The following is a 60,948-nucleotide window of genomic DNA, read 5'->3' as shown; positions in this document are numbered from 1 at the left end:
AGGAAGCGTATTGTACATTGTAGTTTATGTATATATAGTAGCTAGAGCTGCGGAACGGTTATAAAAATTAATCGCGATTAATACTTGGTCTGAGCCAGTTAATCTTCGACTAATCTTAGAATTAATTTAGCAAAAACCTGCATATTTTAAAACAAATAATACAGCTGCGTGTAAATTAATTATATTTGAAACATTTATTGTTAACAGGAGTACATGTTATGCACAATGTATATAAGTTACAATGTAAAATTTTTCATGTGCATGAAAATCGTCGATGAAAGCCTACAATTAAGCCAGCCAAGAGTTGAGGCAACATAGTTTATTTACATTATCCAAATGAAGAGATGCCCTCTTCCTACATACAATATTGCCAGCTTTGGAGAAGAGCCGCTCACAGGGACAGCAGTTGCAGTGGTACATAGGTATTTTCTCACCAACCTATTAAACCTAGGATATGCAGATGATCGGTCTTTCCACCAGACTAGTGGGTCAACATCATCATCAGCTGCAGTACTATACTTGTAGTTTTGTAGTTCTTTATGCGTTGAAGTGCTTGTAACTTCATTTTCACTGTCTTCGCCTTCACTGGAACTGTATTGGTATCGATTTCTTTTTATAAGACGCTCATCAAAGCTAGTTGAAGACTGACTGGTATTTCCTTCCTTAACCTTGTTAAGTATGAAATTCCACATGGTTTGTCGATCTTCCTTTGGTATAAACTTCAATGTCTTAAATCTCGGGTCCAGGGCAGAGGCAGCTTTAACATGCATGTTAGATTCAAGAACATCAAGCCTTTGTCTCAAATCACTAGTGCAGGCTTGCTTGAACTTTGATATATATCCGGGATCGTCGTCATCCACACACAACTTCAAGAGATGATTGAGCTCTGGTAGTGCGATTGATGCGGATACATTCTTCTCACACCAAGTCTCTGAGTAGCGGCTTCCGAAGGTGCCAATAGATCTCAGACTTTCCTCAGCTTCTCCATTTCATTACCTGGTATAAATACAAGTAGCTAATAAACTTGAAAAGGCACTTTCTTCTTGTGGATAGGGACTAAAATAAAAAATTCACCTGTTGGTGATGAAATGTTCTTATGACCTTCACCACATAAAACAGCTTGAATGCAATCAATATTTCGTAGAACACTGTTAATCATGGTTGTTGTAGAAGCCCACCGAGTAGGTACATCTTGTTTCTGTAACAAAAAAATGTGGATTTAAGCTTACATTGTTGAATAATATACCAGTTAAAACTGGTCATGCTAAATTATTATGAACACTAACCAGTGACTTCCTTGGAAGGTTCTGTTTGACTTGCTCTGCATGTAAAGAAGCAGTGTTTATTGGAGAGTGCTTGAAATGACCAACGAGTTTTCGAGCTTTAGCCAACACTCCATCTATTTCTGCAGCTTTAATTCCCTTGTTGATAGAGAATTGAAGAGAATGGGCAACACAAGGAATGTGAATCCACTCAAATTTGGCTGCAGCACAAAGCATGTTTCTAGCAGAGTCAGTCTCTAAGCTTACTACTTTGTTGCTAATGCACCACTCATCAACAATAGATTGGGTTTGTTTTGAGACTTTGTCAGCTGTATGGCGTCCATCTAATTTTTTCACAGCCAGAGTTAATGGCTGCATCTTCCAATCATGGTTTATATAATTAGCGGTTACCCCAGCAAAGCTTTCATTAGCACAGCTTGTCCAATAATCAGTTGTCAGTGCGATGAACTCGACATTTTGTAATTCGGCTTTGATGCACTCTTCTTTCTCTTCATATAGGCTGTCAACCTTTCTACTAATAGTGGTTCGACTCGGCCGTTTGTATTGTGGGTTAGCTACAGGTGTCTGTAGCAAACTGATAAATCCATTATCTTCAACAATGTTCATGGGCCTGGCATTCATAGCAACCCATCTTGCAGTAGCATTGGTGATCTTATTTGACCTGTCTTGGGTAACAGGTCTAGTAAATGACTCGAGGGTTAGTTGCTGTTGCTTATCGTTTGCGGCTGGTAATGATTTCTGAGCGGTAGGATGACAATTAGTTAAATCTTAGATATCTTAGTGATGATGTGCTGTGGTGGTAGGCAAATTCTTTGTGGCATATATTGCACTTCACTTTCTTGTTTATGCTTCCAACAACGTATGAAAATGTGCCATCGAGTATGGGAGACATATTTCTGCTTTTAGGTTCCAATAAAGTGTCAATCTTATACTATTAATATTCCGAAGCTGAGATATGATTGTGATTTTTTGAAAAATTAAAATCTTTGTAAAATTCGTCTAAAAAAGTTTAAAATATAAACACAAAATAGACTGTAAGATATTGAATAATACCGAAATCACTTTGGTTGCTATTACCTAGAAACATTTTCAAACAACATGGCGGCTTACGGCTAAATCGACTCGGTGCTTGTGTCATTGTACCGGAGAAACAAGTTTTATGTTAGTGACTCCCTTAGATTTTTCCTAGTTGAGTGCAAAATAATTGTGGTTATATTTAATTGGTAAAAAAGTGCTGCATGTCATAATATTTATTTGTTAGTAAATTAAATGCTAGTAACCTGCTATGTTAGTATTACTAACATGTGGTAGTAAACGGTATAAAGGAAAGGAACCACATCAAGATCATCACTTCGGTTGAATTTTAATTGAAGATTATTTGGCTCAACTCAGTTAATCGTTTGTTTGTATTGACCACGTTAATCATTTAATTAACATGATCATTGTGCAGCTCTAATATATATACAGTATATGTATACTAGCTGCATTACTCGCCTACAGGACTAGATTTATGTGCAGCATGAGGTTTATTGAGAGTTGTCTTTCATACTGTATAACAACTTCAAATATGCAGTTTACTGAATTGTTTTCCCTGATGTATTATTATGTAAATTGTCTACTGAAATTGTTGCCCTGAGTATGCATGCACATATGCATGTCAAAAATGTTGGAGAGGACAATGTAAATCTGCAATACGTTTTACAGGTAGATGCATGTAAAATCTAGTAAATATTCTAGATTCATGTGTCTAGATGCATCCATTCATACCCGTCTATATTTGCAGTTGACGGTCGCGCACTTCTGCCACCGAGCCCCCGCCTCGGCTGACCAGTCTTTACTCACCGAACAATTGACAATCCCGCTCTTGCGCTCGCCTCGCAATCAATTGCCTCGCAATCGCAATCACCTCCCACTTGCCTTGCAATCAATCGCCTCACACTCAATAGCCTTGCACTCGCCTCGCAATCAATTGCCTCGCACTCGCCTTGCAATCAATGGCCCCACAATCAATCGCCTCGCAACCAACTGCTTCGCAATCAATCGTTTCGCAATCAATCACCTCGCAACCAATTGCCTCGCACTCGCAATCAATCACCTGGCAATCAATCGCCTAGCAATTATTTGCTTTGCAATCAATCGCCTCGCACTCGCAACTCATTCATTCGGAGAACCGCGCCTCAAGACTCTCGCTGCACTCGGGGCAAAAAGGGCCTTCCGCGCATCCTCGAGCGACCCCACCGCCCAAAACCGCTAGCTGCATTACCCATCCACGAAAACAGATTCATGTACAGCAAGAGGTTTATTGAGAGTTGTCTTACATACTGTAAAACAACTTCAAATATGCAGTCTACTGAAATCTTTTGCTCTGATCACACTATGCATACACATATGGCCCACATATGCAGTCATATTTGTCAATAATGTTGGAAAGAACAATGGAAATCTGCAATACATTTTACAGCTAGTCTACAATGCAGCAGTTTCAAACCACTCAAATCAGAGTTGCCCTACTTGTGTACAGAGAACAGATAATGAAATTGACATTGCTAGGCAAACTGAAGTTCTTCAAACTGGCAGTATTGAAAAATTTTGCATTTTTAATAAAATTATAAAAACTATTGTGCGATCACTAGCATTTATCGAATGGAGACTTCTACATGCTTAAAACACTAATCATGGCTCACCAGTTCTTCGTCTATAGCCTTTGTTTTGACATGGTATATACAAACAGTGATGAGGTTGTATCGATAAAATTTATATGTATAGCAGCACAGACAGTATGATGTCAAGGTAAATGCAGCATTAGCATCTTACAATAATATAACATGGCGCCAACATGATAGCCTTTGTATGAGATACAATAAGGAAAACAAATGCATGAAAATATATATATGCTGAAAAATATGTTAGAAAATGCTGCATGTGGTATAGCAAAACATGAAAAACATAGCATGGCATTACAATAACACAATGTTAGTTCAACACAACACTGGTGGATAGACAAAAGTTTTTGTTTTTCTTTCGGGTGTATGAACAAACAGTTTTCGGCTTGTGCCTACTTTTGAGCAGGTGACATACAGCTAGTCATGGCTAAAGCAAGGTGACAGTAAGTCGATACCAGCTGCTCTCTTTCTTTTCACCATCGCCTATCGCAATCCTCGGAGTACTCGTGCAAGTTCTGTAGTAGTAAGTTACAGTAGGCCTACTCGTAGCTAGAAAAAATTAGTAACTCAGCTGCTGAAGGAAATGAACATGTCCCACTATCACAAACAGTGGCAAACCCAACGTTATTAAGTAGTTGAGGTGTGGCAATTCATAGACAATGCACTGCAACTTTCAATGAGAAGTACTTATCTTTTTGAAATAGAAATTGAGTAGGTAAAACACAGCAGCAGTACCCATGCAAGTTCTGTAGTAGCTGTAGTTCTGTAGTACTCGTAGCTGAAAAAAGTAAAAGTAACTTGGCTGTGGAAGGAAATGAGCATGCTTACTATCACAAACAGTGGCAAACCCAACGTTTTAAATCTGTTCATTGAAGTAGACTCATTTATGTGTTTTCTATGGTCAACCGCGCAGACACAATTTTGCGACTTTAGCAGCAATTGCTATTAACTGAATTTTATTATTCGTTGATAACATGACCAACGGTCTTTAGGACTTTTATGGTAGTGACAGTGTTGTCCTAAGATTTCTTTATAAAATTAGCCTTAAGTTTAATATTTTATTCTTTGTTTGGGAATTTCCAACTTAAAAACGAAGATTTTTTGTTCAAGTTTGTTCATCAAACGCGTCCAAGTTAGAAAACAAATAACTACTTATGTTGATAATATTATAGCCGATTCAGATTTTTGTGGTTACACAGATCATTAAAATAGCAATAGCAGTGCCGACTCTGATGGTGGTGGAATTAATGGTTTTGTAAGAATAAGGAACATTGTAGAAGATCGTTCTAGCTTTGTAACATCACATTGCTTTATCAACGCACAAAGTTTGGATACAATGAATTTTTTGCATAACAATGTTTGTTAACATGTTGGCAAACTGAAATATATAACCAAAACAAATATTCTAAATGGAGTTTGAAATTGAAAAAGTTTTGTATACATATCATGAAGCAATAGTGGCAAAATGGCTAGAAGTAGGCCGATAGCTTAATTTGTACACGGACGCAAGTAAAATGGTTATGTAGTGGAGATGTGGCAATTCTTAGACAATACATCATTGAATGAGAAGTACTCACCTGTTAAAGTACTCACCTGATGTATAAATTTAGCAGCTGAGAACAGCGTTTTTTTCTAGTGACCGCAAGAAACAAACGTTCACATGACCTTCTCGGTACACATTGGCAGTAAATATTAACAAAATGTAAATTACTATTCATTGATTTATTTTATTTAATGAGTAGTACATTTGTATAGCTGTATGGGCACATTTGTATAGGTTGCAGAACTCAGGACGGTGCTTTTTAACACGGCAGCAACTTTGCTGTTTTAAACGGAACAGTACTGTTCGGCACTGAAAAAAGGTGTAGATAACTAACCCAATATAACATCATTTGTGTGTGAAAACTGAAATCGATGAATAGGTTATGTATAGAAGCGAACTAACCAGAGATTCCCATTAATGTGCCCTATATACCTAGTAGCGGCTAATAGTCTCTCTCACACACGTACACACACACACACACGTACACACCCACACGCACGCGCACACACGCACACACGCACACACATACGTACACACGCACACACGCACACACACACGCGCACGCACACACACACAACGACTGCCGTTTATATAGTAGATAGTTATATACACATGTATATAAATGAGTGCGCATACTCATATGCCTCCCATCATGCATGCAAGTGTATGCGAACTTCAAACTTACTTATATACAAAAGTGCATTCTTATGCAAATATATATGTGAATATATGAGTGGACATATATGCACATAGGCAATCATATAATTGCATTTCATACTACATATTGTGATGAATTTGCAAAGCCCAGTTTTCTTTTCTGAGAATAGCACTACAAAAGTCAGCTTTTATTGAAATAGAATAAACTGGTACACCAAATCTGTTATACAATTGACTGTACATCAGTCTTAAGGGGTAAAAAGATAACAGTATATAGCTCAGAAAAACATTGCAACAAACTATGGATTACAGCAAACCATGAATGACAATGCAAAAAACTACAAAGCAAAGAAATATATTCTCAATCACCATAAACAACAATGCAAAAACATTGATTAACGTTTGCATAGCTGGTTGCATATATAGAAATACACATAATTTACATTCTCACATTTACTAGTGTAACTGTTTGGATACATACTATTGTACATGTTTAGTCATTTCAACCTCAAACTTGGTTGTGTTAAATTGTATTTTATTGTGTTTTGAAATTGTATTTTCTCTGCCTTTAAAGCTTATAAAACTTGAGTAATAAAAAACCATACAGAAAAACCAGTCTCCTTGCTTGTAAAAATTACAGCTGCGCATGAGAGGTGTTATTTACTTATGCAAAACTACTTCTGAGTGACTTCAACGACAATAAGTATTCATTTTAGCTTATTCTGCATGCTGGTGTCAACTGGTGTCATGCTGGTGTCAACTGGTGTCATGCTGGTGTCAACTGGTGTCATGCTGGTGTCAACTGATGTCATGCTGGTGTCAACTGGTGTCATGCTGGTGTCAACTGGTGTCATGCTGGTGTCAACTGGTGTCATGCTGGTGTCAACCACTCTTATACAAAACCTTCAGGGTCATTGTTCAAAGTTCACAGAAATCACTGTCGCATAAGTCCTTTTGGTTTGTTGATCACAATATCCTCAAGTTGTATAATTAACTTTGTTTCTCTGTTTTTTGCCAACAAAGACTTAATAATAAAAAGAGAATAGCGTCACATTACAAAAAAGCTTTGTATTTAATGAAGAACTAGTACGAGACAAGATATTCCTGATTAAATTTCATCATGCTGAACTATTTATATGCTGTTTTCATCTTTATCAAGAAGCCTTGTAAGGCTGGCTATATATCATAGTATATGGGATAGTTTTAGGAATAATTAATAGGTCCTGACAGTAGCACAGAGTTGAAGAAATTTGTTGTTTTGTAAACAACAATTGTTATATTGCTATTGTTATATCGCCTTCTCTCCTAATCGCTCTATCGTTCTACCACTATCTTGTCCTCTCGCTATTTCGACCTCTCGCTCTATCACTTTATCGCTCTCTCGCCTTCTCACTCTTTCGCTCTACCACCCTTTTGCTCTATTGCGCTATCGCTCTCTTGCCCTCTCGTTCTATCGCTCTACTACTCATCACTCTATCATGCTATCACCCTTTTACCCAACTGCCCTATTACTCTATCGTGCTGTCCCGTTGTCAGAATAAACCGCTGTCACACTGTGCCACTGTCCCACTCTCAGGCTTTTTTTGCTCTCTCGCTCGACATTTTTCTCACTCCGTATATTTATCGCTCGCTATCCCTCCCGCTCACTATCTCTTTTGCTTGCTATCTTTCTTGCTTGCTATTCCTCTTGCTTGCTCTTTCTCTTGCTCACTATTACTTTCGCTTGCCATATATCTCTCTTTTGCTGCTATCTCTCTATCTCTCTCGCTCGCTATCTCTTTCGCTCTCTATCTCTATCACTCGCTATCTCTTTTGCTCGCTATCTCTCTCGCTCGCTATCTCTTTTGCTCGCTATCTCTCTTGCTATCTCTTTCCCTCGCTATTTCTCTCGCTCACTATCTCTTTCACTTGCTATCTCTCTCGCTCGCTATCTCTTTCGCTCGCTATCTCTCTCTCTCTCGCTATCTCTTTCGCTCTGTATCTCTTTCACTCGCTATCTATCTCACTTGCTATCTCTTTCGCTCTATCTTATCCTTTATCTTATCCTCTCTTTCTCAACATACCATTGCAAATGCAAATTATAATTAGAATGCCCGATGCAAAATGACCAAAAAATCTGGCAGTCATACTTGATGGTATTATAGATGTTGCTACCTAGATTGACCGGCCACACTATGTGGTAGCTGTCTACTCTAGAAGGACTGCAGCTGTACCATCCAGACATTGCTAGTGACGATACTGTACTTATAGAATTAATAGCCCAACTATAGTAGACAGTGGCTGTTACCTTTAAAAGAATTTTGACTTCTAGGCATTCAAAATATTCTCTTTGGCATATGGAAAAAGCAAATTGTATTTTCAGTATTCAAACCCCGATACACCTAAGCATTAGTTTTGAAAAAAAAGTCTTTTAATTATTATACTATGAACCGACTTTATATCATAATATCATTAATTGAATAGAGGAAAATATTCTTGCTACATGGTGTAAACCATAAAGCTTTTTTGCACGTTGTTGAAATGACATTATAAGTTGTTTACATATGTTATGTATATGTATAATCTTATAACAACGCACTATGTAACATTATATCAGAAGTAAAGTTTGATGAAGCACTCTGTCAGTTACCCATTTTTCTGCAAATATGCAAAAGTTTAAAACTACAGTACTGACGTTGGAGTTGTCTTTTCTTGCAAGTACATGTAGACATAACTTTATAGAAATAGTTTAAAATCAAAGTTGTCTCCTCTTACCAGTTACTAACATTTATATCGTTGTGGCATTTATCTATGTATCTTATTGTATTATGATATTTTGATATGACTAAGTTTAGTAATCAATCATGCTTTAAGTACACGTATAAACATTCACTTCCCACATGTATTTGTCTGACATCAACGCTCAAAGTTCTATTACAAACATAACTAAACAGTTCAAAAATCAGTTAGCTTATTTTTAAATGCTGTAAATGCTATTAAAACCCCTAAATATTTAGCACTCACCTAGTATCAGCTTATAAAATCAATTAAATTTTCAACTTTCCAAGTTATTTAAGACTATAGGCTAATTTAAAAAAGTTAATGTTTGCTGCCGAGGTCATGACCTCTCTAAAAGTTTTCCACTAGCTAAAATCTTGAACAACAATGTTGAGTCATATTGTCAAATTAAAAAGTAAGGGTTATGAAAACAGCAATATGTGAAATAGTTTTTGTATGACCTTTACTTTACCTCTAAATATGCTTTAATTTTAATTTTTTTCTTATCAGGCTTTCATCGGTCTGTTACCTGTAGCGGTCTACATTAATCTGCAACAATCTATCTAGCAGACAAAGAGAGAGAAATCAATTTAAGGTCAGTTGTCCTTGTCACTGCTGATTGCATTTGCTGGGCAATGAGGACTAAACTGCTGCTTAACAATCAGGCACATAATGCGATTCTACTTTGTTACATCTATGAGACCTTCAAACAATTATTTCGCAGCAATATCCAATAGTCTGTGAAAACTTCCATTATTTATTTGGATAACCAATCATATGTTTAAATATCAGAATCATCAAGAAGGAAGTTCCTGAAAAAGCTAATGCAGTGATTCTTATCCATCTGAAATGTTGTCGAGTTGCGAAACCAATTACAGATTATTCCTTTAACTGAGATAAATGTCTGGTAAGTGAATTAGAATAGTGTATTTTCAGTGAAATTCATTGTGCAAACAAGTACAAGTTACTGTGTTTCACTGATCAAATCTACTAGGGGCACACAGCATGGGTAAGCAGCACATTAGATCATTTTTGATAATATTTTATATACTCTTTATTGCAATCAAACTATATATGATCACCTCAACCTACAAATTTTCTAACATTCATTGAAATTTTCATCAAATATTTGAATCAATGCCAAAGTTATTTCTTGCTGGAAGCTTTTCGGAACTTGCAGTGTTTTAGGTAAAAGTAAAGAAGCTGTTAGAAATTTAAAGTAAACTATAAAAGTCTTAATAAATATGTCACTGAAGTTAGGTTATATAGTTTACCTAATTTAAGTTAGAATAACCTATGCCACTTATCACTACCACCTTAACATCTTATTCTCTAGACAGGCAAGCCTACACTTCCACTTGTATGTTTTCAAAATAAAGTAGAATTAAAAACTTGTTTCTATTGATTATAACTTTATCAAACTATTTTTACCGTTTGGCATTTTAAATACTTTTCATTCATAATAATTTTGTTTCATTGTTAAACAGTCATTTACAGAGTTTATTATTACTAGGGGTTTTGGTTGGCATACGGATTAAACAAGTTACATTGTCATTTTATTTGAACATTTGCTTTGATGTACATGTACATGTATGATGGTTTTAACATACCAAGCAAGAGTACTTTGTAGCAATGCTACAAAGTACCATGAAATGGTTTTCTAGCAAACAATTTGTTTGTTAGATCACTTTTATTATAAGTACTAATTATTGTTTGATACAGTAGCAGATATGTAAGTCTGATAACTGTATTATAGCTCTTCAGATTGAAATACTCATGCTGACAATATTGAATATTAAACAGTACTTAAGCTTTGCGCTGCTTTGTGAAGTTTAAGTAATGATGGATTATTTCTGAAAGATGTTAAACATAATATCAGCATTATGAGTTGACATTATTTTTGAAAACTTTCAAAGTTTCCATAATTTTTGTTTAGTAGTGAACTTGATTGATTAACTTTAGGAAAAGCTCTAACTAAAATAATCATAAAATAATCATCTCTTTCTTTTACATGTAAATATAAACTATTGACCATTCATTCTTTATTGATTAAATAATCCTGACTAAAAGTAAGACATGACTCGCAGCAATTAGAACATCAAATAACGCCCACATTAAAAAAAACACCTAAAGGTTTTAATTATGAAAATAAAGTTAGTTAATTAAGATACTTGATTATTGGCAGTTGTTTTATTTTGCAATACTATAAAAGTAAATATAAGTGGTTAAGTCACATCTTAGGTGGATTAAATGCCGATTGATTACTTTTGTAAAACAGATTAAAGCACACAAATGTGATGACCTCTGACTTAACAGTTTTGAGTTATGATGTGTGAGTGCTCAAAGCCACTCGACTTCTCCTCTCGACTTAGCCAGCTGGTTGTGTCAGTTTCTCTTTGTTTTTGGTCTGGCTGCTAGTTTCCACTAAACTATTTTAAAATTGCAATTGTGAAACCATGAATAAGATTGACTGACCCTAAAGAATGTTAATGCGGATCTGATGGCATTGTAGATTTGCTATTTTAGATGCTAAACAACATTTTTCTGGTTTTAGATAAACAAATAGCAGCAGTTACAATCTTGATTTGTTGCATAGTTGTCATGACAGTTTCCTCTAGCATTGCAAATGACAGAGAACGTATCAACCTGAGTCGAGATGGTGACTACACTGATAGCCTTATTGCTATTGATGAGAAGGTTCCAGAAAACCTAGACATTATTGAATGACTAGAGGTAATATTATCACTATAGTAGTTTTTTAGTCGTGATTCTAGGCAAAGCCTAAAGCTTTACTGTTCATGGCTCATCAGATCTATGAACTCAAAATAAATTACCATAAGAGGCATAATGTTGAGTATTTATAGTCTAGCATAGAGTCTAAAAAATTTGAGTGTCTCTAGACTACACGGTATAAAAAACTGGCGTTCTTTAACCACAGACTGCATTCAAAACAAATCGGTCAAAATATTCCAGTTGACTGCTAACTACTTTGGGTGCAAAATAGGTGGTTGAATATACATGGCAAAAGACTAAGCTTGCCATTAGAAGATTTTTGGAACAGTTGCCATTAAAAATCTTTGGATATCATTGTTTAATATACAATGAGCAGTACAATGTACAAATGTTGGCAAAGAGCGAGTATGTTTTATCTACATTGTTATCGGACTTAAACATAGTCATGCATGCATGATCTAAGTAGATTCTCAGACACTTACACTTATTTACTAAACTCTTGGTAAAGCTTTAAGATATTAGTTCCTAGAGTCATTTCTTTAAGCATCGGTTTGTTTCTATTAAAAACAGATAAAAACGCTGTTATTGACATAAAGACGTGTTTCACTAAAGATTCATATGAACAAAGTAACTTACAGTTTATTTTAAAAGTGCTATCATTATTTTATTTGAATAACAAATGTTTTGTATATTTTCATCCAAAAGCACATTTTCAACTTCTTGGAGTTTATAAGTGTTGATGTAAAATGCAACACAGTAAGATCTGTTATTAGTAGAAAAAGCTTTTAAAATGTTTGAGCAATAAATTCAGAGCTTTGACGCTAAATTTGAGGTTTGAAGCAAAACGAAAGCTATTTAATATCAAGAATTGATGTTTCATTTCTGTTATCATGGTAAGCAAGACAGAAACTAAAAACAGACCCCGCAAGTGCTGCAGTATGACGCTCACTACAGCTTGAAGCTTTTTGACCAGTTATATGAGAATGTAAATAAACCTATATTTTTGTAGTTCAATTGACTACTGATTAATATATAAGATTCCAGTATAACTGATGGCTAAGTTGACATTGAGAAACCGTATCCTTTGCATTTAATACAGTAAGTCCATCTGTGGATCTGTTTGCTTTCTTGCTAAAGCTATTACAATTTAGCATTATGAAGAATTATGAAACATTGTGAACTCACAACAAATGCCGCTCTACCACTGAGCTAAAATGGCATATTGGTCAAACACGTTTTCAAGTACTGTATACCCCATGCTAATTATCTTAGCAATGTGCCCATGCATTACAAGGCCCCTGTTAGGAAATATTTTTTTGTAATGTTCAATTAGTATATCTGGAGTCAAAGCCACATCTTCTCACACAGACAATTATACCGTCTTCGTATAACCATATTCAGAATTTTGATGGATAGCTTCTGGTGAAACAGTAACCTTTTTTATACACACACACTTCTATGCAAGAATTGTTATTATTAATTCTACATATTCAGGATACTTAGTCTGTTTTTTCAGTTCGTAATAATTTAACATTACTAAGTAATATTTTATTTTGATTGTTGCAAAACCAACTCAGTGTAGCTATTACTAGCTAATTATTTCACATTTACATCTAAACCCTTTTATGGTCAATTTGTCTTTCTAATTTGTTTAACTTGCACTAAAAATTTTCCTGATAATATGAGGAAATATGAGTTTAAAAGCTGTTTGAAAACTTTTAGTTGTTTTTATTTTCTCTCTTAATTTATTACAACTTCACAATGCACTAATCTCATGACATTTAGCTTGAAAGTTAGAATGGCAAATGTTGTTATATGTTAGATACAAATCCATTTTCTGTCTAGATTTTTTTATTACCCGGGAAGCACAGCTATAAATGGATAAAAAAGATTTGATAAATATTCGAAAACATATTTTTTCAAAGAAATATCAAACATCAAATAGTATATGCAAAAAAATATAAATTAAAATTTTCTCACAAACCACCTTCTAAAAGAAGATTTAAATGCCAATTATGATGGGCAAGTGATTAGTGCATTGCCAACAGCAACGATTAACATTTTCCTACACGGAGCAACCAGTTACCTCCACTTTTATGAGGCAATTTTTCAACTTTTTCACAGCTGAAAACTTCATGGCCACTTTACTGTCACTTGCATGCAGCCTCTGTGCATTCCTTTGGCTACAACTAAAGCGTGTATGTTTACAACAGCTTTTTTGTGAGCAGAGATCGCAACTGCCTCATACCAACTCTGCAAGTCACTTCCTCAACTCATTTAGTAAATGATGGATTATCGGTGTTTGCTTTCATGTTTACATACCTTTACTATATCCTTCACATATACCACAGACACATTTATAATAAAATGTGATATATATTTAAATATTTATAAATAAATTTATATAATTTATAAATTTATAAATATTTAGATAGTTTTACACTGCAGATAAATTAAAATAAACAAATTATCTTATAAAACCATTGAAACACATGGCCACTATGATGACAATTAAATATGAACAGGCTAAAGCTGTACTAAATGTCTCAGAAAACTGAAAAAGTTTCATATGTGGTTAACTTAAAATAATAACATAAGTATGGGAGTAATGAACGTGCGTTCACGAAACATTGTAAATGAAACAAGCAATGTCATCGGCTATTTGGCTATTTGAGCGTATTCATTTTTTTCAATTTGCAAATAGGTATGTGTATAGTCTGTCTGCCCACCATTCTTATGAAAAGAGGCGCTGACTTTCCGTGTTGCTGCCTCACCGCCGCTAGAAACTCTGCAATACATATATAAAAATATTAGTTCCTACTTTACTATAAGTTGAGCAGTCACGCTAGGTAGTGCTTGATAAACATAATCAAATATACAATGAGCCTTATGGCTAGCTACTGGTTTTTTGTGCTATAATTTACACTCTGGCAATCATTAGAACCACAATAGCTTAATTAAATAACAGCCACATTGTCATTGGCTGACAAGAAGCCAACTATCAGCCAATCAGTGAGAATACCGGAGTAAATCCTTAAGTGGCAAAATAATGAATTGACTATCAAAAAGTCAATTGTAAATTTATACTAAGCGTTCAAGTGTAAGCTTTCTAATTAAATTTATAAGTTTATTGCCTTATTGTTGATAACAAAAATTATTTATTTAAAAATGTTGTGTAATTTACATTGCTATTATCTGCAGTGTCTGATCATAAGTCAGTTGAAAAGTCAGTTGGGAAGGTGAGCTTTTCTGTTTGAAATCGTCTGCTCCCAACTCGATTTGAAGAATATTGGGAAAAAGGGTTGCACAACTTCCTAATTCAAGGCTTTCCTATTATTCTGTTTTGATTATAATGAAGGTATACTTTGAAAAAAATTTTTCTTTTGTATTTATGCCTTTGGTCTTCTCTTTCTGTGATAAGCTTTTAACATATATTAATGATTGCTAATTGATAACGTAGACTATCTAATACTATTTATTTGTGTGAATACTGGAAAATTGAAAAAAATGACTGCATTAAGAAGCTCCAACAACATAAATAACCCATTCCGAGAAGGTTTACGTTATAGCACTTGCTTGTTAACTGAACAGTAAAATATATGTAAACTGTCCTTTTCCATGATTTGTTCAGAATTGTCCCAAACTCACCCCTTTGGCACTTCAAATAGAAAACTAAACCTTTTAATTTGATTACTGTACAACAATGTGGTATTATTAGTTTGTACCAACCATTTCCGTCTAACTTTTCACTTAATTCAGGATTCGTAATTACAGTAATTTTACGTTAAATCGAAAAGTAGCAGCCACGTTTTCTTTCGGTTATTATTGTTGCTTATAGTATTTTTTATATACGTGATTCATATAATTTATTTACCAGAAGTACCAGAGAGTAAACATTTCTCTAACTAAAATATTAAATAAGACTTTTCTTACCCTTTTGCAATGCTACTCGTTCCAGTTTTGTATGCGTATATATGAGCGTATATTTAGCACTCACCTAATATCAGCTCATAAATTCAATTAAATTTTCAACTTTCCAAGTTGTTTAAAACTACAGGCTAATTTACAAAAGTTAATGTTTGCTGTTGAGGTCATGACCTCTCTAAAGGTTTCCCACTAGCTGAAATCTAGAACAATAATGTTGAGTCATATTATCTAATTTCAAAGTAAGGGTTATAAAAACAGAAATAGGAGAAATAGTTTTTGTATGACCTTCACTTTACCTCTAAATACGCTTTACTTTTTATTTTTTTCTCATCAGACTTTCATCGGTTTGTTACCTGTAGCGGCCTACATTAATCTGCAAAAATCTATCTAGCAGACAAAGAGAGAGAAAGCATTTTAAGGTCAGTTGTCCTTCTTATCACCACTGATTGCATTTTCCTGGAAGTGAGGACTAAGCTGCTGCTTAAAGATCAGACACTTAATGCGATTCTACTTTGTTACATCTATGAGACCTTCAAACAATTATTTCGCAGCAATATCCTATAGTCTGTGAAAACTTCCATTATTTATTGGGATAACCGATTAGTTGTTTAAATATTAGAATAATCAAAAAGGAAGTTTCTGAAAAAGCCAATCTGGTGATTCTTTTCTATATCAAATGTGGTTGAATTGCGAAACCAATTACAGACTATTCCCTTAGCTGAGATAAATGTCTGGTAAGTGAATTAAAATAGTGTATTTTCAGTGAAATTCATTGTGCAAACAAGTATAAGTTTTTGTGTTTCACTGATCAAATCTACTTGGGCCACACAGCATGGGTAAGCAGCACATTAGATAATTTTTGATAATATTTTATATACTCTTTACTGCAATCAAACTATATATGATCACCTCAACATACAAATTTTCTAACATTCATTGAAAATTTCATCAAATATCTGAATCAATGCCAAAGTTAATTCTTGCTGGAAGCTTTTCGGAACTTGCAGTGTTTTAGGTAAAAGTAAAGAAGCTGTTACAAATTAAAAGTAAACTATAAAAGTCTTAACAAATACGTCAGTGATGTTAGGTTATATAGTTTACCTAATTTAAGTTAGAATATCCTATGCCACTTATCACTATGACCTTAACATCTTATTCTCTAGACAGCCAAGCCTACACTTCCACTTGTATGTTTTCAAAATAAAGTAGAATTAAAAACCTGTTTCTATTGATTATAACTTTATCAAACTATTTTTACCGTTTTGAATTTAAATACTTTTCATTCATAATAAATTTGTTTCATTGTTAAACAGTCATTTACAGAGTCTATTATTACTAGGGGTTTTGGTTGGCATACAGATTAAACAAGTTACATTGTCATTTTATTTGAACATGTGCTTTGATGTACATGTACATGTATGATGGTTTTAACATACCAAGCATGAGTACTTTGTAGCAATGCTACAAAGTACTATGAAATGGTTTTCTAGCAAACAATTTGTTTGTTAGACCACTTTTATTATAAGTACTAATTATTGTTTGATACAGTAGCAGATATGTAAGTCTGACAACTGTACTATCGCTCTTTAGATTGAAATACTCATGCTGACAATATTGAATATTAAATGGAACTTAAGCTTTGCGCTGCTTTGTGAAGTTTAATTAATGATGGATTATTTCTGAAAGATGTTAAACATAATATCAGCATTATGAGTTGTCATTTATTTAAAAAAACTCTCAAAGTTTCCATAATTTTTATTTAGTAGTGAACTTGATTGATTAACTTTAAGAAAAGCTCTAACTAAAATAATCATAAAATATTCATCTCTTTCTTTTAAATATAAACTATTGACCATTCATTCTTTATTGACCAAACATTCCTGACTAAAAGTAAGACATGACTCGCAGCAATTAGAACATCAAATAACGCCCACGTTAAAAAAAACACCTAAAGGTTTTAATTATGAAAATAAAGTTAGTTAATTAGGATACTTGATTATTGGCAGTTGTTTTATTTTGCAATACTATAAAAGTAAATATAAGTGGTTAAGTCACATCTTAGGTGGATTAAACGCCAATTGATTACTTTTGTAAAACAGATTAAAGCACACAATTGTGAGGACTTCTGACTTAACAGTTTTGAATTATGATGTTTGAGTGGTCCAAGCCACTCGAATTCTTCTCTCCTCGGCTTAGCCAGCTGGTTGTGTCAGTTTCTCTTTGTTTTTGGTCTGGCTGCTAGTTTTCACTAAACTATTTTAAAATTGCAATTGCGAAACCTTGAATAAGATTGGCTGACCTGAAGGAATGTTAATGCGGATCTGATGGCATTGTAGATTTGCTATTTTAGATGCTAAACAACATTTTTCTGGTTTTAGATAAACAAATAGCAGCAGTTACAATCTTGATTTGTTGCATAGTTGTCATGACAGCTTCCTCTAGCATTGCAAATGGCAGAGAACGTTGTTGTATAAATCGATATACTTACATGTACTGATGTGAAGATGAAGAAGAGCCTCTGTCTTTTGTTACTCTTTCTTATATTCTCCCCCATACTGCCTTACACTAGCTAATCTACTAGCTTTACCCACTAGCTTTATCCAGCTTTATGCACTCACCGTAGTTACCAAGACCACCTGTACTGCCTTGAGCTTAGACACCAATCTAGCCTGAGCCTAATAAATCCCATAATACAACATGCCTTTTCTTTTTTTCTTTTTGTTTTGGGTCACTCCATCACTACCAACAAGCAGACGTAGTAACTTACCTTACTTGTGTTGCTCGTTACCTGACTCCGTTAGGGCAGTCTCCATAGGCTATGCCTCTGGCTTGTCTGACCCTGTGCCACCGTCTAAAGTACTCTTCTCGCTACCGCCAGCTCCATTGCCAGTCTGCACTGGCTTTGTCATCACCCTGACCTTCGCCGCTACCAATACTTTTACCGTGACCACTGTCACTACCAGCACTACTGCCACCAACATCTCCACCACTACTTCCACCAACCCTGACTAGCCCGGAGTCTTTTGGTTGGGTCAGTAATGACTCCTCAACCTCATCTCCGTCTCTTCTGTCTTTACCTCGCTCTCCCCAGTAAGAGGCAGGCTTGACAGGCTTCCTGTGGGAGGTCTCCACCTGGGCCGTAACCGGCTGCACAGGAGATGGCACCACAGAGCAGGGAGTTGGCAGAGGCCCAGACCTACGTATCTAGCTCGACCTCACCTGCAACCAGTGCAGGTCTGCTACTAGCAACTCTCCTCTGAACCTCGGCTAACTCCTGCACCACTACCCTGAATCCCTTGAAATTTTCCAACTCCATGACTGCTGTCTTCCCTTTGGCTTTCAGCTTAGCCAATTTCTCCTTCGACTTCCTTCGCACCTCCCTTTCCTCTCTTTTAATCTCCGCTACCTTTTTCTCATGACCTTCTCTGTCTAACATTCCATTGCTGGATACCTCGGCTAAAAAGAGCAAACCTTTTCCATTACAGACACTGGATCAGCTACTTTCTCAGCACCTTCCCTTACCTCATCGTGACTGTGTTCTCTATCATACTCCATAGACACTTGCACATCTCCGGTGCCTTGGGCTGTCCCCCGTTGACTACCAATTTCTACGTATTCGCTACTCTTCACTCCCTTGGTTTTACAAGTCCACTAATCTTGACCTGTGTGACCTTGCTTAACTTCGCTCTCTCTGTCAGACTTATTTGTCAGGTTTAGCAACTCGATATCATCTGAAATATAACTTGACCCAGCAATAATGACGACAATGGCTTAACTGGCTTAATACTTCTACACTCCTTAGCAGGCTCAAACTTACTTTTGCATAACGCGTTTACAACAGCAAATAGTTTTAGCAGCTTCAACTCAGTTATGGCCAAAAAGTTTGTTCACAATCTTTTCACCACATGAACTTCAGCATCTATATGCCTGTTTTTACTTTCCAAATGAACTAGTACACTTCTAACCACTTTTAACTCACTACCATCAGCAGTTTCTAAAACTGTCGACGGTTTTTTTAACCGTAGATTCAACTTATTAGCTGTTGCCTCGGTTAATATTGACACCTCAGCTTCAGTATCAAACATAAACTCTACATTTACTCCATTACCTTGTAAATACTGCACAATTCTCTGGCCTAGTCGACTGTCATTGTCATATTTATCCCTCGAACCAGAGAATCTAACCATTCTGCCCTTACTATTATCTCGGTACCTTTCATCATACCGACTCGTCTCATGCCTCTCTTTGTACCAGTCCCCCTCAAGCCTATCTATACTATTGTCCCTGTATCTACTCAACTTGTCTCCCATCTCACGGGGGCTTTCTCGGCCCCTGTACCTCTCCCTACTACTATCCCAGATACCATATCGCTCATAGCTATTATCCCGACTACCTTCTGGCCTGCTGCTGCTACCTCGTCTGTCATAACCCACATCTCCTCGCTTATCCATACAATACCGGGATACATGTCCTCGCCATCCAAGAAGAAAAACTTTAATGGAGGGACAACTTCTCATCTCATGGCCCCTACACTTGCAACTGTAGCATACTCTAGCTTCACTGCCTTCTTTACTGCTTGCTCTATATCTAGAGACATGCCTCTCCCTGCTATTATCTCTATACTTCCTACTGTCACTGTCCTTGTTATACTCCCAGCCTCTTGTCCCATATCTACTAGTATCATGCTCTTCACTACCATAATACCCTCTACTACTCCTAGGGCTACCCCTAGGAGAAGATTTACCGCTGAATCATAGTTTCTATCTCTATCATTACTCATGTACTGCCCTTAGCGATCAAACTCTGATACCTTTGCTACTTTTCTCTTAACCTCACTTTTTAAATCCATACTTCTATCCTCATTTCTCAAAAATCTATCCGAGTTGTTGGCCATTTCACGAGCCCTTAATGCCTCACGCAATAACGCCCAAGTAAGATTGGCATTATTCATTAAATCTCTGCTTACTTCCCTATCTCTCAATCCGTTAACCGCCACTATAAGAGCAAACCTTACCCTATCATTATTGTTAGCCACTTTAGCATATCTGCTCAAACTCTCTACTTGTTGTAAATATTCTCTATCACTTTCTCCGAGTGCCTGCTTAGCCATCAGAAACTTATGCCCCTATACGAACATACTCTCTTGTTTACCATAGTAATCCTGCAAAATCTCCACTGCTCCTTCATAAGTAAATTTTACACCATCTATGTTAAATCCGGCACCCCTCAATACTTTTCTACCACTGTGCCCAATAGCTCTCAATAGTGGCACTAACCTAGCTCTACCTCTCATAATGGGTACTCTATTGCCATCTTCATCATTCACATAACCTCTCCTCTCGACAGCACTCTCTATACAAAAACTCATTTCCTCTATAAATCTCTCCCATGAGCCATCACTGTGCTCACCAAACACCAGCTTCAGAAAACCACTCTCCATCCCCACTCAACACAATATATCTCTCGCCACAAATCTACTCTACCCCACTCGTATAAGTTTAATGTAATTGTCACCTCCGAACAGGTAATAAATATTTACACCTCACCAACACCGATGCTTCACCGCTACAACACCTCACAACACCACCCTACCTCATGTCACCTCACCTGCACACCCGTAAAAGGGTCTAATCAACCATTTAAACTTAACCCCGTAACCAGAAAAATGTTCGCTAATGATAACACAAAAATAAAAAAATTCAAAATTTTGTCAACTGCACCATGATGTATAAATCGATGTACTTACATGTACTGATGTGAAGATGAAGAAGAGCCTCTGTCTTTCCTTACACTTCCTTATATCCTTCCTCATACTGCCTTACACTAGCTAATCTACTAGCTTTACCTACTAGCTTTATCCAGCTTTATGCACTCACCGTAATTACCAAGACCACCTGTACTGCCTTGAGCTTAGACACCAATATACCCTGAACCTAACAAATCCCATAGTACAACAAACGTATCAACCTGAGTCGAGATGGTGGCTACACTGATATCCTCATTGCTATTGATGAGAAGGTTCCAGAAAACCTAGACATCCTTGAAAAACTGCAGGTAATATTATCGCTATAGTAGTTTTTTAGTCGTGAATCTAGACAAACCCTAAAGCTTTACTGTACGTGGCTCATCAGATCTATGAACTCAAAATAAATTACCATAAGATGCATTATGTTGAGTATTTATAGTCTAGCATAGAGTCTAAAAAGTTTGAGTGTCTCTAGACTACACGGTATAAAAAACTTGCGTTCTTTAACCACAGACTGCATTCAAAACAAATCGGTCAAAATATTCCAGTTGACTGCTAACTACTTTGGGCGCAAAATAGGTGGTTGAATATACAAGCAAAATGACTGTAACTACATGTCTGTAACTCATGTAAATGGTTCTCTTTTGGGGTTTCAATTTTAGTTAGACCTTTAGTTAGCAATCATGGTATTTTTATTGTTAGAATAAAGGTCTGCACAAAGATAAAAATGTAGATATTATTTTGATAAATTAAACTGGGAGGTTATAGCAAATTTTGGTCTATGTAAAAACAATCATGAACAATTTTTTATGAGAGTTGGTGAGTTTGATTGAAGGCTATTTTCAATGCTTTTCTACAAGTCTTTTTTGTGCTAATCACAATGTCACGGAATCTTAAAGTTTCAAGCTGTTTTTGTTGTCAAACATTTTAGCGAGGTTACAAAGCTAGGAGCATATTCACACTGAATTGCCAAGAAAGTGTTCCCTGGTTTTGAAAACTTACCCAACTCCAAAAAATGTGACCAACAAAAAATTCTCTATGAATTTCAAGGATTTTGCATGATAAATTTGTGAAAACTCAGTGACCCTCCATAGTTTTTCATAATTTTAATTTGCAAAAAAATATCATTTGGAAGTACCCTAGGACACTTATGTATTCGCCTCATCTAACTTTCGCATTTTCCCGGAGTCATCCTCTAGCGAAAATTTTGTGTGCAAAACTAAACTATCATAAGGGCATTGAGCAAAAACGCAGAATTAAATAGCTTTGTTCATTGATAGTCCAAGAAACAAATGGCAACAAGCGATCGAATTGCAATGATCGATCTAGGCCACACAATTCTACCTGCGGTTTACAATTACAAACTAGTCCCAAATTGAAAACATTTTTCTTACCGCTGAACTGAACATGATGAATCTAATTATGTTTGTTCCACTGCATTTATTTTCACATCACTATATTTTTGCACTCATCAGAGCTGCGAAATTAAGTTGCATCGAAATTTTACTCTGTATGCTACTCACGAAACTAAATACTAGCAAAATATAAGTGTCCTAGGGTAGTTTTGAGTTTATTAGAAAGTTTCAATGTGGCAAAACTAATTGCAAATAGCCTTACAATATTACCTGACGATTGCCTTACAGCTTTACAAGGAACTAGAACTACAATAAAATTCAACTTGTGTCATCGGCTAAACTCAAAATCAAATGACAAAATATTTAGTTCGCAGGGAATACAGCACTTTTTAAAAAAGTTCATTTCAACAATGGCTGTTACCAAAACAGAGCAAATATAAAGACTGAAAAGTAATTAGGGATGTTAGATGAATGCGAGCCACGCAAACTCAACTACAATTTAAACAATGCTAATTTCAAAAGCCATATCGGTTAATCTCTTCTGAATGTGTAACGTTTGCTTCGAGAAACCAGCACTGAAACTTTGAGGATAGTTATCAGTCATGAGGCCATGCCAACTAAGCTGGTGGTCCACAATGCACTAGTAGACCATATCTAGTTGACATTATCATATCTTAGTTATTTATAAATACCAATTTGGCAAGCGTGGTATCCAGCATGCAAATACTTATTGCTAACGCAAAAAGACACTGAGATGAATCATAGTCTACCCTGTTGAGCTCAAAGAACGTGCATGCAGGAGAGTGTTTTGTAATTGAATTCGAATCACTCCGGTCTGTTTTCAATTGCTTTACTATTTAGCCTGTCATCATTTCACTAACATGTAGTATTGCTCTTATTTTCACCAGGTTTATTTGAAGGAAGCATCACAAATACTATACCGAGCAACAAAGAACAAGCTATACATAGAAAGGGTGACAATTATGATTCCCTCTAGATGGATGGACCAGCAACACTGGCTTCAGGTCAGTTTGTCTATTAACTGCTATGAAAAGACTAAAGCTATATAAAACTTATCTCAAAGCATTACAGATAAAATATTTTGTTTCATCATGTGTTTGAGACATGAATCCAGAAACAATTGGAATAATTATACCTGATTAACTTTCCAATTTCTGAAATTGTTGATCTTTCGTGTAAAAAACCTGTAAGTGATCACCTTTGACAATGTTTTTTTTTATATATTTTTGGTTTAAGGCATAAATTTTGGTTTAAAGCATGAAACGAAACTCTTGTTTTTCCTCCGTCGTTATTGTTAAGGCCGTTTTTACCTAAAAAATCATTCCAGTCTAATTGGAAGTCATGTTACCATTTGCCAGTGAAATTGTATTGAAAGTGCAAAAAGCTGCTAGGAAATACCTAACACATTCTGGGGTGTCCCAATCTGCTTCTCTCCAACAGTCTAACTCAAAAAAAGTAACTTGTGCCACTATATCTTCTTGATCTTCTCAACAATCACTCGGGTTACAATAAACAAACTCAGATAACTAAACTCAGGTTTATATACCGAAGCTTATTAAAACACACCAAAACACGATTCAAATACATTAAAGCGTAACAACTTGCCTTCTTTTTTTGTCATGACTATTGATCTTCCAATCACAAGCTGTTAGAACCTCAATAAAAAAGAACTTCCCAAAGTGGATATCTGGAAGAGTAATTTTTAAAAGATTGAGAAAACAAGTTTTAATTTTTTAGTTATGATTTTAATACTTTATGAGCATTCAAATGAAAAAAACAGTAAAATGTTGTTTGTGTGTGACAGTAACAAATTTTGTGTTTGAACAATTTAAAAAATTTAAATTAAGCTATTACCGGACAATGAGCTGCTATAATTACAAATGTGGACCATCACCTTTGAGTTTGTTGATGACATAAATATAACTGGGCTAAAAGTAGATGTCACAATTTTAAAGGTTTCCAACTTAAAAAATACGCATCATGATTTTTTCAAATTATCTGACAATCTATTGAGATTGATGGTGAGCTGCTGTGAATCTGTTAAGGAAATAAAAAATAAGGTTTAATGTTTGGCTCATAGAACTTTTTGATGAATTTTGTGCAGCAACAGTAATTATTGATTGATTATTGATTTCTGTAATTATTGATTAAAAAAACTTGAAGGCTAGAAATCTATTGCATGAGCTAGCTAATGAAAGGTTTCATCTCTGGTGTTATTTGGCTAAAAATGTATATATGTATACATTTGAGAATATAGATAACTACAAAATCCAATATCATGAGCTGCTGTCAAATCTTATCTGCTGTGGTAAAGTAGATTATAATTGCATCACAGTGCTGCCTTTTGCTTTGTGAATAAAATTAGCGAACACGTGACAAAAGAGGACAGCATCGCCCTGAAAAATAAAGAGCCAATGCGACTGGCCAGAAGACGACTTAGCTCCTCAGAGCTAAAATGGATTTAAACAGACCTTGCTGAGCAAAAACCAAAAGAGATCGAGCTGACTTTCGATGCAGCCAGAAGTACAAATGGCAGGTCATTGACCAATAGGAACAGCTGAGCCTACCACCGAGTCGGCAATTTAGAGACTGACTAATTGCTGAGCAAACAGCTAAACGACTTGATCTGCTACCAAATCAGCACCGAATGGACCAATCAGCTATCGAGTCAGCACTGAATGGATCAACCAGCTACCAAGTCAGCCCTGAATGAACCAACCACCTACCAAGCCAGCACTGAATAGACCAATCAGCTACCGAGTTGATTATTCCGGAAAAAGGGCAAAGTCTGTCATGTCAGCATTATTTGTATATAAACAGCATAAATGAGCCAAACAAGTCAGAGCACAGGAAAGTTTTGTCATCGGCAATTGATTGAATGCACACGGTTGTCTGTATATATTTATGTATGGTGAAAAAAAAATATATGGCTCCAATATATCTACATATTACTAAAAATATAAATATACAAATTATATATAGGTATACAGATAATATCTATATTGTCTTTTGTATTCAAGTGGTGTGATTCTTGGTGGAACAGTGAAGGGTCAGAGAGAATTCGTTACAAACGCATGAGTGCATATTAGTTAAAAGCTTCGTAAGTCAATCTACCTAAATAAAAGCATAGGTCAGCTTAGCATCCTTTCATCTATATAACCTACGTCTTCAGAAATGCTATGCAAAAGCTATATTTTGCAAGAGAACGTGTGATGTAAATCACATCACCCACAAAATTTCTTTGGTAAATTAAATCATTACTGTGTCTATCCTAACTAAGCAAAATGCTAATAGAGAAGGTTGCTACATTTGCAATTTTTATTTGCAAAAATTACAAGCTTTTTTTACAATAGAAAAAAAATATTTTGGATGATTTTATTTAAAAAATGCCATTTAATCATAAGCTTTTTGGCAACTTTTAATTGTATATTGTACTTTTGTATAAGTTATATAACATTACTGTTTCTTATAAAGTAAAGTAACTTTATATAAATTTTCTGTTATATTTTGCAACCAACTGTAGGGAACAGTTGTAAAAAAGTTATAAATTCTAGTAGTCATTTATTATGACATAGTAATAAGTAATAATTTTGCATTTTAATGAATATTGATGAATATTGTAAACTACAGCCAGCGGAAAATGAAACCTTTGAGAGAGCAGGAATACTGATAGCGCAGAAAAATCTAGCCTATGGAGACACTCCTTACACGCTACAGCCACGAGGATGTGGAGAGGAAGCAGACTACATACACTTAACTCCAGACTTTCTAACCACCTCTCAAACTATATGACATCCCTACAGACCTGGTAGGTTGGAGTTTTTCAATTCCATTCTTTCAAACTCTTAACCACTGTCTTTCTGCGCTTTGAATGAGTTTGGAGTTGCCCACTACTGACAAATTTGTCCCCTATTGTTTCAATAATTCAGATATATTCTGAAGACCTTCGCAAAATTTGCGATATATACTGCAAAACTGTATTTGCTTAAGTAAAGGCGCTTTTGGGTCACCTTCATTTTTCAATTTATTCATAGTCCACTAGTTGCATTAAAATAGTAGTTCTTTTAAATTTTTTATGAGCAATAAATAAACGAACATAATCAAATAGAAGCAAAATACAGAAGTTAGTGTTAACAGCTTGTTTAAAGGTGATAGACGCTGCACTATAATAAAAATAATATAGAAAACAGAAACGATTACTAGAGCCGTCTATGTAAACCTACATAAATTGGCAGATTCAAGCAAAACACAGTATATGCAACTCATTGTGGAAATGCAAAGTGGTAGAAAAAGCAATGAATTTACAAATCAAAAGCCTAAACCGCAACAATTTTTTTCCAGAAAAAATTGTGTGTAATAGTCTCACGACTAAACGAGCGGAGCGAAGTTTGAGAGTTTTTATGATAAATGCACATGTGCACACAACTAACGAAAATGATTCATCAAGCGCGTCGGAAACCCTTGTATCGAAATCCTATCAACAAATTTAACTATTCTTTAGTTAAGTCGTTTAAGTATAATAACGATACAAAACACATATAAACCTATTTAAATATGTTACCAAGTCCTTGAAAGGTTACCGCAATATCTTAAAACTAACCCATCTGATCAGATTATACATAAATAGACAGATAAATTCAGTCAAAATTTACCACAAAACGCTGGAAAAACTTGGTTTAATAATAGTTAAGACCGGTCTACGATACGCCAACAAAGCCATTTGACAGATAGTAGAACTATTTAGCAGTGCGCATTTCACGAGAAAAACATGCTGATTTCACCAGTCTATGGCGTTGTTTAATTGCCGAAGGTTTGTGTAATTAACGTAGACTGTTTGAGGCATAGACCGATTTACAGGTACGAAATTGTGGTACACAGCTTATCAGCCTACGTTTTTGTCCGATTACCGAAGGTTTTTCAAATTATCTAGAACATTAGCCAGATTTTTTACATCTTATCTACAAGTTAGGGCAAAACTACAATGCCCCTTTATGACAAGAGTATTTCTTTATTTCACTCCAGTTTGCAAAAAGCTTCCAAACACGTGAATACTAACGCTTGCTTTCTGTTACATACCGCTGTCAAAACCATTCTACATTCACAACGCAACCAACTTTCAAACTGTATATTACACCACAACTTGCCGTTTTACTTTTGATATTGCATTTCAAAGATATAATAAACATATTTCTTTATTGTTGTTGTTAGTTAAATTACGTACAGTAGGTTAGGTTGTACAGCCATGCCACTCTAAGCCGTACAGGCATTCCTCTCGATCTGCATGTAGCATGGGGTTGAGGTATAATACAATAGAGTCGAGGTACAATACACAAGAGTCAAGGTCTTACCATGGCTAAAGCTTTCATTGATATTATACATGTATGCCACAACGAAATGACCGCTGGAATATCGTTTGTTGCTCTCTCTCGAGTTCGAAACATTAATGACTTACTTGTTAACAACTTCGCTAGGGAGCGCATCACTTGATTAGCTATCAATGACCAAATCTTACAACGCAAAAGAGAGGAGACTAGACTGCGCGACCTTTAACAGATACTGCATACTTATAACAGATATTGTAATATCAACAATTAACCAATTACTCCGTCGTGCTCCCTCAAAATTATTTTATATCATCTCAAACAAGTCTCATTTACACTATACTATGTCAATTCCTGCTGAAAACTACTTTTTTAACACGCAACAGTACCCTTTCTTTTTTCCATTATCACTTTGTTCGTGGGCTGTATGACAGTGGAATTTCTAGTATATACAATTAAAGCCATAGCTAGAATTGACTACATGTAGTTATAAGTTGTGAGTTTGGCTATGTGAACATTGAATGACAAACATTAGATGTTATTCACTAGTACTGACAGTGTCTAGTAAGTTCTGACAGTGCAGTGACTGTTACTACATGTATACTATTGTATGTAGCTACGCAAAATTTTTGCCAATTTGATGCCACAAAATAAAGTTAGGCAAACTCCGAAATATGAAGTTTTATCAAGATATTTTAGATTTTCGTTTTAAAATTTTAAGTACCAGAACTTGATTTTAGAGTGTATAAATTTGCATGTAAGGATGGAATATTTTTATGGTTTTGTAGCGAGACAGCATATTAGAAAACCCGATACCCCAGCATATTATCAAGGTTCTTTAAAAAACCTTCAATTTAAGGTTTATCAAAAACCATTAACCGATATTAAATTTAAATAAGGTAATTTAGCACAGGTACTGATGACTGAGTCACATGTCTCTAGAAAGATGGGTAATATATAACTGGTGCTAAATGGTATTTATTTAAAAATCAACAACAGTTGAATTATGCCTGACAATAACCTAATTCAACTTTTTTTATTTTGATCAGTGATTAGCTTTTTGTTTTTAGGAGATTGAAACATACCAAACTAAGTCCAAGCCAAAATTTTAGGCATATAAGAGAAAAAACAGGATTATACCAGTAATACATTATTTTCATAGTATTTTTCTGCTACTGCATTTTATTAACAAAATATGGTTTGATATAGACTAACCACCTTTTTCTAGAAAATATGCAGTTCTCATCCACAGTTGTGTTTGGGAAATTCATAGATATAGTAAACCCTGGATTGGCGAATAGCTATCAATACAATGGAGCAAAAGTGAGGCCTATAATTGGCTGTTGTTTTCACGACGTTACGTCGTAGTGATGTACATCACAGCATCAAAGCCTTCAATTGAGCAATAAGTTTAGTAGTGGATGCACGCTTGGCATGCTAGTTTTTAAGTCATAAACATAACAATAAGACCAAATTCTTAGTGAAATGTCATCAGAAGAGACCACAACACCCCAGGTATATCCTGAATTGCCCATAACAAAACAGAACTTCAACTCAAAACAAGAAGTTCTCAACAATATCATAAGCTATCTATGCAGATTAAAGACACCAAGGTGAAAGCTGCTAGTGGAAAATAATAGGAAAATCATCATCATTTCGTCATTGGTTTTGAGTCAGCAGCCAAATCTGTACATGACATTGCTCAATATCTTTTCAGCAACTACCCTTACATCAACTACTTCCTAACCTTTAAGATCAACCAGGATCACATTGAGATTCTGTTTTCCACAATACAATCTAAGGGTGGCTATAACAATAACCCGGATGTGCAGTGCTTTAGATCTGCACTTCGAGCACTGTTCATAAAAGCAGATATCACACCAAGTCCCAATGTTAACTGTATTGATCTGGATGTGAGCAGAGCTGAAAAAACTGGCCAACTCCTGCTACATTCTCTGGCTAGAAAGAAAAGGAAAGAAGAGACAAAAGCTGAGGAAGGTGAAGATGAGGAGTTCGGTGATGAGGATTTTTTTCTAACTCAAATGTGATGAGCGTATCAAGTTCTTGACCGATGTCGAAGTAGTGGGAAGTAGAAATAGTGATGACATAACCCTAATCTCAGTTAAAAACAGAGGAGGATTGGTGACCAGATTGATAGGCCGAATATGAATTACTGCAGAAAAGTGCCTACGTTCACACATGGAGAGCTATGGTATCACACAGAGAGCTTTTAAACAAGTAACATCACAGACAGTAGCATATATGTCTTATTACATAGCCTAACCTCCATCAAGGTTTTACATGTACAGTGCATGCCAACAGTCTACTCAAAACTATAGTAAATCGCTATACTAAAATCAGAAAACACTATGCCGCTTCAAAGCAGGAATCTAGTTCAACCAACCTTAGACAAAAACTATCTCGTCTAGTTATTTTCAGTCATGTCTAATGGGTGTTTAATACAGTGGTCCAGCGTAACTGCTTCTAAACCTCATTTGATTCATTAGTTTGTTATTAGTTTAATTTCTATTTGGTCACTCTTTGTATTATCAATTTTTATAGAAGCTTCTAAATCATTGGTATTATTCATTACCATGTGTGTAAGATTCTTGCCTTTCTCATCCAAAGTCATTACAGTCATACTTCGACTTACGAGCTTAATGCGTTCAGAGACTGAGCTCGTATGTCAATTTACTCGCATGTTGGTGCAATTTATTTATATATAGAACAATTAAATATATATTGATAGGTTTTCATACTCTGAGAATGCAAATAAAACACTCAAAACAATATATTGTAACAGAAAGAACATGTTGGTTATTGTTCTAACTTACCACATGCTTTCAAAAAGCAACAAATAAAAATAATGCAAGGAAATGTGATTAATTAAAATGTAAAATTAAATACATACAATAGCGGCTAACGCTAGCACTTGCCAGAGAGGGAGAGATAAGTTATCCTTCATTACAACAGTTGACTTTGATAAATTTAGATTTTATCCAAGTCTTAAAAAACAAACTTAAAAGCAAACCTAAAAGCAAACTTTAATCTTTAACTTAACGTAATTAAAGTTTCTTCAGCGTTCATAGTTTTAAGTTTCTCGCTGGTTAGCTAATTTTTCTTTTGTTTCGCTCTCACGACTAGTCGGCCGTTTAAGAGAAACCTATCTAAGGACTTTGGCCTTTGTCGCCCTTTCAACGTGTTGCGATCAAGATGAACACAGGTGTTGTCACCAAGGGTTAATGCACGACCGCTAGCCAACTTGTCCGAATGTCTATTTTTTATAGTCTTGATAGATAGCACCGGCCATTTTACGTAGCATCGTTTCAGTTATGCAGTCACCGGCCAATTGTTTGTCTTTTATCCAAAACCTGAGCAGTCTCTCCAACAGTGGTAGTGAAGATCGCTGCATCGTTTAGAAACTATGGTTAGTCCTTTCGCAGACTAAATGCCTTGAATATAATCCTTGTGTTTGATAATTGTGGATGTATTTCTGTCATATTGTTGAGCAAGCTCAATCACGCATACATCTTTTGCATATTTTTCAATAATTTTCCATTTAATATCAATTGTTATCATTGGCTTTTTCTTTGCATTATCTATCCTTTTACTGGCAAACTTTCGGTCTATGCACGGTACTTTTAATTCACATAATTCTGCACTGAAAATCGCGCACAAAAACATGGTAGCAAAGTATAATCTGAGCAGTTGAAAAATACAGAGTGATGCTGTTCTCATAAGACACCTCCGACATACTTGGCAACTGTCTCATGTGCTCATATCTCAAACATGGCTCGTATTTTAGTGCTAAAAATTGCTTAAAAGCTGGCTCGTACCTCAAGTTTGTCGTACGTTAGGGCACTCATAAGTTGAAGTATTACCGCATATAAGTTTTACATATTTTCAATAAAATATGCAGTCTCAGATGCACAAACTATGGAAAAATTGAGCAGTTTTTAGTGCTAAGTCAATAGGAGTTAATAGATCAGCTGATTCGCTTTGCACATCACCATGACGTTGCGTCATGCTAATTATAGGCCTCACTTGTTTTGATTATTCGCATATCTAGGGTTTACTATCTCTATGGGGAAATTCATGGCGTTGTGTAAAATAATCTCGGATGCCATATTAGCAAAATGATGCATTGAACATTTTCCAATACTAGAGATATGTCCATTTTCATTTATTCTTATTTTGGATATGTGCTATCTAAAAAAATGCTTGTGTCAAAACTTGATGAAATAGGTCTTGTATAATATTTTAAAAAAAATGAAAACACAATTTTTGTTAAAATCATTCTTAGATCAGCTTACCATCTAGTCTACACTGCTATCTACTGTAAGATATCATAATATCTCAAAGAAGAAGACCGCCAGAGTTGACCTGAATATGTCAGCCTTATACGATATCCGTTATGTCATTATAATAACATTGCTGTAACATTCCAAGAACTACACTCATTTACACAAGCTATGCAATGTTTACTGTTTTATTTATACTGACAGTCATTGCTGATACTAATTACTATGAACAATGTTTAAAGCCAACAATCGCATCCTGTCGCTGGCTTCAATATTTATTATTGATACATTTCATCATACTTAATGATATATTCTCTTGTAAACTTTGGTCGTGCCATCGGTGTCCAAAAACATACAATGTATATTTTGTCTAATGTTGTGCGTCACATATACTAAGTTGTGTTTGGCAATGTTTATACCTTGTTTTCAATCATGCTGTCACAGTTTTTGTATATAAAACCGGTTTTTAGCTTTATATCAGCAGTTATTTTACAAGTGATTGCTATGTACACACTGTATCTGACTCAAATATATTACAGTATCTCGCTTAATGCTTAGAGTGAACGTCTTGTTTCACGCCGAACCCATGAGTGTGAGGTCAGCACCCCCTCACATTCTGGTGTCAGAAGTTGCGGAGAGAGTTGGAAGAGAGAGCGCTAGTTGCCGAAGAAGACACAATTAAAGAGATGGCAGATCGTGGCCAGCAAATAGCTGAGGAGAGGCGAGATAACGACACAGACCATGATCAAGCTGAGTGAGGTAGAAGATGAAGAGATAGATGCCATCGAGGCACTAGAGAGGAGATTGGAAGAAAGACATGAAGATGCCCGTCTGTATGCGGATGAGACATACAAAATGCTGACAAACCATGTAGAATGCCGGTTAGATGAGCGGACCAGATGCTTGGAGGATATTCTAGAGTCCTTAGCAGTAAAAATTGACAATATGGACAGGAGAGAGCCAGCCTTAACAAGCTCTCCTTTTCGTAGGTTCCGGGACAATAATAACGACAGGAGGGAGCCAGCCAGCGCACGCTCTCCCCTCCATAGGATCAAGGAAAGTAGGGGTAAGTACAGCCATTATACTATGCATGCCAGTAATAGAAAAGACTGGGTGAAATTTGGCTTGTCCTTCACAGGCAAGTCGATAAACGAAGATTTCGAGACGTTCATCGAAAAATTTGAAACATGTTGTGTGTTAAATGATGTCCCTGAAACGGAATACATCGTTATTTTGCTAGTTTATCTAAAAGATTTGGCCGCAACTTACTGCAGGGAGATTGTAAAAGAAAATGGCGAATGTGTTAGTTGTGGCACTTTAAAACGTTTATTGAAAATCAAGCTAAGCGCTTCCCGAAGTGCCGAGCAGGTGGCAATGGAAATTTCGGCAATTAAACAGGGTGAGAGCAAAACTGTAAAACAGTATTATAAAAGATTTAGAAAAATTGTGAGCCAGAGTGAAGAACCTGAAGAAAGTTCATTTATATTGCTTCATTTTAGAAAAGGCCTTAAGCCAAAAATTCGGGAGAGTGTGTTAGCTTTGGCAGGAAAATCTTTGCCAGAGCTTTTACAAGCTGCCACGAGTGTAGAAACGGGACTTACGAATAACGGAATTGATGTCGCTCTCAACTACAATTCGACTCCTGATAACTATAGAAAGTCAAACAGATTCCCTCCTTAGAACAACCGCTTTGATAAACGTAGGGAGACAAAGAGAAACTGTTTTGAATGTGGGAACGAAAACCGTTTGTCTTTTCAATGCCCTATTCGAAAATTAAATACAAAACAGAATTTCAATGCAAATAGGAACTTTCAATATGAGAGAAAAATTCAGAGCAGAAACCCACAGACAGACGCATTCCGATCCAATAGCTATTCACCTCAATCATGGGAGCCGCCGAGGCTACAGCCACGAATGCCTGGATATCCGTGGATGCCACCGCCATGGTTGTTCGGTCAAAGCCTGCATATAGCCAACAAAACCAGATAATACCGTTCGTTGCTACCAGCAAGCAAAATGTTTTTGCTGAAAATAAAGCTCAACTCATTGATAATTGTACCATCTTTGCATCTTTTGCAAATGTTTTAATTGAAGACAGTGTGAATGAGATAGAATCTCAATCCGAAATTCTTTGTTTTGTGGATGCCGAAGATAAATTTTTACCTGAGTTTGATAATCTTGGTGACATAATTGAAAAGACTAACAATACTGATGAGACAGCCGCGGTTATAATGACTCATAACAAAGCGCTTAGTGTTGAGGCTGAAATTAAGGTTACGGCAAAAACTGTTGTTGAAGCCCCTATAAGCAACTGGCTTGAGGCAGCCAAGCCATTCCCTGTAGCTTTAATTCTAGAGAGCAATATAGAGCTTGAAGAGACAGTAGCGTTCAATGCTTTTCAATGCTTTGAAAAAGCTGACAAACATGTGCATATTGTAACAGAAGAGTGGGCTGCTATGCCAATGTTCGCTGAGCAACCCTTATGCTCTAAGCAAGAGAATTCCCCAATTAAACAGTCATCAGATTTCATTCATGCGTACCAAGCTAATCGAAAAGTCCCCATTAGAAAGCTCCCCTTGATTCATTTAATTGGCATATTGTGTGTCGTAGCATTTGTCAGTGCACCAGCAGCAATGATCTGCAAAACAGGTCATACAGTAGCCAGGTTTCTGTTACTGTCATTGTTGCCATGCGTACTACGTGACACAACTGCCTTTGAACCGCTGATTGAGAAATATTCTAAAAATCATGAAGAGAAGCAAACTGTTGAGCCTCGAATTTTTGAACTACTACTAATTTGTACCAAATGCCATTACACTTGGATACTAGCGAAAGACTATTTGAGACACATAGACACGCTGCTTCGCTTAGACTACTCATCTGGTACATGGCATTTATTACCATTGTCAAAAATAAATGCAAACACACCTACAATAGCTCATGAAGAGCCGACTTCCTACTTGTCCTACCTGTTCCGACTAACATACTTGTTTGTGACACTCTTACAGCAGCTCATGAAGAGCAAACCCTTACTAACTGAATACTTTCAACCACCGACTTACTACTCAGTTGAGCATAGTGATGGTGATACCTTAACTCCATCTGCCTTTGACCCTGACAAACGTACTCACGGATACATACAAACCAGACAATAGTTGTACCCCTTGCCAAGCTAACTATTGTCTAACTTCATTTTGGCACTTTGACAACAGTAATTTGAGCTTATACTTTTGATTTGTATATAATATTTTTCTTTGCTTTATTGAACAAAACAAAAATTATAGAGAGAGGAGTTTGTTATATCTAAACAGAAATACTTCTTTTTTTTATTATTGTGCTAGACAGAATTGGAAACCTGAACAGTAGAGTAAGGTTTCATCTAGTTAGTAGCTATATACATGTACTTGTCTGCTCATTTATATATTTACTAAGATTACTGCGCATTATGTTATATCTTTTTCCAGAGTTCAAAGTCATCATATACATGTAAGAGCACCACAAGTGACGTGTCATCGACAACTTGGCATATAGACGCACCAAAATTTTGTGAAATTCATTAAAAACCCAGGCACCAAAACATCACATAAACGAGGACATTATATAAGACAGAACATAAGCTTCACGTTTTCCTTCCCAACATCCACTTCAAAGCAGCGCTACTTCCGTACAGTCATCTCTTCAGTGACTCGTATGAAATAACCTTTTCAAAGAGGGAAGGTGTAAGATATCATAATATCTCAAAGAAGAAGACCGCCAGAGTTGACCTGAATATGTCAGCCTTATACGATATCTGTTATCTCATTATAATAACATCGCTGTAACATTCCAAGAACTACACTCATTTACACAAGCTATGCAATGTTTACTGTTTTATTTATACTGACAGTCATTGCTGACACTAATTACTATGAACAATGTTTGAAGCCAACAATCTCATCCTGTCGCTGCCTTCAATATTTATTCTTGATACATTTCATCATACTTAATGATATATTCTCCTGTAAACTTTGGTCGTGCCATCGGTGTCTAAAAACATACAATGTATATTTTGTCTAATGTTGTGCGTCACATATACCAAGTTGTGTTTGGCAATGTTTATACTTTGACGTCAAACATGCTGTCACAGTTTTTATATATAAGAACGGTTTTTAGCTTTATATCAGCAGTTATTTTACAAGTGATTGCTATGTACACACTGTATCTGACTCAAATATATTATCTCGCTTAGTGCTTAGAGTGAACGTTTTGTTTCACGCCGAACCCATGAGTGTGAGGTCAGCACCCCTTCACACTACTGCCCCCTCTACACTCTGACCAGTGTTATATAATAATTTACCTAATTCTCATAACATATGCTGCTGTTAACAATATCACTAAATGCAATATTGGTGACTTAATTACTGTCTCATTAAAATATTCAGCATTCTTTTCAATGTATAAGCACAAAGTAGTTTGTAATAACCTTTTTTCAATTTTGTAATAATTCAGCATAGATAGCCAGTGCCTCGTAGTAAGACATGGCAGCTAAAGCTACATTTAAACAGCTTATTCTCTATAAGCATTCTCCAGATCTTGTTTTAACAAGATCAGGAGAACAAAAATCTAAAGCATTTTGAAAAAACGTGTTTGAAGCAAGTGAGAAATGTACAACGGTCCGATAAAAGTTTCTAGAAGCATTTTAGAAACAAGTGTCACACTTCTAAAAAATGAATGAGGAATGTGATGATAAGTTTGTGGTTATGGGCCTCGACTCATTTGCAAAGAGAAAAGCAACTATATATTCTGACCTAGTGTATGGGATAATAGTCAGAAAAAATTCTAGCTACTTTGAAAAATTAGCGCTAGACAGCGACTTCCGGATAGGGAATTTTAGGGAGACACCACTAAAAGCTTTAGATATCCAGAAACTGATTGAAAATGGCTACTTGGGCCATCTTACAAGTCATTGAAATACATGTATGTTGAAACTTCAGTTGACTTCAAATGATGGTAGTATTATTTACTTAACCATTGTGATTGACTATGATAAAATTATTTTTAAAACTACCAGTTTAAAATAAATTTTATATCGAAAATGAAAGCTCATTTTGTGAGTTTAGAAGTTGTCTCCTTTTGTGAAAAAGCCACCTAATGTGTGAACTTGTCATCATATATCATTAGAAGCTTCGGCTGGCTACTAAACATTAGCAAATGCATTAACTAGCCTATGTTGCATAGGATTGATGTATGGCGTTAAAACAAGCAAGTAATTTAGAGTCATATCTCGACATGTGAGTATCCCAACATTAGAGACATTCGTGGCACAAGCAAACTTTTTAGCATTTTTTGCCGTCACATGTATTTTTTATACAATGACAGAGGCTATCAGGTAATTGATTACAGGTATTGCCTTTTTTTTGCCAGATCAGTTTGTAAAAGTTTCAAAAAGGTCAGCTAAAAGTGAAAGTAGAATTGAGGAGAAAAAACAAGTAAGACGATAATAAAAAAATGAAAACAAAGATAAAATTAGAATTAAGTTTAGTGTAAATTAATAATTATAGCAGCTATTGGTTTGGTAAGCTATATTTATTCAAGCTAAATTTCAAGTTTAGGCAAGTTATGTAGCGCAACAAAAGTGTAGCGTACCAAGTGTGTTGTCCTCAAGTCTCTCTTACAAGGTGTTAGCTGCCACGTGTGTCTCAAAGTAAAAAACTCCATACAGTTAAAAACTGTAGACAAAAATGTTACATTGCATTGCAAATCATGACTACTAGATAGGTATTTGCTGCTTTGTAAGCATAGATGCTGAATTAAACTATGAAAACTGCTTTTTATATCGTGATATCCTATTATAGGGTAGGTGCTTTTTCAAATGGTGGGAGCACATCAATTTGTATTAAGTTACTATATTTTGAAAATGTTGCTTTGAGATACCAGATATTTGAAAAATAAGCTCTGCTCAAGAATGTATTAAGCTTGAATGTTGAGGTAGGACTGCACTGTAGTTTACACGCAATGCATGTAAACATGTATTTGTCTTGGTAAATGCACTGGCCTACAGTCTGGCCAGTACACTCAACTAAAGAATTCCTCAATATTAGACTTGATAATTTTGTTCAACTATTTGCGAGTGACTTTCTTTACGAATTAAATCGGTCAGATAGTGACCACTTCATGGTGACACAACTTCTGACCATCTGCTTGCATCAAACTTTCAAGAACCGCCATAACTTTCTCTATTGAGTCAAAGTGTCATGAAACTCGATAAATAACTTTGTTACAAATATAACTTAATCTAGGATATTTAGACTGGAATTGTATTATTTCATTTTGGATCTTCTTTGAGTTCTTAGAAGAAGAGGGCAGCTCCTCTTCCATTGCATGCGCACCACCAATAACCTGGCCACTGCCTGCTGCCCTTAAATTTATGATAGATGTTGGTCATCTAACTACTTTGAGGGTAGCAGAGCCAAAAAATCTAACATGGCCAGTGATGGAGGAAGAGCTGCCTGATTCGACATCTACTCCTTCATTCCAACCACTACCAAAGCAATCACCACCCCATCCACTTTCAAAATCAAAATCATCACCTCCATCTCCATCCTCAACACCACGATCACCACCAAAGCATTCACCACCCCATCCACCTTCACCATCAAAATCATCACATCAATCTCCATCATCAACACCACGATCGCTACCAAAGCAATCACCATCACATCCACCTTTACCATCAAAATCGTCACATTCATCACCATCATCAACATCCTCCTTACAAGCACCACCCCTCCCATCATCACCACCATCTCCAGCCCAAACAGGAACAGTGAAAAAACCCTAATAGGCTGCGCTGCTGTAGGAGTGGCAGTGGCAGCCTTCAAGCTGTAAAAGTAAGTTTTAATGCTAAGCAACCTATATCATTATAGTACATGTTTTATCGCTGACTTGAGAATTTAACTAATATCTACATGTTACAAAATATCATTTTATAACTTGTAGGCACTGGTGCCAATGAAACCACCACTTCATTGCCACCAGAGGATGTTGCCATTGCCACTCCTTTCCATCCACCTACACTCACTGTTTCTCCCACCACCAACACCACCACCCAATCAACGCAATCATACTGAGCCTCACCACTGAAATCATCTTTGCTATCACCGCCATCATCAACGCCATACTCTTCCCCCTATCACTATCGCCACAAAAACTGTCACAATTAAAACCTCTCTACTAATCACCATTATTTGCAACACCACCATCGCCAACTCTATCACTTCCGCAACCACCACAAACACTGCAAGAATCACCAAATCATCCTGACCACAATTTCATCTCTACCACAATCACCTCACCATCACAATTTCCCCTTTACCACCAACATTATCTCCCCACCAATAACATTCACCAACACTACACTTGTCAACTCCCCACCCGCTACCACCCTGCCCGCCACCAGCTGCCTCTCAACATCCAACCCACTGTCATTCAAATATAGCCTATGTCTCCTAATCCACTATTCACCACAACACCACCAACACCACCACACTATACCTCAGCCAATGTTGAAGTGAGTATTGATTGTCATTATGATGGATGTAACTTTGTTAGAGGATTCTTGACAAGTCATGGCGATTGAGTACTGACATTTTAAAGTTTGCTGATATTTGATGATATTTAGTTTTCACTTGATTAATTCCTGGCGTTGCACTAGTAATAAAATAACTACCTAACAATTAACAACAATTAATAATAATTGCCATGTCAGAAGCCAGCTTAATATTTGTTCCATTACACATAGCAAAGGTAAGAAGATGCAAAGATTTGGAAGAATGATTCGCTGACATATGATATGATGACTTTCTAATGACTTTTGACCACCCAAAACTTATAAATCAATGGAGGGTGGAAAGCGTGGCAATTGAAAAGCCATCTTTGGTCTTTTTAATAATTGTTGTCACGGATTTTTGCAAGAATAAAAGTTTATACTGTTTATCCTATGAATAGTATCACTGTACCACATAAGGTTATCAAACCAAAAATATAAAAATAGTTATAATCTTCTGAATGATGCATCTCTTTTATTATTTTCTATCTGAGAGTAGTTGAAGGAAATGTTATATATATATAATATATATATATATATTAAAATTATAATTCTTGAGAAAGCTTTTGATGACGACCAGGCAATAAAAGGTGCTTTTCAAGTATGTATGGTACGTATGGACTGTAATAGTAAAATGGGTTCATGCTATAAATGATAAGTTACACATGTCACTTGCTAATATCTAGGCATGTCTGCTGCTAATATTCAGACATGTCCGCTGCTAACATCCAGGCATGTCAGTTGCTAATATTTAGGCATGTCTGTTGTTGAAATCCAGGAATGTCAGTTGCTAACATCCAAACATGCCTGCTTCCAACATCCAGGTATGTCTGTGGCTAATATTCATGCATGTCAGATGCTAACATCCAAACATGTCTGCTGCTAACATCCATGTACATGTACATACACAAACTATAATATAAATCAAAAGCATAAATGACTTGTTTCAAAATAAATGCTTCTAATGTTAAGTTTAAAACTTTTTTATCAAATAGATAGGAGATTTTTCTATCACTTGAGATTGCTTTGTTGCTTGAGGTGATGTTATTGCCAGGAAATTTGTTAGATTAAAATTGGCAAAGCTTGATTGTTGTTGAAACGGTCAGAAAAAACGACATCTTTTTTTTAGCGTTTTAACCAAGATCATATTTGCCGATTTTTCTTGAAGTTCATGTGAAGGTCACCTTACTTTTCTATGCTTCTAAAAGGCGATCGCTAAGCGGATGTTGGGTATAAATCAAATTTCACCAAACTTTTAGAAAAGTCGTTGACAAAAAAATTTTGCCGATGGTGGTAATAACGATGCCTATGAATTACGAAAAGTTGAGGTTTACCTCTATGACTTGTAATAGAGTTATTGTCTAAAGCGATAACAACCGTCTCGGTAGCAGTTGGGCAAAAAACTGTTCGATTTAACAGAGTTGAGGTCAAGTTATCTAAAGCAATTTATCATTACGTTGGAACGGACCAAAGAAACCGTTCGAGTTAACCATGTGTTCGAGCTATCCGAGGGCGAGCTATCCATGTTTGGCTGTAAATAAAAATAGGTTGGACAGCTGGCTCCAACTTGAATACGGCTACAATGAATAAAGGATTGATAATGGTTTAACAAAAGGGAAAGGGTTTGAACAACTATCAGTAGTTATTACGTCCTGTTAGAGAAACTAGCCATAGTTCTCTGACAAAAGGGAATAATAGAAGCTCAGATGACTCACACTATTATAAGATATCTACAGCAGTAAGGATGTCATATAGAGACCACATGAAGCCATATAGAAGACTACGACTCTACCTACTTTCATAATAGTGCTCTATTTAGCCACTTTTCCGCTTTTCAGTTTTATAGGGAGGGTATATGATGCACCCTTTGAGATTCTAAGTGTCACAGCTAGCCAGCGTAAAGTAAAATGACTTATTGTTATGTTGACAGGTGCGGGTCTATAATTGGAGGCAATTTTAGTGCCTCTTCCTAAAGATCTTCTTTTGCAATCTTACTTTGAAAAAGAGCCAAGAACATTTTCTACAGATGACCCAAAGATCAGGGTCTCATGTCAGAGTTATCGTCGCTAACCACTATCGATGCCTGGTTGTTCTGCAACAACAGCTCCTGGATTGCTCAGGATCCTTGACATTGACATTGAAATATTCAATTCAAAATCAGTGGCAAGAAAACAGCTGATGATTCTCTCAATTATCTTCTCATTGTAAGTTGTCTCCTCTATGCAAGTTGTCTTTTCGCTGTAAATTGTTTCCTTACTGTGAGCTGTCGCACCACTGCAAATTGTTTTATTGCTGTAAGTTGTCTTCTCACTGTGATTTGATTTCATTTTGTACAGCGTCTCCTACCTAAAGCTGCCTTATCTCTTATGCTACATCCACTCCCAAAGTTGACTTGTTGCTATAAGTTGTATTTCTTTTGTATGTTATTTTCTTGTTATAAAATGCCTGTTCTTTAAAAATTGTCTGCTTAAAAATTGTCATCTCCCCATAACTTATCTCCTCTCCGTAAGTTGTTGTCTCTCAAAGTGTTTTCCATAATATGATTTCACTTTCTATTTTCCCTCCTGTCTCCCATCTATAAGTTTTGTAGTTAGATGATCATAAAAAACAACAGCTTCTATTTAAAACTTATTCATAACTGCAAAAACCTTGTATTATTGTTCTTTACTAACACTTATATTTCTTTCATTTACCTCTCTTCTCTTCTTTCTCCCATTTTATCCTTTATGTCGTACATTTTACATTCTTTAGTGGTGACAATTTTATTGGTGTAACGAGCCAGAAACTATTTCAAGTTTTGCTGGACATTTTTATTGACAGGTTTCCTGACAAGAATACCGGAGATGAAATGCTAGACAAACTGCATAATGATCGCAATGCCAACCTAGCTCACACATGTATGCAGTCACGCTCAGACCTTTACCGTCTCTTTAGATATGATATGGTGACGGCTTACTTTGACTCCAACCACATCCAGCTATTACTTCTAACCAGACATAATGCTGTACCTGGCATGTTCCTAGTGAGTTTATCTGTGAGCTAAGACTATAGTAACTCATACAATGAAGGAAGTATATAAAACTGTCTCTTTATAAAATCCATTATTCTTAGTTTAACCTGATTTGAGGATCTTTGAGTGTTTATTCACTTTATAAAATAATTTCATGGTCAAGTTGCATATATAGAAGAGGCTTATACAACGTAAATAATTGGTTCTGGGAGTTTTATTTGAATTAAAGTAGATAGTTATTGGATATATATAGATATATATATTTTATCTATGTATATATATATATATCTATATATATATATATATATATATATATATATATATATATATATATATATATATATATATAGTACTTTATTGTATTATATTAACAGTTGATTATACGGCTCTTCAGCAGAGAGCAAGTTTCAACTGACTATATAAAATAGTCTAAGAATAATATTAAATATATTGTGAAAAACACTGGCAAATTATATGTTAAGAATAATTTAAAATGTCAATCTCAATGTACATTTCTCTTATAATAGGTTGAAGAAAACAGTTGAATAATGCCTGAAATACAATAAAATTGCTATAAAAAATTAGTGTTGTTAATGGAAGAGTTTTCAGTTAGTTTTATCAAAGAAAAAATAACTCCCGCAATGGGTGTTGGTCTTACATTGTTAGGGGTATGACTCAGAACAGTTTAACTACTTTCTTTGTTGCTAGAAGGTAGAGCAGAAGAAGGGGCTAGCATTGTTGTTGTCATAAAAGTAGTAATTGTGGTGTATTGTTTTTTTGTCAGCGGCTGATCGACAGCAGGCAATTTGCAAATGCAGACAGCAGGATTTTTCAAGAGACAAATTTTTCTAAACCATACCCAGAAGCCCAAAGTAATTCCAACAAATAAACAAATAAAATATTTGAGCATATAAAATTAGTACTCTGGTTTGGTACCAGAACTGTCACACGGGCATGTAATGTTTCTGTCCCATTTGGCTCTATAGTGTTGCTTATATAAATGACACGCCATCATAATGATTGCAGGAACAAAGAACAATACAGAGAAAATATTGATTCCCATCATGAGCTTTTCTAACTTTTCTGTCCTACGATGACCATTCTGCCGGACCACATATATTATTTGAAAAAAATTGACGAAGCCTGCAACTAAATTAGGAAGTACCAAGCAGAAGATACAGTCAAGCGGCCCTAAAACAAATCCTCGTAGATTAGTCATGTTTTAGTTTCCAACGTGACCTCCCTGTGACATGGTCGTCATCGATGTTGTTTGTAGCTATGGTAGGCTGGATGACATGATATAGCCTCGTGTACAATAATAAGAGGAACTATATAACTGATGAAGACCATGAGGTAACACACACTGAGGAATATGATTGGTCTCTGGGGATACTAAAACCCCAGAGCTGATACTCTGAAAGAAACACCCACCTGGTTAGGCCCAGACAAAGAACTTGGACCCCCAATCACCTGGTTGGCCAATTTAATTTGGATATTGTACCCCCAATAACCTGGTTGGTCAATTTGAAATACACCCCCTAAACACTGGGAGTTCCCTAGAGGGCACCCAGGTTCCATGCCCTGCTAAACATCTAATACGATTCATGCATTAATAAAGCAGAAACAAGCTACCAACAAAATTCCCAATTTCATTTAAATACGTTTTCATTTCGGATTTTTTGTTTGTTTAGTACAATATTGCAAAAACGATCGTTTTCTTCTGCAAACGAATTATTTTTAGTTGTTAACATAGACCAATATATTTTAGTCTACTATTGATAAAAAATTTAAACAAAAAAAGGCAATTAGCTAACCGTAAATCTATTTATAAAAACCGTTCGTGTGGCGACATAATAGTCGCTCTGCCCACTAACGTCAGCATCGCAAAACAGCAAAATGTTGGTATGCCTGCAAAAGGGTTAATAAAACTTATTCCAAACATCAACCATCAGAATATCATTTTAATTTACAAAGAAAGACAATGAATATCAATGAAATAAATATATTATTCACTCACTATTATTCACTAATGCAGGTCAACTGTCTCTTTTACATTCCTTTCATTTCAGCAGGCAAGCAGTAGCAATCTGCATTAAAATGAAGACTGGATTTTCTGTGCAATTTCTGGTATCACTTTGGCTGAATAAAACCTTAATGAGCATTAAATGAGCATTAAGCTCAAAACCATTATACATTCAACACAACCAACGTTCAACTTTCCAACACAACTTTCAAACTGGGTATATCACATGGCAGCTTGCCATTTTAATTTTACTATCACATTTCAGAGATATAATAAACATATGTCATTATTGCTGTTGTAAGTTAAATTACGTACAGTAGGTTAGGCCTACAGCTTTAATTAATACTTATTTTATTGTTTTAAAACTTAGGTTTGAGATAGTAGTAGATTTGGTCTGATTTTTATGCAACTTTTTGTTTTGCATAATTGACCTTTTGAATTTCATTTCAAAATACTTGACAACTACCATGGACGTACATCCTCCCAGAACACCACGTCGTCGCACTGGCCGTCCACTGGTTTCCCAATTATTACGGAGGAGGAAAAATAGAAGGTCCTCACAGCAACCATCAACATCAAATGCTAATGTTCAACAACACGCTACTCAAAATAATAACAACAAAACATCTGTTTCAGAGAATTTTTTAGTAGATGTTGTAGGCGAAGCCTACAACATCTAACTAAAGAATTATACATTTTTGTAGAATTCTTACCTTTTGTAACTACTGTTTCAACAACCAGCAGTACCCTTTCTTTTATCTATTATCACTTTGATCGTGAGCTGTATGACAGGGGAATTTCTAGTATATTTATATAAATGTATATGAATATATACATGTATATATACATGTATATATATATATATATATATATATATATACATGTATATTGTAAAGGTTTTGTGTGACCTTCACTTTCCTCCACTAGTACAAAACTCGGTGCATGAGTTTATACATATACTTTCTGCTTAGTTCATAAGTTGAACAAGAATGCTCAAGTAACAGGTAATGAACAGGCCCGGAACAGCCCTTCTCTCTTGCACAAATGTTCAGGCTAATATAGCGGGTAGGCCCGCCTCTCGTGCTACTCTGCTGGGCTTGACCCGACTCGGCTTTGGCTTGGCTCTACCCAGCCCAGTTTGACTCTACTCGGCTTGGCCCTAGCTGGCTTATATCTCACCTCGTTATTCTGCCTGACTGAGCAGAGCCCGCCTTAGCTCAGCCCTAGGCTCAGCTCTCAGTTGATCACATTCCACAACAATGTGTATATATATTTACATGTACATGTAAATATAGATATATGTATATATTCCCAAGACCAATTACGAGCGGAGCGATTGGTTGGGAGGGTTATGATAAATTCACATGGGCACACAACTCACGAAGATTATTCATTAATGGCCGTGGAAATCCCTTGTACCGAAATCTCATCAACAAATTTAACCATTTTTATAATTTTTATTTGGTATAATAATGATACAAAACACATATAAACCTACTTAAATTAAATATGTTACCAAGCCTTGGAAAGGTTACTGCAGCATTCTAAAACTAACCCATCTGATTGGATGACACATAAATTGATAAATTAATTTGACCTACATGTAAAATCAAAATACAAACTTGAGAAGCCTTTTCCAATCAAAATTAAGACTGGCCAATGAATTGCCAATACGGCCATGTGACAAATAGTATGACCATTAAGCCGTTCAAATTTTACGAGAAAAATGTGCACATTTCACCAGTCTATAGCATTGTTTAATTGACAAAGGTTTCTGTAATAAACATAGAGTGTTTGAGGCATAGACCGATTTACAGGTACGAAAATGTGGTGCACAGTTTATCAGCCTACGTTTTTTGTCCAATTACCAAAGGTTTTTTAAATTATATAGAACATTAGCCAGATTTCTTCAGATCTTATCTACAAGCTAGAACCGAACTACAATGCCCCTTTATGACGAGAACATTTTTTATTTTGCTGCAGTTTGCGGAAAACTTTCATACGCCTGAATTCTCATACTTGCTTTCTGTTAAAGATCGCTATCAAAACCATTCTACATTCAACACAACCAACTTTCAAACTGTGGATAGTACACATTAGCTTGCCATTTTACTTCTAATTTTGCATTTCAGAGTTATAATAAACATATTTCCTTATTGTTGTTGTTAAATTACATACATTACAGTAGATTAGGCCTACAGTTTTAATTAATATTTATTTTATTGTGGTAAAACATAGGTTTGAGATAGCAGTCTCAGTCAATTCCTGCTGACAACTACTTTCTCAACAACCAACACTACCCTTTCTTTTTTTCATGATCACTTATTCCATTATGATAGGAAAATTTCTAATATACATATACATATATATAAATATATATATATATATACATATATATATATATATATATATATATATATATATATATATATATATATATATATATATATATATATATATATATATATATATATATATATATATATATATATATATATATATATATATATATATACTAGCTGTACTACCCGGCGTTGCTCGAGAAACAAATTTTTTAAAATATTTTTGGACATAAGTTATTTCCACACCACCCAGGAGGTAGACAAATAGCGCATTACCCATTTTTTAAGGTGGGGGCTTCCCAGTAGGCATATAAACCACCACAAATGTATACATTTTTATGGTAGCTTTATGAATCTTCATATGCAACACATAGATGCTACCTAGATGTTGTCTCAGTGATTAGAAATCACTTTTTGCATATTTGACTTTTTATCTAACATGCTTCTGAGTCAATCTTGCTCATAGTGTTCCATTGTTGTATTAATATTTTCTCTTCACTATTACCTTTTTCCTTTAAATTAGGACTTTGTTTTATTTGTTTCTCTATCCGTTATAATAAAAAAGTGTTTGCAAACAGATAAGTGATAAAATTATAGTTAAAATATATTAAAACAAAAGTTAAAAAAACAATAAAACATTTTAAAAATATTCATACAAACAAAGACAATGATTGCAAAAAATTCTTCTACCACAATGATTGCAAAAAATATGAATTGATAGAAATATGATATACAAAATGAAAAACTAAAATATCATGAATAATAACAATGGAAAGTTGCTGTTGCTGAGGAAGATATCTTTGAAAATTTGCCGACCATAATGCTAGTGTATCACTGAAGCGCTTGAAGGTAAACAATGTTCTTTGTCTGACCGAATGGCGAGAGGATGTATAGACCATTTTTACTACCTACTCGGGATAGCGCAACATACAACTGTCCATGAGAAAAGCATGGTGTAAGTAGGTGAATGCCGACAGTTTTTAGTGTTTGACCTTGGGATGTGTTGATAGTCAAAGCAAATGACAGTCTAACAGGAAACTGAAATCGTTTAATATGAAATGGCACATTTGTTGGAATTAGTGGAATTCTAGGGATAAAAACTTTTTCACCCATCGCAGCTCCGGTAAGCACAGTAGCACAAATAAGATTTGGAGATAGATTTTTGATGATCAATCTTGTTCCATTACAAAGTCTAGGTAAATCCAAATTTCGAAAAAGCATAACTGGGGCACCAACGCATAGTTGAAGATTATGAGGAGGCATACTGGCAGGCTGTAAGGAGTTCAAGAATTCTGTAGGGTAATTGAAAGAATCATTCTTTTCAACAACACAGTCTATGGTGAGGAATGAAGTCGTAGTCCCAGGAATTTTTTCAAGAAGTAGTGGATTGATGTTGTCCACAGTGTCATTTTTAGATGCCAGAATTACTCTTTCTTTCAGCCATTGGTGCTGAAGATAGTTTTCGTGAATATTTGGGTACACTTTTTTGGAGTAAATTGTCTTCTGTGTCTACAATAATTCCGCAATTATCAGAAAGAGAGATTAGCCCTTTGTTAGCTGGTAGATTTCCCTCACCAATATTTAAAAGTTGTGCAGAAAACTCCCCTAAGGCGTCATCCCCCTCCCATTTACACTCTCATATTTGTTGTTAGTTTACAAACTTCTACACAGTGCCATATATAAGAATCCTTTAAACAAGCTTTGAGTTCATCAGCTGGAGTTCCTCTAGGTATGACCGGTAGGATTTGATGAAAATTGCCAGCAAAAAGTACACATACACCACCCATAAGTTTGTCACTGTTATAAAGGTCTTTAAACATGCGATCCAGAGCTTCTAATGTTTCTTTATGTGCCATTGTGCATTCATCCCAAACAATTAATTTTGTGGTCTGTAACAATTGAGCCAATCCAGTACCTTTACGGATGTTACAAACAGGAGTCTCCAGGCGTTCTATATCTAATGGTAGTTTAAACATGGAATGAGATGTTCTTCCACCTTCCAGCAATGTAGTGGCTATACCTGAAGATGCGACTGCCAGTGCGACTTGTCGGTTAGATCTGATTTTAGCAAGCAAAAGATTGAGCAAGAAAGTTTTACCAGTTCCAACGGGAGCATCCAAGAAAAAGATCGCTTCACGCTCATCATCCACAGCTTTTAAAACTTTTCCATAAACTAAATTCTTATCAAATGTGAGGTTTGGTTCGGTGCTGCTAACAAATCTATTTAACTTTGCGGTGTCCTAGTTGGTTTCTCGTAGCAATTCAGTCTGTGGAAGCAGGTCTAAATCTCTGCATGGCAATGGAAATCCGAGTTGCTCTAGTCTCTTACCAGAAATGTTAATGACTTTGTTTTCGAATAAAATCAAAGATTTGTTGAAAATTTAAGCTGTGAAATCTAAAGAGATTTGCGGTTGAAGTTGATTCAATTGTCTGCATACATAATCAATCATGCTTTCTCTATGATCTAGCTATAATTGTTTAGGATCAGAAGGATTGAAGCTAATAAAAATAACAGCAAACAGATTACGCAACCAAAAAGGTGAATCTGAAACTGAAGCTTCCTGAAGAGTGTTGTGCCACTGTCTGTCATCTTCTAGTAATCCTCGTTTGAGACATGCCTCCTTAAATGTTGAGCAAACGATTCCGTTGACAGTTCAAAGCTGTTGAAAGGAAGTAGGTCCTGTAACTTTGAGTAGTAAAATGCGCATGTAAAAACATTCTATGTTTGTTGGATGAACGGTGTATACTCTTCACAGCGCATCTGATGCACGTATGTGAAGCCAGTTTTCAACAACTTTTCCTTGTTTTCTAGATTGCCACTTTTTCTGTGCTGTCCATGTGTAGTAAGTAGGCATTTGATGATATAGTAGAGTTTGAGCAAACTCATCGTTTTGGCATGCTTTAAAAAATTATGTTAAAGTAGTCCTTGGTGGTTCCTGTGCACATTCTATGATGTTCTCCTCATTGAAGTATACGTGCTGTCAATTTTCCAGATGTACACTAAGGTGTGTTACTGCAAGATGTCTCTAATGAACTGGCAAACCTAAAATCCTCCAAACAGCCTCATTGCTGAAAATATATCTACCAGTTTGAAAAGTAGTAACTTCATCCCTGTTATTTTCTATAACAAAAGCTGCTTGATCACTACCTTTGTGAATGTATTTGCAAATGTATTTTATGGATTTAACCGAATGACAATATTCCACATTGAGATGGGTGTTGAAAATATTCGATAGAAGCGGGCATTATGGCACAATCCATCTGTTGTCAATTTCTATTTCTGTACCACCACGTTGAATTATTGCAAAATGTCCTCCCATCCCTGGCATTCGTCTTCTATACTGTGGATACCCATCATCAGCAGTCAGAGTGTCATGAATGGTGGTTCCTGGGTAGTGCTTGCGGGTATTGTTTGGTGCATTTTCCGTCTTTCATACGAGGAGAAAGGCGATTGAGGTTGCCACATGGTCCATGTATCATTTGCTTAGTAATGATGCTGTACAGAGTTGGGTCCTCCTCGTTATCTGGAATTTCTGCAGATATTATTGAGTCGACTTGAAATGAGCGTATTTTTTCTACCAGCCATAGAAGAGGATGACAATGAGGCAGACCTCGTTTTTGCCATTCAATTGAATAAAGGAAACATTGAGCATCGCCAAATTTTTTTCCTTGGTTAGAAAGTTGAGCAGTAGTTTCACTTTTAGCCCAAACACTCTAGCTACAATTTCATGTCTGTCATGAGCTGCTTGGTCATCTAGGAGAGCTTCTTTGATATCCATCAATTTTGGATTGCGCGTTAATGTTATAAATATATCTGGCCTTCCATGTTGTCTGACATAGGTCATAGCATCTTGGACATACTCATGCATGTATCGAGGGCTTCCAGTAAAAGAAGAAGAAAGAATGACTAATTGGCCGATGTTCTGTGCGTCATCGTTTAGCATAGCGTCTCTTAGGTGAATGTAGCTGTCAGCTCTAAGTCTTCTTTGGTTATGTCTAATATAAGCCAATCTTTCGCTTTCAATTTTTGCGTACATGTCTGTCAGAAATTGATGGAGCAGGTGTCTGCATCTGAGTAAGTGGTTTGATCCTGTGTTTTGTATCATTATCCTTAAAGCATAAAAATCCATGGCAGATACTGTCTTCCTTTGTACTTCATTACCTGAGTTTGAGTCCATCTGCTCAATTGTAAGATGATATCCATCTTGTCCTTGCCAGTATATGATTGGGTACTGTAGCGCATCATAGGATATATGCGTTTCAGAAACTCTTGTAAGTCCTGATTGTCGTTTGTGCAACACGATATCTCTCTTATCAAAGTCCTGTCCTACAAAAACAATCGCTGGTTCGTCTAATTCGGGTGCATTGTATCTTTGTTCATGTTCTTCAGCTGGCCGCCTATCTGCACTAATTACAATTTTCAAACTGTCATCTGTTAGATTTTCCATGGATGTTTTAAATTCCTGAACGTAGTTGTTGTAGCGGTGAAAAAAAGTCTTGCAAATCAAGGACGATGCTACCCCTGACACCTGAGACATTTTCACATCATTGATTTACTTCGTCATCAGAATTGCCCATGAAGAAAATTTGCAAAAACTTGTTGTTTTCGTTTTCAGCTGGCAAAAGCGATCCGTGCAAATGATAAATCTGTCCTTGCACTTTGAAAGTTGGCATAAAACCTTGCTCGTGAATTTCTCTTAAAGCTCCAAAAGAGGCCATCTGAAAACAATTGTTATATTTGCAATTGTTAGATAGAAAGTGGCCAGAATATGCATTATCTCCAATCATTAAACTTTGCAATGGTTCAGGGGGTGCAGTAATGACTGGTATTTTGACTTTTCCATTAACGGCAACACATGCCTGGAGCTTTGTCCTTCCACTAGAGTGCTTGACAATGGTGACAAATTTTATTCATATTTCTTATTAAACAAAAAGAATCAGTCTCATAATTAAAAGAGCAGTCATACAAAAATGCTGCATTAAATTTTTTTCTCCAATATGTGCATCTTCTTGCAGCAATCCTCTCTCGATCACACGCTGGTCTTTGAGCTCGTTGTTCGTCAGTCTCTAAAGATCTTACAGTTTCGATCCGCCCTCGATTACACGCTTGTGTTGGTGCACGTTGTTCATCAGTCTCCAAAGATCTTACAGTTGCAATTCTCTCTCGATCACACGCTTGTCTTTGAGCACGTTGTTCGTCAGTCTCCAATGATCTTACAGTTTCAATCCTCCCTCGATTACACACTTGTCTTTGTGCACGTTGTTCGTCAGTCTCCAATGATCTTACAGTTGCAATTCGGTCTCGATCATACTCTTGTCTTCGTGCGCGTTGTTCTTCAGTCAGTGATGCTTTCTTTTCTCTAGCCTTTGCTAAGCGTTCATTTCTTTGCTGCTCAGTTTCTAAGGCTTTAGCAGCCGCTTTCCTCAGTCTGTCTTTTCTAAGTCTTTCTTCTCTTTCCTGTGATGACTCACTGCAGGTTCTTTTCTTTGGAGGAATTAGACAATGTGTAACTTTTGAGAAAACATGTATTAAACAGATTATTAAAACACGTAAAGAATGTAATAGGATAATGAAAATCTAGATACATATTTCTCAAAATATGTAAATGATAAATCTTACAGATAATCTAACAGATAATCTTACAGTAATATTACGAATGTTTGCTGTAAAAAAAATTACGAATTACAAATATTAATAATAAAGATTAAAAACTGAATAAGAAATAATAACGGTGTGTGAAAATGAATTATGTAGAAACTTCAAACACAATACTCAATCTATGTTTAAAAAAGGCAAAGTGAAATAATAACAATAATTAAACAAACTTTAAAAACTAATATTATAAACTTTAAAAGTTATAAAAAGTTTAAGAATGTAATAAGAGAATGTAAATCTAGATATGTATTTCTCAAAATATGAAAATGTGTGTAAATATAAAATAGCGAGGAATAACTAATGCTTGTAACGTTAACAACAATGAAACAAACTTTAAAAACTAATATTATAAACTTCAAAAGTTTATGTACCAAGTTTTTGAAAAAGGTTAACCCAGCCGAAGCAACAGGATTTGAAAACTTCCTGTCAAAATTATTTAATGATGTGGCAGAAGCTATTGCTCCTGTAATAACAGACAGTTCTAATTTCAGCTTCACAACTTCTCAAGTACCAAGTAAAAATAAAATAGCTAAACTAAAACCCTCGCTTAAAAAGGCTCAAATAAAATTTGCTCAAGTTATAGACCCATTAGTTTGTTTCCATTGCCAAGTAAGATAATTGAAAAAGCTGTAAATAAACAGATTATGAAATGCTTTGAGAGTAATTTATTGCTTAAAGATGGGCAATATGGTTTTGGAAGAAAGCGCAGCACCAAAGATGCACTAATTAGATTGACTAACAATGTTTTAAAACTTTCAAACGATGACAAATGTGATCTCTGCATATTTCGAGAAATTAATAAAACTTTTGACGCAGTAGACTACCGCATAGTGTACAAAAAACTCAACAATTGTAATTTTGACATATATATGTTATATGGATCAAAAGCTATCTAACCGAACGTAAACAACACACTGTTATTGATAACAGTTTATCTTTCATACCAGATCTAACACGTGGTGTACATCAAGGTTAAACCCTTGGTCCAACTCTCTTTTTAATTTACATAGATGTTTTAACAAATTTTCCCAACCTTTTTACACTTTGGCTATATGCAGATGACACTAATCTCTTTTTCAAACCCTCTTACATTAACGAGCGCATATAGATTGTGTGAATAACAAATTTCTTGCTATTTAAAACAGGTGCATTTCTAACAAACTCACCTAAAATGTTGATAAGATTAATTTCATATTTATTAAAAAAACAAAATAAATTTCATTTAGCTAATACTCATCCCTTTTTTATTTTTAACAAACCATTTTGTCAGACAGATCACACTAAATTCTAAGGCGTTTTTATTGATTGTAATCTCACTTGGAAGAAACACATCAAATATTTACTATAACAACTGATACCCTTCTCAGGCTTACTCTACCACACTTCTGATTATTCACCCCGCAAATCTCTGCTTTTATTATACAATTCTATGGTTAATTCAAAATTTATATTTTGCATTGAGGCATGTAGCAACGCACCTACCACTCATCTTACAAATTTGGTAACACTTCAAAAGCGCATGAAATGAACCATTCCCAAAAACCCCGCCTCACCCACCCAAAACCCGTTTCAAATCATCATCCATACCACCTATCAGTTTACTATAATAATAGAACATTATGCTTATGAGTTCTATTGTAATTACATCCCTCGCACAATATATCATCTTGATCCTCAAACTTCTGTCTAAATCTTCTACAACCTCTTTCCTTTGCACCCCATCACAGGGTGGATTACCAATAGGCCATTTTTGAACCAGCTCCAAAAGTCCGAAAAACATAGAGAAGGTGGCTAGCTCCAAAAAACTCAATTTACATCTTTTAACAAGTGAATAAAACCTAATTAGTCATAAAAATTAATCTTGGTTACATGAAGACAACAAGCCCGAAGCCTTAGCTAGCTATGCTAATAAGTATTATGGGCTTCTTGATATTAAAAATTGCAAAATATTTTGGCAAAAATTGATATTAAAAAATTGAAAATAAATCAGAAAGGAAAACAAACCTTAGAACATTTTTTTTTAAAAATATTTTCAAAGCAGTTGCAAATCATCTTTCAGCTTTCAGATATATTATTATAAAAAACATGTCAGGCCACAGTGCGATGAAATTACATAATTTTATTGGATTCTGCAATTTGAGTCCATAAGTTTTTATGTAGCTTGCTCATGTAGAAAAACATAGCATCTTAACAACTATAATTTTAACTAAATAAACCTCATCTTGTCTGCATCTATCTTCAAGTCTGTCATTATGTTGGGAGTGGTAGGTCAACTTTTAATAAATGCATTCCGGTAAGAAAAACTAGTTCAAATTATGCTGTTTTCATAAAAAAGTCATTTGTAGCTTATACATGAAATATCCGGAGAAACTAAAACTTGCTATCAGCTTACACACCTAACCTTTTGAAATCAGCTGATAAACTAATCATTGACTAATCTAAGTTGGTATTGTAAGAGAATAATGTGTAGGTATACAAAAGCTAATCATCCAGGCAGGTAATTTTCTTTTCTTCATCTAAATACGATCAAGTTTTATCTACTATTATATTAATCTGGAAACATCCGGGCAGTCAGATCACCTCAAACATAAACATCAATCACAAATAACTAAAACATGCCAATACTTTCTGATAATATATACTAAATTTTTTTGGCTAAGTTCTTTGTTAATGAACCTGTTCATCTCAAGCCATATTTATCTGAGCCAGCATTTCTTCGGCAGCCCTTTCAAATTCCGACATCTCTTTAGTGGATTTCATAAGCAACATAGACAATGTTTTTTCTTTTTGATCATCTCCACTTTCAGATTAGGAATCTTTCCTGTCAGTCTAGTGCCCAGCTCTCTCAAGTTGAGTAAATTGTGGGGCTGGCCAACAGGCAAGTGGTCAACAAAACCTCATTTGCTGTTAAGGATTAACTTGCAGAAAACTGTACGTTTCATATAAAAATATTGATTTTTTTCGCATAATTTGCGACTGCTTTTGATGTTTGCAACGATCCGACGGCCAGTATGCTTCAAGATTGAAATTGAAAAAACTTGATTTTGGTTAAAATGCTCAGATCAAGCAAAAGTGAGATTAGGAAAGTGCGATTACATGGGACTAAGACACCTGTAGTTGCAAAGAGACCAAAAAAATAATCAAGTGTATTACTTCAGTATCAATAATTCCTTTATAGCTACAATAGCAACTAGTGACATCATTTTGTATGTGTTTCTCCTCTGATTGTTTTAACCAGATTCAAGTTTTGTTGATTTTAATTTTGAAACACCTTAACAGTCAGATTACTTGAAACATAAAAACCAATCCCAAATGATAGAAAATAGCAACATTGTTGATAAAATCTACAAAAGATTTCTGCAATCATACTTGTAACATTATTGATTGATAATAAATTTTTGAATCACTCTAAAGTAATATTTTGAACTAAACTAATAGTTCGGTGTGTTGCAATATGACTTGTTTAATGATCTTGCTCTTTAGAAAGCTCAAAATATATTAACGTGTTTTTGTTGTTACCGAAAGACTACCTTTTGTCAATCTGTGGTTTCTTCTATAAAAATAAAACGCCATCTTTGTGGAGCAACAACAGTAAACAAAGCAACTAACCAAAACATATACATTGACAAGTATGTTGCGCCTAACCAGGCTGAGGGTGGACGTATCAACCGGTATTGTCTACTAAAGAGATAAGCTCCAACCTCATTTCTCTACACTATAATCTCCTTTATTACTTATAACTGACCTCTTCCACATGTGTTTCCAGGGGAGATGCAACTTAGACAAAACACCTGCAGACACACTTCACAACCCAAGCTGTAAACTTGAGTTTTGTGTTGAGCACAGTTTCTTGTTTCTAATTGACTAGCCCGCTCGGTATACTCAATGATAGTCACAGCCATATGGTCTTCAAGAACACCATTGTGAGACTAAAAACATACATTTATTATGCACTTACATACTCCTAGAAATTCCCCTGTCATACAACCAACGACCAAAGTGATAATGAAGCAAGTAAAGGTACTGCTGGCTGAGAAATGCAATATTAGAAGAAAACTGGCAAACTGCTGTGTAATATACACAGGCTGGGGGGGGGGGGCTGTATATCATTGGTCATAGCAACCAATATCAGGAAGTTGTGATATTTATCTAGATTTCTATATTTATATCTAAAGAAATATGCTAAATTTTAAAATCTAAACACATTTTAGTTGGCTGTCATAGAAATAGATTTATATCTATAAGAAAATGTAAACTTATTACTAAATTTTGCAAATATTAAAAATGGCTTGGCAGTACCGCAAAATAGGGCACAGCTGTAGTACCACCAACAAATACTTTAGAAAAACAATAATAGTAACATAATATGTTACTATTATTGTCTAGTGACCGATGGCGTGCAATATTATTGCCCACCATCGGTCACTAGACACTTCGATCTTGTAAATTCAAATGATTATTCCTATAACTAAATCTTATAAATTCGAACAATTATTCTTACAATTAAATATTGTAATAATGTTATAAAAATCGGTAGACAAGTATTATCAACATTTCTTTTACTTTCACTGCTTTGGACATCAGTTGGAATACCAAAGTAATCATTTTAAGTGTCCAAAATTTTAGAGTCTGGTAGAACCGACAAAAAGAAGCGATTACTTTTAAGTACTTTTACATTAGTATATATTGTATCATTAGAAATCGTTAAAATAAAAAAGAATTGTTAGAAAATATCATCGTCATTTCCTTTACTTTCACTGCTTTTGACATTAGTTGGAATACCAAAGTACTCATTATAAGTATCCAAAATGTTAGAGTTCGGTAGAATTGACCAAAAAGAAATGATTATTTTCCAGTACTTCTATGTTAATTATGGAAACCTTTGGCAATTGGACAATGTCATAGACTCGTGAATTGTGCACGTTTTCTCTCTCTTGAAATGTGCACAACTTTATGGTTCTACTCTCTGTCGCGCGGCTTTATTGGCGTATTGTTGGCCGGTCTTAATTTTAATTAGAAAAGGCTTCTCAAGTTTCTTTTTTAATTTTAGACCAGATTATTCTGTCTATTTATGTAAAATCTGATCAGATGGGTTAGTTACAGGATATTGTGTCAACTTTTCAAAGACTCGGTAACAATTTTAAATCGGTTTATATGTGTTTTGTATCAATATTACACGTAAACAACTGTATAGAAAAATGGTTATATTTGTTGATGATATTTCGGTACAACGGTTTGGTCACGGTCGTTAACAGATAATTTTTCTGGAGTTGTGTGCACATATGCATCTATCATAAATCTTCCTAACAATCGTTTTGCTCGTGTTTGGTCGTGGGATAAGAAACTTAAGAGATAAAGGTTAGTTAGCATTGCGTGATGATTGATGATTTTTATACTATTTGAATGAGTGTTGTGAAGTTACTTTTAGTAATTTATAATTTTTTGAGGTTGGTAAATTAAATTCTTTGATGACAAAGTTTTTTACAAGATAAAGTTCTATTATACCAAGCTTGTTTTTAGTGTAGAGCCTCTTTTACGTTAAAATCAGCTGATACCCATACATAACTTCAAAACTTGATAATATAGCTGAGCATTTGCACACAGCTGTGTTTACAATTTCATTATTGTTGAATTATTTGCAAGGAAAAAGTACCTAAACTCAATTTATTCCATTACACACTCTAAAGCAGGGCTAGGCAAAGTGTGGCTCTAGAGCCGCATGTGGCTCTTTGTAAATTCTGTTGCGGCTCTTTCAACTCTGTGAAAATTCAAATTCTTTTGACTTATATTAAAATATCCTTATAATATACTGTACAAAACTACATGCATTCTGACATATTAGGCTTATTTAAAAGTGCACTGTCACTGCACTATATGTATAGCGTACACATGTATCATGATTCATAATTCATAACATCATGTACATGTAGCTTTTTTGATGTAATAACGTCTGTTGCTGACCTAATGAGGACAAAAATATAATGCTCCAGAAAGGTTCATCAGGTAGTCATTTCATCATGATTTGATATTGCTGGCTTATATAAGATGCTTTGCCTTAGTTGAACATGTCATTAGCAATTGAGCCAATTAATGCGGTGGGGATAGCAATGGCATCTTCAATAGAACTATTCCCAGAGTTACAATAGGAGCCTCACAAAGTAAGCAAAATAGAAACAAATCTACAAGAGAATTCCAAGATGACCCTGGAATATCCATTCATTTTTAGGAATGGCAAACCGCAATGTTTATTGTGCCAGGAAACGATCTCCACTAACAAGAAGACAAACATCAAACGACACCATGCGACGAAGCACAGAGAGCTTACTGCAACATTTCCACTGGGATCTTTAGTTAGACATCAAAAGGTGGATAAACTTCAAAAATCACTAACTTCTTCAGAAAATATGCTAGTTTCTTTCACAGCTACTGGTAGACGCGCAAAAGAAGCTTCTCTACCAGTCTCAAAGATTCTACCAAAGCAATGCTTCCCTATTCTCATGCTGAGATTGTAAAATAATGCATGGTTGAGGCTATGGAAACACTTTTTCCAGATAAGCGTGATGTGATTGGTAAAGTCAAGGCAATACCACTTTCACCAAAACCAATGTTTTTCAATCTCAATTTTGAAAGCTAAATTATCATTTGTTACCCATAACTGACCTTGTTCACAAGTGTGTGCAGGTGAGATACAACTTGGACAAAACACTTTCAGACACACTTCACAACCCAAACTGTAAACTTGAGCTTTGTGTTGAGCAGAGTTCGTTGTTTCTAATTGGCCAGCTCGCCTGGTATACTCAATGATAGTCATAGCAGAATGGTCTTCATGAAAATCATTGTGAGACTGAAATACACTCATCGATTAAGTACTTGCCTACTATAAGAAATTTAGCAAATGAAAGTTAGTTGATATTGCGAGATGATTAATGATTTTTTTTACAATTTTAATGAGTGTTTGAAAAGTACTATTAGTAATTTATGATTTTAAGAGGTTGGTACCTTGAATTCTTCAATCGCAAAGTTTTTTACAAGATGAAGATCTGCCATTCTCGGATTGTTTTTAAAAGTACCCTATTTTAAGTTAACGTCAGCTGATACCCATGACGCGTAGCTCCAGACATGACAATATAGCCGGGAATTTGTACAAAGCTGTGTTTACAATTTCATTTGTGTTTATCGATTTGCAAATAAAAAATGCCTGGATTTAATTTATCTCAATACACATTCTAAAGCATTGCGCAAGTTCCATGTTTTGTGTACAAAACAGAAACAAACCATAAGCATATCTTTATTGCACTCAAGCTCTGTATTACTCTGTAGGAGTTGTTATCAGTGAGGCCACTAAAGAATGCAATCAAAACGGCAAGAAGGTAATAAGTTTAGAATTGAAAGACAATCATACATGTAGCTTCAACCAGCAGAAATTGAAGTGGTGCATCATCAAAAATTGGCTTCGATCAGGTGCAATAAAAGAAAAAAGAGACGCGGTAACCTCAAATGGCCAACCATATTCTCTTTCTCCTTAACCCTTTGTATTAACTCAAATGGTTAACCCAAAATGTTAAGAAAAAGCAATTACAATGGGTTGAAATGAATGGAGGAAAGAGTGAGACAAAAGGAATGATTAGGAATGAGAAGCCAAGGGTTCAAAGGAAGTAGATAAAAATGGAAGATAAAGTGTAAAGTTATTATCTTGATAACTAGTGAAAAGGCACCTTAGGTGAAACACAGAATGAAAGCCAGAGAGAAGAACAATAAAAGTGAATTACTGTTTTCTTCTGCTTGATAAAATTTGCTGTGGGTTGCTCGACTGTTTTACAAGGGTTTTATCAAATATCATTGTATTATGAGCAAATTTATATATATTTATTAAATTAAAAAAAATTCGAATTATTAGAAAAATCGCCCATGGTTACTGACACACAATGACAAAAATGGCCAAGGTTTGAAGTGCTAAAAAACTCTCAAACAACTAGAGGTAATATCAGCTTTCACACTCATTTTTAATGGTAACACTCTCACTAG

At 35.4% G+C, this 60,948-nt stretch overlaps 1 protein-coding gene and 1 long non-coding RNA gene across 2 annotated transcripts; one reads left to right on the top strand and one right to left on the bottom strand.

Moving 5' to 3' along the window:
• Positions 1-14,029: 14,029 nt before the first annotated feature.
• Positions 14,030-15,610, bottom strand: LOC137388733 (uncharacterized). The gene is made up of 2 exons (XR_010978008.1): positions 15,570-15,610; positions 14,030-14,424 (listed from the first exon to the last, which is right to left on the bottom strand). It is a non-coding gene; the product is annotated as an uncharacterized lncRNA (long non-coding RNA).
• Positions 15,611-21,117: 5,507 nt separating this feature from the next.
• On the top strand, positions 21,118-26,477 carry LOC137388353 (calcium-activated chloride channel regulator family member 3-like). Its single transcript, XM_068074839.1, has 4 exons — positions 21,118-21,216; positions 21,513-21,617; positions 23,573-23,689; positions 26,316-26,477. Exons 1-4 carry the CDS (start codon positions 21,118-21,120, stop codon positions 26,475-26,477), a joined length of 483 nt encoding a protein of 160 aa, XP_067930940.1.
• Positions 26,478-60,948: the final 34,471 nt, after the last annotated feature.

The sequence above is a fragment of the Watersipora subatra genome, chromosome 2 (genome assembly GCF_963576615.1).
Source record: "Watersipora subatra chromosome 2, tzWatSuba1.1, whole genome shotgun sequence".
Lineage (NCBI taxonomy): Eukaryota > Metazoa > Bryozoa > Gymnolaemata > Cheilostomatida > Watersiporidae > Watersipora > Watersipora subatra.
The sequence above is the reverse complement of the archived record's forward strand: the minus strand, read 5'-3'. Positions and strand labels throughout refer to the sequence as shown.

Bases quoted from the DNA above. Each gene is read 5' to 3' on its own strand.
- LOC137388353 (XM_068074839.1), top strand. From the start codon at position 21,118: ATGCTTCACCGCTACAACACCTCACAACACCACCCTACCTCATGTCAC. The intron at 21,217-21,512 runs GTAACCAGAAAA...CAAATCCCATAG, and splicing joins AACCATTTAAACTTAACCCC to TACAACAAACGTATCAACCT. The intron at 21,618-23,572 runs GTAATATTATCG...TATTTTCACCAG, and splicing joins ACATCCTTGAAAAACTGCAG to GTTTATTTGAAGGAAGCATC.